The 72,089-nt window shown below is 39.5% G+C and overlaps 1 long non-coding RNA gene across 1 annotated transcript; it reads left to right on the forward strand.

The window, feature by feature from the left end:
* Positions 1 to 21,240: 21,240 nt before the first annotated feature.
* On the forward strand, positions 21,241 to 59,032 carry LOC133557098 (uncharacterized). The gene is made up of 3 exons (XR_009807690.1): positions 21,241 to 21,278; positions 22,906 to 22,983; positions 58,976 to 59,032. It is a non-coding gene; the product is annotated as an uncharacterized LOC133557098 (long non-coding RNA).
* The last annotated feature ends 13,057 nt before the right edge of the window (positions 59,033 to 72,089 follow it).

Genomic DNA, 72,089 nt, shown 5'->3' on the forward strand with positions numbered 1-72,089 from the left:
CTTTGTTTCGCCACTGACACAGGGGACAAGGGGCTTCTTCTAGGGGCCGACCTTGTCTCCCTGAGCAGATGATGACGAAGTAAGCCGCCGCGGATTCGCTGGCGTCAATGACGGCTGTCAACGCTTGTTTGATGGTGGATGTCTTTTGGAAAGACCTGAGGATTGATCGATGATCAAAATCAGAGACAAGAGGCCCCTTGTGTACCATACAACAATTTTACATGATTCCTCGGTGTCCCCTTTCCTTTTTTTGTTCCCTCCTTCTCAAGACGTCTTCCATATGTGGAAGTTCTGACCCTTCGCACATGTATTTACGTTTCTCTCAGTCGGCCTCAGTCAGTCCTTCTGGAGTGGAGACATGCCGAGCTCTCTTTAATGGCCCTTTGTTCAACCTGCAGGCTTACAGGTCAGGGGTCAACTGCACCTGAGGCTGATTCCCACAAACAAAAGCTCAGTGTTTACTGGCATCAGGCCATCGCTTCCCTGGCTCCTACAGAGGGGAGTCCACTCCAGACAGTTAGCATGATAAAGAGGATGGCTTTTTGAAAAATGTGGATTTCTATATTTTGTTTCCATCTCGTATTTTTTTTGTTTTCTTAAATCGAGTGTGGGTTTCAAAAATGAATAAAATCTGGAAAATTAATCTTGACATTCAAATGTATTGGCGTCTCTTTAATACGATTTTCCAAGTTATTAAACGTTTTCTATTTACGATTGCGATTTATAATTATTTATTAAATCCAGGTTATAGTGTGTTTGATCGTTTTTAATTAATTAAGTAGTTGTTCCTATTTAAGAGCGATTGCAATGCAATTTGTGTAGTTAAAAAATTCCAAATTTAAAACAGCTTCAGCCCAATATTGAGGTATTAACTATGGGGTTGTCAAAAATCAGGAGTTAACACATGTGATTAATCACCCCAAAAATATCACTGGCAAATTTCACTTCCAAGAACACCACGATGAGACTTTAGATAAAACTCTTACCAGGTTTCAAGCAAATACGTGATTCAGGTAAAACATGAATACAAATTCCCGTGGGACATTCTGACAACAAAATGGCATTAGTATACAAATGCTGGGCTCTTTTCTAAGTTCATTGGAATTACGTAAGCACGTAATAACCTGTGATTAATCATGATTATCCAAATTCAAATGTGTGATTAATCACAATTAACCCAAAATATTCATTTTCTAACTAAAAATATTTTTCATTTGACAGTAGTACTTTTACCCGAATGATTAATAAATTAATAATAGTTAACTACTAATTATACGTTGATTGGCAACACTAAATTGGCCCTAGTGTGTGAATGTGAGTGTGAATGTTGTCTGTCTATCTGTGTTGGCCCTGTGATGAGGTGGCGACTTGTCCAGGGTGTACCCCGCCTTCTGCCCGATTGTAGCTGAGATAGGCACCAGCGCCCCCGGCGACCCCAAAGGGAATAAGCGGTAGAAAATAGATGGATGGATAACTACTGATTAATCAAATCTGCTGTTATAAAAAGAAAAGATCCAAATATCCTTATGATATCAAGCCGAAATAGTAAAATTACAACTGAATGTTGAGTGATCAATAACCAAAGGCCCAAAAAAAGCCCATCCGTCTTCTTCCGCTTATCCGAGGTCGGGTCGCGGGGGCAACAGCCTAAGCAGGGAAACCCAGACTTCCCTCTCCCCAGCCACTTCGTCTAGCTCTTCCCGGGGGATCCCGAGGCGTTCCCAGGCCAGACGGGGGACTTAGTCTTCCCAACGTGTCTTGGGTCTTCCCCGTGGCCTCATACCGGTTAGACGTGCCCTAAACACCTCCCTCGGGAGGCGTTCGGGTGGCATCCTGACCAGATGCCCGAACCACCTCATCTTGCTCCTCTCGATTTGAAGGAGCAGCGGCTTTACTTTGAGTTCCTCCCGGATGGCAGAGCTTCTCACCCGATCTCTAAGGGAGAGCCCCGCCACACGGCGGAGGAAACTCATTTCGGCCGCTTGTACCCGTGATCTTATCCTTTCGGTCATGACCCAAAGCTCATGACCATAGGTGAGGATGGGAACGTAGATCGACCGGTAAATTGAGAGCTTTGCCTTCCGGCTCAGCTCCTTCTTCACCACAACGGATCGGTACAACGTCCGCATTACTGAAGACGCCGCACCGATCCGCCTGTCGATCTCATGATCCATCATGGACTTATACTGTACATAACTGGTTACCACAACATTAAAGTTAAAAGTAAAGTACCAATGATAGTCACACACACACTAGCTGTGGCGAAATTAGTCTCTGCATTTGACCCATCACCCTTGATCACCCCCTGGGAGGTGAGGGGAGCAGTGGGCAGCAGCGGTGGCCGCGCCCGGGAATCATTTTTGGGGATTTAACCCCCAATTCCAACCCTTGTCCCATATCATAACATCATTGCTGTTCTACTCCATGATTCTGCCTTCAGTTTACAGAAAAGGCTCAAAATTGCAAATTTCCCCCCAAAAATGGACCCATTGACAAAACCTCCATTTTGAAATCCTCGAACTAGAGTCGAATGCTTGTCTGACGTGTTTCTGCCGTCAGTATTTTCATGGCAGACGTGCAACTATGAACATGATTTCTTAAGCCACCAGGCCAGTCTGTATTATTCCAACGGTATCAATACTTCATAAACCTTCTTCCAACACAAATATCATACAAGGCGTCCTAAGGCCTCATCAACTCAACAATTCCACTTCCTGCCATTCCCAGCTCCTCTTCGGCGCCCATTCAAGGACAACAGATGGGAATCTTTAGGCTGCCACACATCCGCCCACAAGCTGAAGCATACTCGGGGGCTGAACGAACCAGATTGAACTCCGGAACGGAATAAAAGAATTGTCGGGTGCAGGCGGTGGTTGGGATTTGGATGGGGGTGGGCTCGTACCTGTCAGGGCATGACTGCAACAGGTGAAGCTCGTCCCTGAGGCCCAGGAACACACAAATGGGACCACCCCCTCCACCTGTCGCATTGTCACAGCAGGGTGCATCCCTCCACCGCTCCCAACCCTCCTCCATCACCGATACTCTACCTTCTTAAAGGGAAACTGCACTTATTTATTTTTTTAATGTTGCCTATGAAAGACATAACAATAGATGTTTTTGTTTTTTTAATGCATTCGAAATATTAAGTAAATGCGATCAAAAGCCTGCTTACAATCGAGCCTATTCTGCCTACAAAGCCCTTATAAAACATCCAAACACTTTAAGGTTTTATATACATAATGTAAGTTTATATGTAACGCAATAACGGGCACATTAATGATATACAACAATAATATAATAACATTTAATGGTTATGTATTTTGATTATTTTAAGCATACGCGGCACATTCATTTAAAAAAACACATCATGACGCTCGCTTTTTTTTAACATCACTGACTTCTGCTCACTGCAGACTTTATGACAGCCAAAAAACATAATAAAACATCACTTACTGTGCAATGTCTGCTGTCATTAGGATGCCGACAGCTTGGATGTTCATACATTCCCATTTAGGTGACGAATGACTCATAATCAGGCCTGGGCAATTATTTTGACTCGGGGGCCAAATTCAGAGTAAAAAATGTATCTGGGGGCCGGTGTATCTATTTTTAGGAACACTAATACAAAACCTCACAATAATGTCTGATTGAATGCTAAAAAAGTTATGACAGACTGCCTTAAAAAATTTAATGGTATTTTAGACTTTTCTATGAACAATAAAACACTGAATTTTGACAACATATGAACGTCACACCCCCTCTCACTTGACATATTTTACAATCAAGCAAAACGCAACAAAAATGCAACAAACAGCGAAATATGAACACAAAGGGTAAAAAGAACCCCACCTACAATCTGATATATCTGATATATCACTAAGCTTTAGAACTTTGTTGTAAAAATCTCCTTCCGCATCTGTCCATGACACCCGCATATCAGGCTGGCTGCTCTGGAAACACTCAGTGGAAACGTTCTCCACCCACACTGCTGAGCTGCTGTGATGTAGCTTACCATAGTAACTAATTAAATAACTATAGTTACTAGTATATAGAGCAAAAGTGCTGATTCCAACCATTGAAATACTTTGTATAGTTCAAAACCTACGGTCATTTGAAAACATCACTGCACATCAGAATGGCAGCTACACTTTCCATCTTAAAGATCTAAAAAAATGATTTAGGTATGACCCGCGGGCCAGATTGAAAAGCTTAACGGGCCGCATTTGGCCCCCGGGCCTTAATTTGCCCATGTCTGCTTATAATCCTCAAGAAGAAAATGGGGGTGGACCAAGCGTTTTTTTTTTTCGTGTCGTTCTCACCATTTCCAGGTCCTAATCGGCTGTCCAAGTCTATCAACTTCTCGGAATACGCCCTCAGCCTTCTTCTGTCCAGGTGAGATGCATTGTTTATGATCTACAATAAACTTTCAGGGAGTAAGGAAGCGAGGAACCACCTCACCAGACGATCATGTTGAAATTGTACACAAGCTTAAAAATAGTCTGTCTGCGTTAGCACCTATAAAAAAATAGTCTGTCTGCGTTAGCACTTATCATAACAATATCACTAATGTTAGGTTAATATTCAAATGACAAAATGTGAAATGGAGTATTGTTGGCGCTTTTTGGATGGTTATTTATTGGATTTTATGGGCGGAATAGAGGACCTTTGATCACAATTTTTTAAATATTTAGAAGGCTTAAAAAAAAATCCATCTGTCATGTTTTTCATAATGATTGTGAATGATAGGCAAAATTCCCCCCAAAAAGTTCAGTTCCCCTTTAATGCATTACGTCTCAAATGCTCACACCTGAATGTCTGCACCATTTTCCGATAGATTCTCGCACCCAGTTGGCATGGTTACATGTTTGTTTATGCCAGCAGCAGCAAAAATGCAGCAGATACTGTTTAGTGACGGCACTTAGCATGAGAAGTGACATCTGCAGCTTTTGGAAAGACAAATAAAAGAGACAACATGTGGAGGAAATTCAAAGTAGACGCCACTGTTACGCCCACACGCTTTGATTCACAAGTGAACGTCATCGCTATAAACAACACAAATGTGCCACTCCGAGACTTCAGACTCGCAATAATGATATAGATTCTTCCTCATGATAGATGATGTTAAATCCTTTGTGACATCATTTGACAGAACCCACCAGCGACTCATGTTGTCACTTGAATTCTGACTACAGTCCAGGATTAGCAAAGTTGTTGACACTTATTTAAATGCATTGATTCATTCATCCCATGCAAGGTTGCTTTGCAAATGAGCTTTAATTGATTTATTATTATTATTTATTATTATTTATCATATCATATCATCAGTATCCACATTTTTGAGTGAGTTAAAGACGACACAAAAATACAAGAAACTACAATTTTGAAAGTCAAGTAATAGCGGAAAAAAATTAAAAATTACAAGAAAAAAAGTCAAAATTTTCAAAATGACTGAAAAAAACAAAATACGAAACTTCATTTTACTGAAACAAATTTTGGGGGAATTTCCTATTGGAATAAATTTGCATTAGCATTTTTTTTTAATGTGAATTAAATCATATTATGATCACCTTTTTTTTAAAATGAAAAATAACAATTTTTAATGGAATTAAATCGAATTATAAAAATGTATTATTCAACTAAAAAAAGATAGTTTTATGTAAATAAATGCATTATGGTATAAGAAGAAATTGTCATTAGAAAAAGTGTCATTCTATGAGAAAGAAGTCAATATAATGCAAGAAACATTTTGCAGGAATAAAGTTGCGATAAGAGAAAATTGTTTTACGACAACGGAAACTATCTTAAAATAATACAGTTGACATATTACAATCAATATTTTTAGTATTATGCATAGAGAGAATTAAAAACCCAATTTAATTATAAACAACACATTTTTTATACTATGAGAAAAAAATATCGAGTTTTACAAGACTAAAATGGTAATATTGCAAGAAAAAAACAGTCACTTTTATCTTACAAGCAGTAAATAAATATTTGACGTTCACTCATTGACATCACATTTATTCTTGTAACACTTTTTTTCAAAAATATCTACTAGCCGTAATAATTTACAACTTCCACAACTCACCTTTTTGTGTGTTTCAGGGCTTTACTACCTGCATGGCTTTCGATATATTGTCTTTATCGTTCTTGTGTATAAATCAGTGCCTTTGAATGATTATTTTTATTTCTAATTGAAATTAATATTTTTAGATTATTTGCAGGATTGCTGTGGAATAATTTCAATTAATCACAATTAAATATCCATCCATTTTCTACCGCTTGTTCTTCCCGGGGTCGCGGGGGGTGCTGGAGCCAATCCCAGCTGCACTTGGGCGGGAGGCGGGTTACACCCTGGACAAGTCGCCCCCTCATCGCAGGGCCAACACAGATAGACAGACGACATTCACACTCACATTTACTTCAATCTATTTGTACTGTGATTCCAATATTTATCCACATTACTTTGGACTTATTTCGTGTTATTTGAAGATGATAAGAAAACTCTTTCCTGCAAAGTGTGCAACTGTTCCTCATGTTTTTTATACTCAAATGTCCCCACCAGAAGCAGCTGATTCGTTGCACCTGCGCTGTTGGGACTAGTGGCCGCCAATCCAGAGGGCCCTTACAGGCATCTGAAACATGATCTTAAATAGTCTCCCGTCCAAAGGCAAAACCCAGTAACTAAATTTTGGTCAAAACTGAGCTGATGATAATTTTGAAGTTCCTAGGTGATATGCTTTACATTAGTCTATGCGATATTGTAATTTGTTCCGTAAGTAAGCTGTTAAGCGCATGGCAGGACCTAGCAACTACCACATAACCGCATAGCTACAACAGAAAAACCTAGTATCTCAAAGGACCAAATGGAGCTTCTTTGTCAGTCGCCGTATTGTCTTTAATGAGACATTTGCACGAATGGGGGCCGACGGTCAACCTGATTATGTGATATTATGGCACGAGGGGATATTTGGAAGATTGGCCCAGGACGTTGCAAGCACCTTCATTAAATGTATTGTTCTTGATTCTTCCCCTTGCATACTCTTTTGGGCAGATGACTGTGGAGGTCGGAAAAAAAACCTGGACGCTGTACACGGCTCTTTTCCAATGTGCAAACGCAGAATGGGGCCCACCCGAGATTGTGATAAAATATCTGGAGAAAGGGCACACGTTCATGAGAGCAGATTCAATCCATGGCTCAATCGGCAAGAAAATGAAAGCTCAAGAAAACATCTTTGATGACTTTGTAGATCTTTGTAAGAGAGAATCAAAATAGATTGGTTTTCCTTTGTTTTCTCAAAATCAGCCAGAAGTGAGTTACTAGGTTTTGCCTTTGGACGGGAGCAGTGTGATGTGTGACACGACTTACACTTGAATTGCTGTTGCGACATCCAGTGGACACATTTATAATAATAATAATAATGGATTAGATTTATATCGCGCTTTTTCTATTATTAGATACTCAAAGCGCTCACAGAGAAGTGGGAACCCAGCATTCATTCACACCTGGTGGTGGTAAGCTACATCAGTAGCCACAGCTGCCCTGGGGTAGACTGACGGAAGCGTGGCTGCCAGTTTGCGCCTACGGCCCCTCCGACCACCACCTATCATTCATTCATCATTCATTCTCCAGTGTGAGCGGCACCGGGGGCAAGGGTGAAGTGTCTTGCCCAAGGACACAACGGCAGCGATTTGGATGTCAATAGGCAGGGAGCGAACCTGCAACCCTCAGGTTTCTGGCACGGCCGCTCAACCCACTACGCCATGCCGCCCCAAACCCATTTAGAACAGCAGTTTCTTACATTAAAAAAATTGCAGCTCATATATATGCTTGGCAAAGTCCTTTTGCAAGTCGAGGACTGGATTAAACCTGGGCCGTACTTTGACATCCCTGATCTGGAGAAATGAACGCTGTATAAATACACTTCACTTCACTTCATGTAAAACATTACAAAAACGTCATCATAAGGTTTATGCATGTGGACTTGACCTTGCACGCAGTTTTTGATGGGTGTAACACTGTGTTTTAAGACACAGAAACACAAATGTGGTCATTTGTAGTACATGCTCTCTACTCAGGAGTATTATTGTAGCAAAACCATTTGCAAATGTGTATCTCAATATGTGTGTATAATCAGAGCCGTGTGTACGTGTTTTAATTTGTGTGTCTGTGTTTGGATTAATAGATTTGTCTCTGTGTAAAAAAAAAAAAATATTTGCAACCATGTTGCCATTTGTGTGTGTCTGTGAAAACAAAACATCTGTGTGTTTGTGTCTGTTTAAATTTCTGTGTCATACAATCTGTGCTTCTGTGTTTGACTCTGTGTGTAGCAGGAATCTTTGATCCTTCTTCTTTGGCATATCTGTGTGTGTGCAGCAATTGGATGTGTAGAAATGATTTGTCTGAAATGCAGCTGGGATAGGAATAAAATGATTGGTGTTTACTGCGGTCACTCACCTGGTCTCGTCAACACGTACGCGCAGGGAGCTTGTGCACACATACAAACGCAGTCCTAGAGAAGCATTTTGCAGTCATGTTGTTATGATAGAAAAGGGGTTTCAAAGTCATTTTAGATGGGGGGGCCACGTGGAGTAAAATCTACTCCCAAGTGGGCTGGACAGGTAGAATCACGGCATAACAAAAATAAGGACAACTTCAGATTGTTTTCTTTGTTTGAAAATAGAACAAGCACAAATGTACAACTCATAATGTTGTTAGGTTTTATTTACACTAACATGTTGCGGTTAATCATTTATTTTCCCTTATTTCTATTTTCTGAATAATTTATGTGATAATGTTCATCAGTCACATCATTGGTGTTAATTTTTAATCTATTAACATCAAAAAATTAGGGAGCACTTTAGTATGGGGAACATATTCTAAGTAACAAAGACTTCATTTAGAGTTATTTGGACACTAGGGGAACATATAAGGATTAGGGTTACTAAAAAGCAATAATTCTGATATTATTGAGGGAAGAATCTTAGTCAATGCCTTACTGGTTGTATAATACGGCCATGCAGAATAAGGTATTAAAAATTACTTAATGACTAATTAAGAGCCAAAATGTTACTAATTTGCATGTTAATAAGCAAATAATTAATGGTGAATATGTTGCTCATACTAAAGTGTTACCAAAAAACTATATACTAATCAAATTACAGGATGTTATTCGTGTAGTTTGATCATTTTCCTCGACTGATGTACCAACATCCTGTGGTTTATTTTGTACACATGTAGCATCATCTACAAAGATACGAATAATTGCTATGGCGACATCCAGTGGACACATTTAAAACAGCTGTTTCTTTCATTCAAAAATGTCAGGTTAATTCTTATACTTAGCCAACTCATCCCACGGGCCGGATAAAACCCATTCGCGGGCCTGATCCGGCCCTCGGGCTGTACGTTTGACACCCCTGTGATAGAATATGCTTTCAATGACAGTAGAACGAAAGGACATATATGTACAGCAAACACAACAATAACAACAACAACAATAGAACAACATCAGCAAATAGGATAGATACAAATATGATGGTAAAAGTGATAGCAAAGAAGCAGTTAGTGAAATAAACGATAATACAGAAATAACAATGAACATTATTACACTACGCATGGAGCAATACAAATACCAAGAGAAATAGCACTATTGATAATGAATAATAACAAGTAATTAACTCTATCAACAATACAATTGTTCAAATGTAACAATACATATACTGTATGTAATGATAACTTCAAATACAAAAGAAAGCAGATGAATGGAGGGGAAGAAAGAGAAGCCAACTATAATAACCTGGCGCAGTGGGAGAGTGGCCGTGCGCAACCCAAGGGTCACTGGTTCAAATCCCACCTAGAACCAACCTCGTCACGTCCGTTGTGTCCTGAGCAAGACACTTCACCCTTGCTCCTGATGGTTGCTGGTTGGTGCCTTGCATGGCAGCTCCCTCCATCAGTGTGTGAATGTGTGTGTGAATGGGTAAATGTGGAAGTAGTGTCAAAGCGCTTTGAGTACCTTGAAGGTAGAAAAACGCTATACAAGTACAGCCCATTTATTATCATTTGTAGATTGTTATAGTAATTATAGGTTAAGCTTTGTCAGTGTGCCATGTGTTACCCAGTTTCTTCCTAGAGCAGGGGTCCCCAACCTTTTTGAAACCAAGAGCTTCTTCTTGGGTACTGATTAATGCAAAGGGCTCCTAGTTGGATACACACTTAAATAAGTTGCCAGAAATAGCCAATTTGCTCAATTTACCTTTAATAATATCTCTCTCTCTCTCTCTCTCTCTCTCTCTCTCTCTCTCTCTCTCTCTCTCTCTCTCTCTCTCTCTCTCTCTCTCTCTAATATATATATATATATATATATATATATATATATATATATATATATATATATATATATATATATATATATATAAAAATGGGTATTTTTGTCTGTCATTCCGTTGTACATTTTTTTTACTTTTACGGAAGGTTTTTTGTTTTTTAGAATTTTAATGACATGTTTTAAATAGATTAAATCCAATCTGCACTTTGATAGAATATAAAACAAATTGAACCAAGCTATATTTCTAACAAAGACAAATCATTATTTCTTCTAGATTTTCCAGAACAAAATTTTTAAAAGAAATTCAAAAGACTTTGAAACAACATTTAAATTTGATTCTAAAGATTTTCTAGATTTGCCGGAATATTTTTTTTTTATTTTAATCACAATAAGTTTGAAGAAATATTTCACAAAATACTCTTTGTCGAAAAAAACAGAAGCTAAAATGAAGAATTAAATTAAAATGTATTTATTATTCTTTACAATGAAAACAATTAATTTACTTGAGCATTGATTTAAAATGTCAGGAAAAAAGAGGAAGGAATTTAAAAGGTGAAAAGGTATATGTGTTTAAAAATCCTAAAATCATTTTTAAGGTTGTATTTTTTCTCTAAAATTGTTTTTCTGAAAGTTATAAGAAGCAAAGTAAAAAAATTTATTAATTTATTCAAACAAGTGAAGACTAAGTCTTTAAAATATTTTCTTGGTTTTTAAAATTCTATTTAAGTTTTGTCTCTCTTAGAATTAAAAATATCGAGCAGAGCGAGACCAGCTTGCTAATAAAAAAAAAAAAAAAAAATAGAGGCATCTTACTGGTAACTGCTGTTATTTGAGCTATTTTTAGAACAGGCCAGCGGGCGACTCATCTGGTCTTTACGGGCGACCTGGTGCCCGCGGGCACCGCGTTGGTGACCCCTGTCCTAGAGCAACAACGTTAATATATGTTTGATGAAACACGATTATATGCCTGAATGTATGTATGTATATGTACAGTATGTGTTCTGTATATGTTTGTTTGTACAGTGAATGTACATGTACAGGATAAGTATGTTTGTACATTGAAGGTATATGTACACGTATGTGTATATGTATGTTTGTACAGTGTATATGCGTCTGGATGTACGAACATTGAGTATGTAGGTACGTACTGTATTTGTGTATGTATGTGGGAGCGTAGGTACCTATGTGTTTATGTGAATATATATGTGTATTTGTATGTACAATATATTTGACTCCCAGTCAAATATACGTATAACATAGGTATAATGTCCCACTGGGTAGCAACTTAAAAAACTTTTCTTTGGAACGTCTTCATGGCCTCAAGCCCGGTCGATGTCCTGCCCCCGAGAGCTGTATACCTCACTGTGATTTGTAAGTTTGTTCAGCTCTGCTCACAATGCTGTAAAGTGCCATTCTTGTAAAAACTATACTACATTTAGGTAGGGGGTGCAAAATATTGTCTCGGGGGGTGGCGCAATTGGCCCGTGGGCCACAATTTTGAGACCCCTGCTCTACAGGTGCATAAATAAACACACAGGTTAGCTATAAGAATACAAAATTGCAGAAGTCATTACTGTTAAAAGTTGTGGAAAAGTGTATTACGACTCGTACACATTTTTTTGTGGCCCAACAATTGGTTCAGAATCACTGATCTCGACCACAAGGAAGTGTCTTAAATTCATCATAGGTCCACTTCAAACATTTTTCCTGGCACCTAGGATATGTACAAATATGATGCTAATAGTGATGGCAAAGAAGCTGTTAGTGAAATAAATACTACAGAAATGACAACGAACATTATTACACTACAAATACCAATAGAAATAGCACTATTGATAATTAGTAATAACACATACTGAACAACATCTGAATACCCATATTCACTGCAGCTTTTCAACTTTTTTTTTCATCTTAAAATCGGGCAGGGCAACAGACCGTCAGTTCCACTGAAAAGAGAAAAAGCATACATACCAGTTAGAACAACAAATAGTGTTTGGCGGCGAGATGACAAGTAGGGAGTGTGACTCACTTCAACTGCTCCACAGCTGCTTAAACCTGTTGAGTGGGGAGACGGTGAGCGTTTAAGTGTTTGAAGTCCAACCTGCTTTCTGATTCTCGAGGGATGATGTCCCAGTTTTGTGTACCCCTTAACACTTTCTACACAATTTTATAACAATTATTGAACTTTTCTACCTATTTCCAATAAAATAAAGCTGGACGAAGGTTTATTTATGAATGTGGATCAGTCAGGAAGTGTCCTGTCCATGCAAGTGAATATGGTTATAATAAAGTACTTATGCATGCTATATAAAGTTTCCTGGGGGGCTTACTTGTTTTTTTTTATGTGGCCTTTTAAAACAGACTGTGGGATTAAAAGAGGTTGAAATGCTCACAACACACTGCTATTTCCCTTAAGGCAGGAGAGGAGGAACCTTTCCACTCTCGGCTCTCACACTCCGCACTAGTCACGCAAGCCTCTTCAGAAACACGCACGCACGCACACACACACACACACACACATATACATACATAGAGTCACAGGGAAACACAGACGAAACCTCACACTTGAACGAAATGAGTCAGAGCAAGCATGGTTAAACTCATATTGTGTAAGGCTTGTGTTTTTGTGGCTATTAGAAATCCTAACCACATGTTACTATTACATCTGTGTGGTCGAACTGACATATTTTTATTAGGGCTGGGCAACGATTAAAATTTTTAATCGAAGTTAATCGCACTATTTCTCTGATTAACTGCATTGTATACGCAAAGCCCAATAATGAATTCAAAAGTAGTGTCTAATGTACCTTTATTGGAATATTCTCCCACATGAACAAAAGCGCCAAAACATTTGTTGTGCAAACACAATTTAAATCAGTCCTTGTTAAACAGTAGCAGTTAAATAGCATATTTTATGAAAATCAACTCAAAAAATGTAAATACAAACATTTAAGCTTATTGCCACTGCCAGGCTATTTAAGTTATCCTGTTTGTTATGGAAAATAAATATAATCTACATACAAATCTCTGAGCCACAATCATAACATCTGAACAGGCAATTTCTGAGGTAACAGCAGAAACATTTTTTTTATCAGGGATCTTATGTTTGAAAAACCTATATTATAGGTAGTGGGCTGTTTTAGGGAATTTTTGATCAAATTATCCGTAGTAGCAATATTAATAATGTTGTGTTTATTCTGCGTAGTGCACTTAAAATAATTATGACCATATGTAGGAATTGATATGATGGGAATTTTCCGATTGTTTGCTTGGTGCTTTGATAAACTGAACGCATCATATACATGGTACTATATTGTGATGTTATGAGCCAGGGAAAAAAAGAACTACCCTACCCAGCATGCAACAGGAGTGACGAGCATGCGCGGTAGCCCGGTATAGGTTGTGTCGCCATGACGGCATCTTGTATGTTGTGATATGCACGCTCTGAAAGCAAACGTTAAGAACTCAGCCAATACGCCTCGTCTGCATTATTTATAAATAGACAGACAACACATATACTCCGCTGCTTCACAGGCCGCTGGATGTAGGCGGCAAAGTATTCCCATGCTAGCTAGCCGGTCTAGCAAGCACGCGTCATTCAGTCCAAAACGGCCCGATCTATCCACATCCAGAATTGTCTGGTGGTCGTAATTGATCCCGGAGTGACCACGCTGTAAGCCAGCCATGAAATTTGCAGAATTGTCCGGTATTTTTGCCGAATGTTCCATCTTTACCAAGAGCCCCTCGATGCATCCGGGCGACGCCATCTTGTTAAGAAAAGGCGTTAACAAAATAAAAGCATATTAACAACATACGCAAATGTGTGATAAAATAATTGTCGGCGTTAATAGATTGATGGGTTAACTCATAATTAACGCATTAATTTGCCCACCCCTAATTTTTATACATCGCTATGCCCGCCGATAGATGACTTGGCATTTAAGGTACTGTTTTGCGACGACGGCGACAGAGATGTTTGCCCACATAAGGTACATCTGCAAATAAACACGAGCGTGTTTCAGGATCAATTTTAAGGTTCGTCTTATGGTTTATAATTTAATTTATTTTTTTTATAGCATTGGGCCTTCTTATCATTCAGATTAGTTTTTACCCGATGAACCTACCCGGCACTCATCTCCTAATTATTCCAAAAGTCATGACACAAAGTCACGGGACGGCATCTTTACATCATTATGAAAATGACAAAGCTTGCCAGAGGACCTCAGGGTTGCGGAGAACATTCATGTTTTTAAGAGCCACCTTTTAGATTTAGCTTTTACCTGATAATAACTATTTTATTGAAGTCATTTGTATTTTACCTTTTATCCTATTAGCTATGCAAGATTTTATTTAGTCCTATTTATTTACTGTATATAAATGTAGTTTTTTTATATTTTAATTTTTTTATTCTATTAATCCTCAAATGTCTTACTTGTATTTTATTCTTTACCTCTACTCATGGTTCTTACTGTTTCTACAAGTTGTATTATTTTTATTTTCCAACGTTCCTGAGATGAGACCTGTGGAGGCGCTTTGTGTCATTGTCCTTGTGGCCATGGTCTGATGACCTCCTGGTGCAGATGGCTCCTGTGATAGTGTTTAGTCACATGGCTCCTCTGTACTCAGCCAAGCAATCATTTGTCCTTATAGTTGCATACTGTATGTGTGTACCGTATTTTTCGGACTATAAGTCGCAGTTTTTTTCATAGTTTGGCCTGGGGTGCGACTTATACTCAGGAGCGACTTATGTGTGAAATTATTAACACTTTACCGTAAAATATCAAATAATAATCTTTAGCTTATTCACGTAAGAGACTAGATGTATAACATTTCATGGGATTTATCGATTAGGAGTGATAGACTGTTTGGTAAACGTATAGCATGTTCTATATTTTATAGTTATTTGAATGACTTTTACCATAATATGTTACGTTAACATACCAGGCACCCTCTCCGTTGGTTATTTATGCATCATATAACATACACTTATTCAGCCTGTTGTTCACCATTCTTTAGTTATTTTAAATTGCCTATCAAATGTCTATTCTTGGTGTTGAGTTTTATCAAATAAATTTCCCCAAAAAATGTAACTTATACTCCAGTGCGACTTATACATGTTTTTTTCTTTCTTTATTATGCATTTTCAGCAGGTGCGACTTATACTCCGGAGCGACTTATACTCCGAAAAATACGGTATGTTGTGTGTGTTTGTGTTTGTGTTTGGTATCTGTGTCCGTGCGTGCTTATGTGATAATGGGGGATATGGATCATCGAGGCATTGTTTTTAGCTTTGTAAAGCACTTTGGATTGCATTTTTTTTTTGTATTAAAAAGCACTTTATAGATAAAGTTTGATTAATTGATTGATATAAACAATTCTTATGATTGACACTGTCAAATGCATATTATTTAGCAACATGTTTATTAATGTGGTTGTAGGATGTTCTGCATCATGTGGAGAGATCTAAAAAAACGCAACCAAAATATTAGATAGGCTTCTCAGTTTACTAGGAGATTTTATGATAACATGTCGTTCAAATGTGGATGTGTACCTTATGAATAGTACTTGAGCGTGGGCTTTGCAATGATTGAATTAGATGGCACTTCATTATTTATGACGTTTATGGCTTTGCGAAATTGTCGAAAAACGGAGCCGTAAAGTCAAGTTGGCAGCGTGCTTCAAAACGACCTGCACTGCATTAATTGCTCAATGCCTGAATAGAAAAGATGCAGCACCACCCACAAGTTACACACAGATTTGACAAATAACAGAAGACAATTTCATTATGGCATCGACTCAAAAAAACATTGAAGCAGCTCAAGCAGAGACGAACATGATCTTTCAACCCAGCGTGGCTTAGAGCTCCACATCTGCTGGGTCGACAACGGGGGATTTCAAGCCTGCCTTTATGTGCATGACTAGCCATCAAGCCAGGGTCTAAGCAAAGGTCAGACACTGTCTTATTTGAGGTAGAAAGGCCTTGGTTGAACATCTAAATTTCACTCAGCAGACCCTCTGATTCTTGAAGCTATATAAATGCTCTCAGATGCTTGAAACGTGAAATGAGAGATTTGCTTTTGAATCCCCCTCATGTGATCAGTTGCATCGTAGAAAGGAGGCCTTAGGGACGGATGACAAAGTCACACTAATATGTACTTAAAAGGTTAGGCCAGTCAAGCGTGTAAACACCCAGACCAATGTAGCTCTGCATGCTCTACATTTCGCAAACACACTGCAGAAGTTGCCAGACTACAAGAAGCTGGTAGCCCGGGATAAACAATGCCAGTGCAACGATATCATCCATCTTCTCACCACACTATTACCAAAATGGATTGCACGCATTTAGGATGTAATGATAAACCACGGCATAACTGATGGTTGGTGTTGCCTTTCCAAATTTCAAGGATCGGAAAACCGTGCTTGATAACCGCACTTTGATCAACTCAATGTTGGCTATCTATCTATCGATCGTTATCTATCGTTGATCGATAGATAGTACTCTGCGATGAGGTGGCGACTTGTCCAGGGTGTGCACCGCCTTGCGCCCGATTGTAGCTGAGATAGGCACCAGCGCCCAAAGGGAATAAGCGGTAGAAAATGGTTGGATGGATAGATAGTACTTTATTGATTCCTTCAGGAAAATTAAAATTCCAGCAGCAGTGTACAGAGTTGAGATCAGTTTAAAAAGTAAAAAGTAAATAATGGTGGTATAAATAAAAAGAAAAATATTACAATATGAATAGAAATAACAAGCAACAAAGGGAATACAAATATAACAATAAAATAAGAATATAACAAGAGAAACTAGGCATTAGTGACCATGTTATGACAGAGGTACAGTGGGGCAAAAAAGTATTTAGTCAGCCACCAGTTGTGCAAGTTCTCCCACTTAGAATGATGACAGAGGTCTGTAATTTTCATCATAGGTACACTTCAACTTTGAGAGACAGAATTAAAAAAAAAAAATCCAGGAATTCACAATGTAGGAATTTTAAAGAATTTATTTGTAAATGATGGTAGAAAATAAGTATTTGGTCAACCATTCAAAGCTCTCACTGATGGAAGGAGGTTTTGGCTCACGAGACATGGCCCCATTCATTCTTTCCTTAACACGGATCAATCGTCCTGTCCCCTTAGCAGAAAAACAGCCCCAAAGCATGATGTTTCCACCCCCATGCTTCACAGTAGGTATGGTGTTCTTGGGATGCCACTCAGTATTCTTCTTCCTCCAAACACTACGAGTTGAGTTTATACCAAAATGGATACATGGATGATACAGCAGAGGATTGGGAGAATGTCATGTGTTCAGATGAAACCAAAATAGAACTTTTTAGTATAAACTTAACTTCTTTGTCACGTGTTGCTGGCATCACATTCTAAAGTTAATGATTATTTTCAAACAAAAAAATGTTTATCAGTTTGAACATCAAATATGTTGTCTTTGTAGCATATTCAACTGAATATGGGTTGAAAAAGATTTGCAAATAATTGGATTCCGTTTATATTTACATCTAACACAATTTCCCAACTCAAATGGAAACGGGGTTTGTATATTTTGTCTACGGCAGTGTTTTTCAACCTTTTTTAAACCAAGGCACATTATTTTGCTTTGGAAAAATCCGAAGGCACACCACCAGCAGAAATCATTAAAAAGCAAAACTCAGTTGACAGTAAAAAGTCGTTGTCGCCATTGTGTGATATGACTTTAAACCATAACCAAGCACGCATCAAAATAACTCTTGTCTCAAAATAGGTGTACTGTCACCACCTGTCACATCACTCCCTGACTTATTTTGACTTATTGTTTTCCTGTGTGTAGAGTTTTAGTTCTTGTCTTGTGCTCCTATTTTGGTGGCTTTTTTCTCTTTTTTTTTTTTGTTATTTTCCCGTACCAATTTCATGTCTTCCTTTGAACGGTATTTCCCGCATCTACTTTGTTCAAGCAATCAAAAATAATTCAGTTGTTTTTTATACTTCTTTGTGTGGACATTGTTGATTGTCATGTCATGTTCAGATGTACATTGTGGACGCCGTCTTTGTAAGTAAGTCTTTGCTGTCGTCCAGCATTCTGTTTTTACTGTGTCGGCAGTTCAGTTCTGGTTTTGTTCTGCATAGCTTTCCCTAAGCTTCAATGCCTTTTCTTAGGGGCACTCACCTTTTGTTTATTTTTGCTTTAAGCATTAGAGACCTTTTTTAGCTGCACACTGCCTCCCGCTGTTTCCGACATCTACAAAGCAATTAGCTACCGGTTGCCACCTACTGATATGGAAGAGTATTACCCAGTTACTCTGCCGATCTCTAGACAACACCGACACTCAACATCTACACATGCCTTTGTTGATTGTCATGTCATGTTCAGATGTACATTGTGGACGCCGTCTTTGCTCCACAGTAAGTATTTGCTGTCGTCCAGCATTCTGTTTTTGTTTACTTTGCAGCCAGTTCATTTTTAGTTTTGTTCTGCATAGCTTCAATGCCTTTTCTTAGGGGCACTCATCTTTTGTCTATTTTTGGTTTAAGCATTAGACACCTTTTGTACTGCACGCTGCCTCCGCTGTTTCAGACATCTACAAAGCACCTGCTCTACCTGCTACCTGCTGCCCACTATGATATGGAAGGGTATTACACAGTTATGGTATGTGCAGGATAATATGATGGTGAGGGTATAGAAGTAATGGATGGGGTAGAACGAGATTAAAGAATCATTTGCAGACTATAATTACTGGTTTGCAAAAATATATTTAACCAAAAAGGTGAAATTAGATACGAAATTAAACTGTATTTCACGGCACTAAGTGTGCCGCGGCACAGTGGTTGAAAAACACTGGTATACGGCATGTGTGATAATTAGAGGCCTCTAGTTTGACGGTACTCATTTCTGCCTTCTGCATTGGCATTCCAAGATGGCGGCCAGGACTTTTTGCAAAGTTCTCATACAGTGTGCTGCAGGAAGTGATTAACAGTAAAAGATCAAAGGCAGCGAGTCAGGATAAACACTCCTCGTCCTCTGGGGTAAACAGCACCGCTTCCTCCTTTTACAGACTGACGGCTGCCCCCTCTGCCACAGCACAGCGCACACATTGTCTCCACATGAGGCAGCGGCCCAGCAGCCAGGAAGAGCGTGTGACAGCCACACACTGATAGGGAGATGGAGACGTTGAGCCAAACACTGAGGTGGGGGGTTGTGATGTATGGGACATTCAAGCCAAAGTTTGCAAATGTTAATGTGTTGGCACCTGTGACCTCGCCTTATGCTAATTTTGACTGGTGTCCAACAGCTGCGCTAAAAGGACGACCATTGGGAGACGATTGTGTGTGTGACCCCAGCAGCTTTGCAGGTGTAACACCAGGCAGCAGGAAACGGCAGCAGCGCTAAGTGCTTAGTATGCAAAACATTTTGGCTGTGCATGTGAGAGGCCCACAGAAACACCACCACAGTGTAGACCACGGGTGTCAAACTCAAGGCCAGCGGGCCAAATCATTTTATCAATCAATCAATCAATCAATGATTATTTATATAGCCCTAAATCACTAGTGTCTCAAAGGACTGCACAAACCACAACACAAACCACAACGTCATCCTCGGTGGAGCCCACATAAGGGCAAGAAAAACTCACCCAGTGGGACATGGGTGACAATGATGACTATGAGAAACCTTGGAGAGGACCGCATATGTGGTCCCCCCCCCCCCCCAGAGTACAGCCGCTGCTCCTCCGCATTGAGAGGAGCCAGATGAGGTGGTTCGGGCATCTGGTCAGGATGCCACCCGAACACCTCCCTAGAGAGGTGTTCAGAGTACATCCAACCGGTAGGAGGCCACGGGTAAGACCCAGGACACGTTGGGAAGACTATGTCTCCCGGCTGGCCTGGGAACGTCTCGGGATCCCCCAGGAAGAGCTGGAAGAAGTGGCTGGGGAGAGGGAAGTCTGGGCTTCCCTGCTTAGGCTGCTGCCTCCGCGACCCAACCTCAGATAAGCGGAAGAAGATGGATGGATGGATATTATTAAATAGGAATCATTATTGTTAATCCAACATTTTCATAGAGTATAAAATACCCATTTACTACCTTATAAATATGTTTTTCAACATTATGAGATCCATCTAGACATGGAATAGCACCCTTTGCTCACCTTTACACGCTTTTAATTCAATATATTAATGCTGGCTGAGGCCGAGCCAATCCGTGGCATCGATACTCAACAGCGCAATCTGATTGGTTTGCTCTCATGTAGTGGCCAGTACTACTGCAGTATTGATATTGTTGGTTGATTCGGCCATTGTATATTTCAAAATACTTAATTTAGGCCAAATATGTTATGGAATGTACTTTAAAAAAAACAAAAAACAAAAAACTGTGATGTGGTGAAGCTGTGTCACACACCGCCTCGGGTGAAAATAATGTAACCTTTGCAAACCGGACTTCAATTCAAGGATGGCAAGGCACGCAGTTGGCAACAGTTTACAAACATTTATTGAAAATCCCAAAAAGTGTCAAGAGGTGAACAACAACAGGAAGACAGTGCACCCACAATCTCAGTAGTTCAGTACAGAAAACCTCCTCTGGCAGTAACAGACAGCAGACTGCAGAAAAATGGCATTTCCCCTAGTTAAATAGCCCTTAGCCCCGCCCACTAGCTGGGACCAATTTGACAGGGGAAATTATGAAAACAGTTCTTCTGTAAATGTAACCATAAATAACCATCACATGTCTAAAAAGTATTCACTTAGTACTTTTGCATTTTAAAGCAGTCATTTTTGTACAGTGTATTGAGTTTTAGACAATACAACTTTCAAATGTCCAGTGTCCCTCAGCAGTGTCCCTCAGCAACACCCAGCTCCAGTCATGGTTTGGCCCAAATTAGGCCAAATTAGTCAAAGCAGGTGTGCTCAGCTACATAAAGCCTTCAGCCCCACCTTGACTCCTTTAGCCACACATGCAGAGTCATGGTGAGTGACAACTTACAATTTGTTTGTTGAGCATGCTTTCCACTGACTAAAAAAAATGTGCATGGTTTGAGAGGAAAACTGATTGATTGATTGATTGAATTGAAACTTTTATTAGTAGATTGCACAGTACAGTACATATTCCGTACATTTGACCACTAAATGGTAACACCCGAATAGCTTTTTCAACTTGTTTAAGTCGGGTTCCACGTAAATCAATTAATGGCGGCTGTCGTGAGTAACGCCTGTTCATTTCAAACTGACAGTAACTCCTATTAGCGTGCGTGACTTTGAGGGACTTTTGAGGAGGAAATATTGGGATTATCCAAACTCGTTTATCAGATTCTGCCAGTGTCTATTTTTATGCGTAGCAGCGGCACTTGAAGCCAATGTGACAGCGTGTCATAATTACGGCAATCAGATGGATTAAGAAAATAAAACAATATCCGTATCATTTGTCCAGATTTTAAACGGTCATCCTGAATTTTTAATTAAATATTCATTAGGAACTGATTCCAAAAAAATCCCTACTTATATTGTCATTGTAAAATTGACTGGAAAAAAACTGGCAGCTCAGTTGCCAGAATCTTACAGTAAAAAAAAAAGTTGCTGCTGTTTGCCTTCTCAGTATGCTGTATAAACCACTGGAAATTCAGGCAACTGAGCTGGCAGTGTTTTTTTCAAATCCCAACAAATGCAGATTTATTTTTACAATGTATGTAAAAAAAAAAAAAAGATTAAATATATAAGGTATTGTGTAAAAATATCATGAGGGACTCAAAAATTCAATCAGAATATAATACGGGCAGCGGATCATAACAATCTTCGAAACTGTCTTGAATGACAATTTACTTTGTGAGAGATTAATGTAAGATGCCAACACCTTCCAGAATGATAATCTATACCTGACTGTATGTTTGAGGTTCTGGGAGCAGGAAGTGCCAAATAGCCTTTGCTGGCATTCCTAGTGTCATGAATATGTCTGTTAGTTGATTTCAAAAACTGTTTGTAAAAGTAATCTGTTGATTGATCTAACATGATAGTTCCAAAGAATATAGGGGGACTACAATGCATATTTTGTTCAACATACAACCAGGACAGGCGTGAATGCATAAATGAAATATTAGTGCGTAAAGAACATTTAAGTCCATCCGCTCTGCTCTGAACAAGTTGCAGTTTGTTCAGGTCAGACTTAGTTGTAGCGGACCATATTATAGGACAGTAATGAAGATGACAGAAAACCAAGAACTGTATGACTTGACCCATTGTTGAGGATGTGAAGAAGGTGGAGCACTTTCTGACCATGGCTAAACCTCTTCCCAATTTCATTAAAATAGCATCAATATGATCGGACCATGACAGTTGACAGTCTAATAGCACACCAAGGAGTTTTGCTTTTTTAACCTGCTCAATAGGTATATCTGACATTGAAATATGAAGCTGAGGGTCATCAACAAGCATATGCTTGGATCCAAAAAGAATGTTTTTTGTTTTGTCAATATTCAAGTTCACTATCATTTACCCAGCGTGACACTCCCTCCAGGTCCTGATTTAATTAATTTTCTAGGTCATTCAAGGTAGAGTTGTGTCATCTGCATACATAACCATATTGGTGTTTGTTGTAACACAGGGAAGATCTTACTGGAAGAGCGAACACTGAGGAACCCTTTTTCCAGCGAAGTAACGCATCGCCTGGCGCACGCTAGAGGTAAGCTAGCTTCTTAATCGCTTTCGAGTTTGTAATGCACAACACAATGTGATAGAACATCAATCTGTACTGATGAAAAACATGAAAAATCATATTACAGAATATGTAAAATATTAGCCCACATGTACTGTATGTACTGTAGTTGTACTAACAAGCATGGTTTGTTCTTCGTCTTATTATCCCATCCATCCATTTTCCTACCGCTTGTCCCTGGATAAGTCACCATTATTATTATTATTATTGTAATAATAATAATAATAATAATTATTATTATTATTGTTGTTGTTATTATTAGCTGCATGTATCTTGGTCATTATTATAGTGATTCACTCGATGGATAGTTGCCCGTTTGTTCCAGCTGGATGGAGACGTTTTTTTCTGGTTTATTTTGGATATACACAGCATCTATGTCGGCATAGCTTGACTCCAAGTTTCACATCTGTAGCGTCAAGTTACGTCGACCTCACTTTCTCGACTTCCGTCCGCTCCAATATTTTACTCTTGCTTTGTGCTCTCTTCTATAAGCAGCAGTTCATCCCCCGTATATTCAGCTTCAGGAAGATAAAGTTGTGAATCCTCATTTGTCCAAAAATTTCCATCTTTGTCGTCTAATACCAAGTCTGCCATGATTACAACACACACATTTGTTGCTGGAAGTCGGAAGTGCATTGCTATGGAAACAGAATTAAATGTGCTGAGGAAATAGTTTCGGTAATGTTTAAAATGACCAAATATGTTAGATATTGTACATATTACATATTGTAAACTTGTCTGTTACTACATTGAATATACATTTGCAGTGTGTATATAAAACACTAATAGAGGGCTTTGAAGGTTACAACGGTGACTCCCATTAGCCACATTTTGCAAGTGTTTTTGACCTTCTTTAGAATCCTAAAAAAATGTGTTCTTGTGATTGTAAACAAAAGGAAGATTTCCACAAAAAGTGCAGTTACCCTTTAACCAGCACAAGTCACTACACAAACTTTCAGCCTCATCTGAAGTAAAAATTGTCTTACTTTTAACGTTGATGATTCATGGCAATGTGCTTTCAACTGTGATGAAGTCACAGTGCCAACAGGAGTCCTGCTTCACCCACAAACCTTCACAAAAAATGTATTTTCCGAAAAACTGCTTTTAATGATGGGCTCAGTGCCTACAATTTGTGGCAATGGAGGAGACAATAAAACAGTAAGTAATAACAGCAGGTTATAAATTTGTGAATTATGCATAAGCAATGTTAGCTCGATTTGTTGTGTAGATAGCTTAGCCTTCTAATGTAAGATAACAGCATCACTGTCCTTTGGCGAAATAAAAAATTATTTTCCCAAAAACTTATTTTAATTGGATCCGTGCCTACATTTTTCGGCAATGGGCCAGTTAGTATCATACTCTTTTATTACGTTAGCAATGTGGATCGCAAGGTTTTGAAGCAGCAGCAGTACAAGTATTGATAAGATATACAATAGAAAAGCATTTCATTGTCAATATACACATGTATACGTCTATGAACAACCATTTGAGAGATAATGACTGGTTAAAAGTTTAACCTTAGCCACTCACCTTCTCTTTTGCACATCATCTCCTCATTGAGCTGACAACAAAACATGGTGATTGCTACTCTGTTTATATCATCTAGGATGTTGTGTTGTAGTGAAAGTCAAGTAAAATTAGATGAATGGTGGTGATCACCCATACCCAGCTGCAGAAAATTATTTAAGGTGGTGCATCAAATGTTTCCGGTAATTAGAAGATAAAGAAGATCTTTATAGTCACGTGTACAACATATGTACCTGTACAAAATTGACGAGTCTTTTCTTCAGGTCCGTATCTGGCTCGTCATGGTTCAGCTTCTCAGTCGGTGAAGCTTCCATGTGCAGCCAACCCAGAGGACAATTTGGGCGTAGTGTGCTGCCCAAGGACACAACAGCAGTGACTGGGATGGAGGTGGCGGGTTTTGGACCAGGAACTTTCTCGTTACTGTACAGTAACACGACAGTCGAAAATCAATCTGCGTATAATGTACATGATTAATGCAAATGTACACCCTGCGCGAAACCATTGATAGTATAGCACCGCTAAAGTTAAAAAAGGCTCCAAAAAAGCGCACCCCGTGGTTTACAGAAGAAACTAAAGCTCAGAAATTATTATGTAGAAAGCTGGAACGCAAATGGCGCACAACTAAACTTGAGGTGCACCATCAAGCATGGAGTGATGGTTTAATAACTTGTAAACGCATGCTTACCTCAGCTAAAGCTAAATATTACTCAAATCTCATCCACCGTAATAAAAACGATCCTAAATTTTTGTTTAGTACGGTAGCATCGCTAACCCAACAAGGGACCCCTTCCAGTAGCTCAACCCACTCAGCTGATGACTTTATGCAATTCTTTAGTAAGAAAATTGAAGTCATTAGAAAGGAGATTAAAGACAATGCGTCCCAGCTACAACGGGGTTCTATTAACACTGATACGATGGTATATACGGCGGATACTGCCCTCCAAAATAGTTTCTCTCGTTTTGAGGAAATAACATTAGAGGAATTGTTACAACGTGTAAATGGAATAAAACAGACAACATGCTTACTTGACCCTCTTCCTGGGAAACTGATCAAGGAGCTCTTTGTATTATTAGGTCCATCAGTGCTAAATATTATAAACTTATCACTCTCCTCGGGCACTGTTCCCCTAGCATTCAAAAAAGCGGTTATTCATCCTCTTCTTAAAAGACCTAACCTCGATCCTGACCTCATGGTAAACTACCGACCGGTGTCTCACCTTCCCTTTATTTCAAAAATTCTTGAAAAAATTGTTGCGGAGCAGTTAAATGAACACTTAGCGTCTAACAATCTATGTGAAACCTTTCAATCCGGTTTCAGAGCAAATCACTCCACGGAGACAGCCCTCGCAAAAATGACTAATGATCTATTGCTAACGATGGATTCTGATGAGTCATCTATGTTGCTGCTCCTCGATCTTAGCGCTGCTTTCGATACCGTCGATCATAATATTTTATTAGAACGTATCAAAACACGAATTGGTATGTCAGACTTAGCCCTGTCTTGGTTTAACTCTTATCTTACTGATAGGATGCAGTGTGTCTCCCATAACAATGTGACCTCGGACTACGTTAAGGTAACGTGTGGAGTTCCCCAGGGTTCGGTCCTTGGCCCTGCACTCTTCAGCATCTACATGCTGCCGCTAGGTGACATCATACGCAAATACGGTGTTAGCTTTCACTGTTATGCTGATGACACCCAACTCTACATGCCCCTAAAGCTGACCAACACGCCGGATTGTAGTCAGCTGGAGGCGTGTCTTGATGAAATTAAACAATGGATGTCCGCTAACTTTTTGCAACTCAACGCCAAAAAACGAAAATGCTGATTATCGGTCCTGCTAGACACCGAACTCTATTTAATAATACAACTCTAACATTTGACAACCAAACAATTAAACAAGGCGACACGGTAAAGAATCTGGGTGTTATCTTCGACCCAACTCTCTCCTTTGAGGCACACATTAAAAGCGTTACTAAAACGGCCTTCTTTCATCTCCGTAATATCGCTAAAATTCGCTCCATTCTGTCCACTAAAGACGCTGAGATCATTATCCATGCGTTTGTTACGTCTCGCCTCGACTACTGTAACGTATTATTTTCGGGTCTCCCCATGTCTAGCATTAAAAGATTACAGTTGGTACAAAATGCGGCTGCTAGACTTTTGACAAGAACAAGAAAGTTTGATCACATTACGCCTGTACTGGCTCACCTGCACTGGCTTCCTGTGCACTTAAGATGTGACTTTAAGGTTTTACTACTTACGTATAAAATACTACACGGTCTAGCTCCATCCTATCTTGCCGATTGTATTGTACCATATGTCCCGGCAAGAAATCTGAGTTCAAAGGACTCCGGCTTGTTAGTGATTCCCAAAGCCCGAAAAAAGTCTGCGGGCTATAGAGCGTTTTCCGTTCGGGCTCCATTACTCTGGAATGCCCTCCCGGTAACAGTTCGAGATGCCACCTCAGTAGAAGCATTTAAGTCTCACCTTAAAACTCATTTGTATACTCTAGCCTTTAAATAGACTCCCTTTTTAGACCAGTTGATCTGCTGTTTCTTTTCTTTTTCTTCTATGTCCCACTCTCCCCTGTGGAGGGGGTCCGGTCCGATCCGGTGGCCATGTACTGCTTGCCTGTGTATCGGCTGGGGACATCTCTGCGCTGCTGATCCGCCTCCGCTTGGGATGGTTTCCTGCTGGCTCCGCTGTGAACGGGACTCTCGCTGCTGTGTTGGATCCGCTTTGGACTGGACTCTCGCGACTGTGTTGGATCCATTATGGATTGAACTTTCACAGTATCATGTTAGACCCGCTCGACATCCATTGCTTTCCTCCTCTCTAAGGTTCTCATAGTCATTATTTTCACCGACGTCCCACTGGGTCATTATTGTCACCGATGTCCCACTGGGTGTGAGTTTTCCTTGCCCTTATGTGGGCCTACCGAGGATGTCGTGGTGGTTTGTGCAGCCCTTTGAGACACTAGTGATTTAGGGCTATATAAGTAAACATTGATTGATTGATGTAAATTTTTTGATTAATCACAGGCGTTACCTTATTTTTCACAGCCCTAAAAATGTATACAATTTCTAGAGGATTTAAATTTGATTTTTAGATCAAGTTTATTTTTGGGAAGCAAGGACAGGCAACAAATGCCAAATTTATATTCATCTTTGATATATATATATATATAAATATATATATATATATATATATATATATATATATATATATATATATATATATATATATATATATATATATAAATGAATATATAATCAAATCAATGTGCATAACACTGCGTAATGAACAAATATTTTACAGGTAATTTTATGGTTCATTTATAATAAAAAAAATTGAAATCCTGGTAATGTAAATGATACCGTTTCGTTCGAATGGCCCAGAATTGTGCAAAATCCGAGGCATCATGTGTCATTGAGGAAAAAGGGATCTTGTCTAACTGAGGATTAAATATTTAGAAAGTTAGAAGTGGAGTGTCTTTGTGAGAGACAATACTTGAATATTTTTTGGAGTAGTCAGTGTATAGCTTGCATGGCAGTATAGAGTTACTGACATCTCGCGCTCCTCCTTCTGCTTGAGAATGGGCCACCGCTGCTCAGCTAGGTTCAGGTTTGGAGACGTACTTGGCCACTCCATCAAGGCATTTGTCATCCTGAAGGTGTGTTTGGTTTCAATATTATGTTAGAAAACTGCCATGCAACCCAGTTCCTGAAGGGAGAGGGGTCACACTGTAGTGTTCCAGAGTTAGTACACATCCATACATACATGTTGGCAGTGGTGGGCCAGCAAGGCCTTCTCTGCTGGCCTCAACATAACCAGAAATCATGATCATAATTAAAGATGAGAGTCATTTTTACTATATAGAAATATTATTATCTTCATGTCATATTATAAATGATAAATGGGTTGTATTTGTATAGCGCTTTTCTACCTTCAAGGTACTCAAAGCGCTTTGACATTACTTCCACATTTACCCATTCACACACACATTCACACACTGATGGAGGGAGCTGCCATGCAAGGCGCCAACCAGCACCCATCAGGAGCAAGGGTGAAGTGTCTTGCTTAGGACACAACGGACGTGACTAGGTCGGTACTAGGTGGGATTTGAACCAGGGACCCTCGGGTTGTGCTGTTGTTTGTATCCAATCAGAATTCAGCTAGCTTATGTTGCCATGCTGTATGAAATCGACCCGGGGTCTTCAGAATCAACAATGCAAGTGTCTATGCACTCTAAGTGAACGGGCACATACAGTTGATAGGTAATTGCGATAGCCGATCAGATCACCAGTTGTCAGTAAGATCTTCGAGATGGCCTCACATTGAATGTGACATTTACGTGTCCTGTAATTGGATACTCACTGGTTTGAGCCGCGGCGGTGCTACGCAGATCAGCAGATCCGTTAGAGGATGAGTTTGAGAACACATACAGTTGATAGACAGTTGCGATAACAAATCAGATCACAAGTTGTTGACAGTAGCCAGTCTAGGTAGCCTGATGTTAGCGAAACGGTGATTCGATACTCACTTGTCATTCCCAAGTGAGTATCCAAGTAGTATAGACTAGATACGCTCTTGTACTTGGTATCATTACAGTGGATGTCAAGTGGAGATCCACTCATGGCATTTTTTTACATTCAGTAAAGGCATCCGGTGAGCTATTGTATCCTCCTACGGTGTGTAGTGAAGCATGTTTAGCTATTCTTCGTCCTACAGTGATAATGTTACTTGTAAGAAACATACTTTATTTGTCGCCATGGAGGCGAGGATTAGTGATTTAGAAGTAGCTAAAACGCTGCCGATGGCGGATGGTTAGCATCTCGCTAGCTAGCAGCTAACATGCCAGAGGCGGTTTACCTTGGAGACCTGCTGCGGATATGAGTACGGCCGGGCGCGAGATTTACGCCTTCTCCCCCGGATTTTCAAGGTAATCTGAGCAAAGGGTGGCTATTTTGAAGAAACTAAAATATAAAACTTGTCATTCCAAAGTACGTATCCAATCACAAGTTGCTATTTAGCAGGAAGCGGGAAGTGTGGACCCACGTTGATTAGGTGGCAGATATACACGCCCCGTTTCCATATGAGTTGGGAAATTGTGTTAGATGTAAATATAAACGGAATACAATGATTTGACAAATCATTTTCAACCCATATTCAGTTGAATACACTACAAAGACAAGATATTTAATGTTCAAACTCATAAACTTTATTTTTTTTTTTGCAAATAATTAACGTACAATTTCATGGCTGCAACATGTGCCAAAGTAGTTGGGAAAGGGCATGTTCACCATTGTGTTACATCACCTTTTCTTTTAACAACACTCAATAAACGTTTGGGAACTGAGGAAACTTATTGTTGAAGCTTTGAAAGTAGAAATCTTTCCCATTTTTGTTTTATGTAGCGCTTCAGTCATTCAACAGTCCGGGGTCTCCGCTGTCGTATTTTACGCTTCATACTGCGCCACACATTTTCGATGGGAGACAGGTCTGAACTGCAGGCGGGCCATGATATTACCCACACTCTTTTTCTACGAAGCCACACTGCTGTAACACGTGGCTTGGCATTGTCTTGCTGAAATAACCACGATAACGTTGCTTGGATGACAACATATGTTGCTCCAAAACCTGTATGTACCTTTCAGCATTAAAGGTGCCTTCACAGATGTGTAAGTTACCCATGCCTTGGCCACTAATACACACCCATATCATCACAGATGCTGGCTTTTGAACTTTGCGCCTATTACAATCCGGATGGTTATTTTCCTCTTTGTTCCGGAGGACACCACGGCCACAGATTACAAAAATAATTGGAAATGTGGACTCGTCAGACCACAGGACACTTTTCCACTTTGCATCAATCCATCTTAGATGAGCTCAGGCCCAGCGAAGTGGGCGGCGTTTCTGGGTGCTGTTGATAAATGGGTTTGGCTTTGCATAGTAAATAAATGATAAATGGGTTGTACTTGTATAGCGCTTTTCTTCCTTCAAGGTACTCAAAGCGCTTTGACACTACTTCCACATTTACCCATTCACACACACATTCACACACTGATGGAGGGAGCTGCCATGCAAGGCGCCAACCGGCACCCATCAGGAGCAAGGGTGAAGTGTCTTGCTCAGGACACAACGGACGTGACGAGGTTGGTTCTAGGTGGGATTTGAACCAGTGACCCTCATAGTAGAGTTTTAACTTGCACTTACAGATGTAGCGACCGACTGTAGTTACTGACAGTGGTTTTATGGAGTGTTCCTGGGCCCATGTGGTGATATCCTTTACACATTGATGTCGGTTTTTGATGCAGTACCGCCTGAGGGATCAAAGATTTGTAATATCATCGCTAACGTGCAGTGATTTCTCTTTTTGATGATTTTACGGGCCGTAGATGGTAACATCCCTAAATTCCTTGCAATAGCTCGTTGAGAAATGTTGTTCTAAAACTGTTCAACAATTTGCTTACAGAGTGGTGACCCTCGCCCCATCCTTATTTGTGAATTACTGAGCATTTCATGGAAGCTGCTTTTATACCCAATTATGGCACCCACCTGTTCCCAATTAGCTTGCACACTTGTGGGATTTTCCAAATAAGTGTTTATTGGGCATTTCTCAACTTTATCAGTATTTATTTCCACCTTTCCCAACTTCTTTGTCACGTGTTGCTGGCATCAAATTCTAAAGTTAATGATTATTTGCAAAAAAAAAAAAGTTTTTCAGTTTGAACATCAAATATGTTGTCTTTGTAGCATATTCAACTAATTATGGGTTGAAAACGATTTGCAAATCATTGTATTCCGTTTATATTTACATCTAACACAATTTCCCAACTCATATGGAAACGGGGTTTGTATATTTGCAAGGCAATTTTCAAGGATATTTAAAGAGAAACTACATCTTGTGAGCTCAGCTGTTCCGGCGATGAAATGGTGAGATGCCCGCCATTTCCACTCAAATCATCCGACCACTAGGGGTACCATTGGCTTATACGGCATCGAATGGGTCTTACAAATTGTGAGTTGAAATATTTTATTCCTTTATATTTTCACGTTTAATATGTTTTTTGCAATTTTAATTTTGACAGTACCACATAAGATACATTTTAATTGCTGATGCGGGTTTATTGATTTTTAAATGCGACAGAAAATGATGAATGAATGTTGATTTATCAATGCCCAGTAGTGCATAAATGTGTTTATGTATGGTAATTCTCCAGCAATGGTCATGTGGTTGCTTAAATTATGGTATTTTGAGAGGTTGGACTGTAGGCCTAGGTGGGACAGGCACGGAAAGCATACATTAATATATCAGAGGCATTATGTGTCTTTGGGGAAACAGGGGTCCAACCCAATTCCTAATGGATTAAATAATTGCAAATGTTACAAGCTGATGTTCTACCTAAAAAGTCACAATGTTTGAATAGTTGTCGTGCATTGCACATTCCTCACATCTTTTCTCAGGTATCTCCTTTTAACCTTTTGATGTTGATGCTATGTTTACCTCAATGTCAAGGCGGTCCTTGTTGAAGCTCCCCGCCTTCCACCCCGTTCCTTAGGTGAAACATAACCTCCTTTTGGGCTCAATGGATGGCAGATCACAGACCCTCTGAGATCTAAAAGAGACAATTATCCTCAATTGAAGGCTGACAGTAAGAACAAACACTTTGTAAGCAGGGGTCAGTCTTCTCCTGAGGGTCAGGGGGTTAGTCCACCGACCAGGTCAAGCTTCATGAAGGACCTGGCTGAAATCAGGACAAAGCACACCGAAGTCAAGCTTGCAAGACACTGTAGGCAAAAACCGAAAAGTAAAAATACATTATTTGGCCCTGTTGGCGCTTTGAGGCTCCAGCCTTTGACATTGTCTTTGTGCTTGGCTTCCATGATGGATCGAGCAGCCTTTGCTGTGGTTCGCACTGCAGCGCCAAGGCCAAATGCGGCTTTAAAAATAGCAAGGCCTGTGGATGTGCGGCTTGCTCTCACTATTTTTCTTGGCCCACTGGGTCTCGAACATATTGCCATTAATCTGCTTCATATGCAAAGCAATACAATATGATTCCTTGTCATTTCAGCGTGCCAACTCCGCTCACAGTCAATCATATTTTAAGTCCATGATAGCAACGTACTGACATACTTTGTGTGTGGAGCCACTAAGGCACCAACAACTCATACTCAAATGACTTCCAGTCATGCCACTCATTTTGTTTGCAGTTCAAAAAAAAAAAAAAACTCTGATAGAATCATTTGTCTTGGAGCTGGACAAGTCGAAAGGGAAGCTTCCATCGTTTAATTGGACGAGAGGTTCATTGACATCACAGGAGGTGAAAGGTCAATGACACACAAACCTTTGCCGCTTCTTTTGGTGCCAAGTTGTGCTTGAGAGTTGCCAGGTGTGAAAGTTTTTTTTTTTTTTTATGGTGCGGGGGGTTGATGCTAACATCTGTGCCCAACATCGAGCCATGACTAGGTTCTATTTAGATAGAAACACACTTATGGGTGCAGCATATAATATATATATATATATATATATATATATATATATATATATATATATATACTGTGTATATGTATGTATGTATATATATATATATATACTGTGTGTATATATATATATATATATATATATATATATACTGTGTATATGTATGTATGTATATATATATATATATATATATATATATATATATATATATATATATATACTGTGTATATGTATGTATGTATATATATATATATATATATATATACTGTGTATATGTATGTATGTATATATATATATACTGTGTATATATATATATATATATATATATATATATATATATATATACACATATAACCACTGACCATAACATTTGCTGAAGAATATACCCCAAAATTTGGGTACAAATGCAATTTAGGAGTCAGAATGTCATACAGTAACATTTTTCTAAATGTTTTACTGAGCTGCAAGTCATTGATTTGCTCAAAACTTGTTGAAAATGTTTTGGAATTTTTTTGCCAAACAGATTGGAAAAATTCATGAATAAAAATTCAACACCAATACGGATAGAGAACCAACACCAATGGCATTGATCGAAACAAGGGAAGAGATCACCAGTGCAATGGATAGCAAAAAAATGTGCTGCTGCAGTGTTTAGGGGTTTAACAAAAGAATTTGACACAATTATTCACATTATCTTAATAAAAAAATTAGAAAAGGTATGGCATCAGGGGGTTTGTTTTGAACTGGGTTAGAAGCTACTTAACCAACAGGAAGCATTACGTGAAGATAGGCGAACCCACTTCTACAGAGCTGAATGCATTTTGTAGAATACCTCAGGGATCAATACTTGGAACAAAATTGTACAATCTTTGTATAAACGATATTTGTTAAGTTACAAAGGACTTAAAGTTGGTATTATTTGCAGATGATACAACTGCGTTTGGTTCAGGAGAGAACACAAATAAGCTAATACAAATAGTAACAAAAGAAATGACTAATAATAATACATATTTGATTTAGAGAACATACAAATCCTTTATTTATTCAATCCAAAATATTTAAATTTAACAACTTTGCGCATTTGCAAACAGCTAAAATGATGTACAAAGCAAACTATAACCTGATACCCAAGAATGTACAACAATTCTTCTCAACAAAAGAGGAGAAATATAACCTTAGAGGAAAATCTAATTTAAAACATTTGTATGCTCGTACAACACTTAAGACCTTTAGCATTTCAGTATGTGTAATTAAATTAAGGAATGGCTTAAAAAAGGAAGTCAAACAAAGAACCAATATGATTCAATTTAAAGGGGAACATTATCACAATTTCAAAAGGGTTAAAAACAATAAAAATCAGTTCCCAGTGGCTTGTTGTATTTTTTTAACTTTTTTTTCAAAATTTTACCGGTCCCGGAATATCTCTAAATAAAGCTTTGAAGTGCCTTATTTTCGCTATCTTCGAAACCACTATCCATTTCCCTGTGACGTCATACAGGACTGCCAATACAAACAACATGGCGGTTACCACAGCAAGATAAAGCGACATTAGCTCGGATTCAGACTGGGATTTCAGCGGCTTAAGCAATTCAACAGATTACGCATGTATTGAAACAGATGGTCGGAGTATGGAGGCAGATAGCAAAAACTAAATTGAAGAAGAAACTGAAGCTATTGAGCGAATAGCTATTGACGCTATTCGGCCATAGCATGAGTGTACCTAATGAAGTGGCCTATAGCATGGCTGCCTTATTAGCATCGCCGGTAAAATGTGCGGACCAAACGATCAGGACTTTCGCATCTTGTGACACTGGGGCAACTTAAATCCGTCGATTGGTAAGTGTTGGTTTCGCATTAAATGTGGGTATCTAGTTTCAAATGTACATACACCTAGCGTAAATAGCATGTTAGCATCGATTAGCGTAGCATGTTAGCATCGATTAGCTGGCAGTCATGCCGTGACCAAATATGTCTGATTAGCACATAAGTCAACAACATCAACAAAACTCACCTTTGTGATTTCGTTGACTTAATCGTTGCAAATGCATCTGCAGGTTATCCATACATCTCTGTGCCATGTCTGTCTTAGCATCGCCGGTAAAATGTGAAGACACTCTGGTACATTCAATGGGGGTCTGGCGGCAAATTTCTTGCCAGTGGTGCAACTTGAATCCCTCCCTGTTAGGGTTGTTACACCCTCCTACAACACACCGACGAGGCATGATATCTCCAAGGTTCCAAAAAATAGTCGAAAAAAGGGAAAATAACAGAGCTGAGACCCGGTGTTTGTAATGTGAAAATGAATATGGTGGGTGTGTTACCTCGGTGACGTCACGTTCTGACGTCATCACTAAAAGACCAATAAACAGAAAGGCGTTTAATTTGCCAAAATTCACCTATTTAGAGTTCGGAAATCGGTTAAAAAAATACATGGTCTTTTTTCTGCAACATCAAGGTATATATTGACGCTTGCATGGGTTTGGTGATAATGTTCCCCTTTAAGAGACAGTTCAAACTAGAAGTGTTCACAAATGATCTTGAACCTTTAAACAATGAGCCAATTATTATTTATGTATTTAATATTTGTTTACTTACTTTTGTTATATCTATTTATTATTTTTTTATTCACTGATCTGTTACAAACAGAGAACAAGGAAATGAGATAAAATTGCTATGGTATGAAAAGGGGTAGGATTGAATAAACTCTGCTTCTTCCTACTCCTTTTCTAATGTGCTGTAATGAAACAAGTACAAATACGTGATGTATTACATTGTATCATATGAATGTTCGAAATAAACTGTAACTGAAAACTGAAAAAGAATTATTGTAAAAATGAAGTGCACATTTTAAAAGTATTTGCATTTTGCAACACTTGCAAACAAGTTACAGGTACTAATTGATAATGTAGTAAACACACTGATATACAACGTAACATAGTGCACCATTTACTCTTCAACAGTTGTTGAAACAAAAATGTTTGTTTACCTTTTTCAGATCTCTTTTTTGATACAACGCAATCCCAGCTGGTTGTGATTACTTACAAATGTCCAACTTTCTCCGGGAAGCAAAATAAATTCACATTTAGTCTGTTGTTGCAAGTTGATGCTCTTTTTTGTGTAGTACAGTTGGTGTATCTTTGCTGTAACGATGCCTCTTTGTTGACAACATTGAATCAGTAAAATTTGCCAGCGTAGCATTCTCCTCTGCTTCTAGTGTAGTGGCACCAGCTGACCGGCAGCACCCGTCACTGCTTGCTGAGCATGGTGACTGATGCTTGTTTTCACCTCAGAGTCTCCAAAACACAAATATGTCGCCAATATCCCCAGGAAAAGTCATTAGACTTCTTGCTAGTAGCTGTTTACAAAAGAAGTCACCAAGAGGATTGACAACACGGTCGGCGCCATCCATGTATACATGTTTCCCTTTAGAATGGTATTTTAAACTTAAAGGGGAACATTATCACAATTTCAAAAGGGTTAAACACAATAAAAATCAGTTCCCAGTGGCTTGTATTTTTTGAAGTTTTTTTCAAAATTTTACCGGTCCCGGAATATCCCTAAATAAAGCTTTAAAGTGCCTTATTTTCGCTATCTTCGAAACCACTATCCATTTCCTTTTGACGTCATACAGTGCTGCCAATACAAACAACATGGCGGTTACCACAGCAAGATATTGCGACATTAGCTCGGATTCAGACTCGGATTTCAGCGGCTTAAGCGATTCAACAGATTACGCATGTATTGAAACAGATGGTCGGAGTATGGAGGCAGATAGCGAAAACGAAATTAAAGAAGAAATTGAAGCTATTGAGCGAATAGCTATTGACGCTATTCGGCCATAGCGTGGGTGTACCTAATGAAGTGGCCCATAGCATGGCTGCCTTATTAGCATCGCCGGTAAAATGTGCGGACCAAACGATCAGGACTTTCGCATCTTATGACACTGGAGCAACTTAAATCCGTCGATTGGTAAGTGTTTGTTTCGCATTAAATGTGGGTATCTAGTTTCAAATGTACATACGGCTAGCATAAATAGCATGTTAGCATCGATTAGCGTAGCATGTTAGCATCGATTAGCTGGCAGTCATGCCGTGACCAAATATGTCTGATTAGCACATAAGTCAACAACATCAACAAAACTCACCTTTGTGATTTCGTTGACTTAATCATTGCAAATGCATCTGCAGGTTATCCATACATCTCTGTGCCATGTCTGCCTTAGCATCGCCGGTAAAATGTGAAGACACTCTGGTACATTCAATCGGGGTCTGGTGGCAGATTTCTTGCCAGTGGTGCAACTTGAATCCCTCCCTGTCCCTCATTGTCCACACATACTCACGTTGTTTTTAATGGGAGCCACCAGCACTAAGAGCAATTCGGACCGAGAAAGCGACAATTTCCCCATTATTTTGAGCGAGGATGAAAGATTTGTGATTTAGGATATTGATAGTGAAGGACTAGACAAAAAAGAAGAAAAGAAAAAGCGACGGCTCCGGGCGGCGCTAGTGTGAGCGTTTCAGATGTAATTAGACACATTTACTAGGATAATTCCGGAAGATCCCTTATCTGCTTATTGTTTTAATAGTGTTTTAGTGAGATTGTAAAGACATACCTCAAGGTCGGATGGCTGCGGTGAACACGAAGTGTCTCAGATAGAAGCCGAGGAGCCAAGCTCACAGCTGCCTTTTAAACAGCTACTGCAGGACGACGAATAATCCAATGATGTGTCCGGTAAGATATATATATCACAATTTCCCCATCCAAAAACATGCTGGTTGACGTAGAGAAAACATGTTTGCTTTACCTCTCTGTGTTAAAGCTTCATAACAAACAAAGAAACACCAGCTGTGTCTCGGTGCTAAAGACAGCTGCAATCCACCGCTTTCCACCAACAGCAGTGTTCTTTATAGTCTCCATTATTATATGAACAAATTGCAAAAGATTCAGCAACACAGATGTCCAAAATACTGTGTAATTACGCCATGAACAGACGACTTTCAGCCGTAAGTGGTGCTGAGCTAATATTTCCTGACAGTCCGTGACGTCACGCGCACGCGTCATCATTCCGCGACGTTTTCAACAAGAAACTCCGCGGGAAATTTAAAATTGCAATTTAGTCAACTAAAAAGGTCGTATTGGCATGTGTTGCAATGTTAATATTTCATCATTGATGTATAAACTATCAGACTGCGTTGTTGGTACTAGTGGGTTTCAGTAGGGCTTTAAGAGTACATTTTCAACAAAAACATAAGTCTAAAATGTTGCGTATGTAGCATAACATACCTTTTAAAGCTTGTGCCACAGTTGCATCTTAGGTCCAAAACACAGGCAGCGTTCACCCTGCAGATATAAATAGACAGTGTTTACTCACACATCCAGTTTAGCCTACAACAGTCTAGCTTTGCGCCTGACCCCTAACATAAACACGACATGGCTCCTTTCCCCCAGCGACCCACAGGGGTGCAGGTGGTCCACATGGGCACATCTATATAGGTTTTGACCCGGGTTCATAGGTCGCAGCCCTCAAATGACGACCTTCCTTGCCGCCCCTAATTGCCCTGTTTATTTTTAGTCCACACCGGGCTTGTGTTGAGCTATTATAAGAAACATGAACATGAGGCCGTGTGCTAATTACCGTAGGGCCAGCAGACCCTCACTTTCCCTGATTGCTACCATATGCTAACCGCTCACAGAGCATAGTCTCGTCTGTCACCTTCACTGTCTTCACAGAGATTCTGCAGGATGGCACTGGGCACAAAGTGTGCATTATTGCCAGTGGATGCTGGAACCAGTTAACTGTCGTATTTCAGAAAAAAATGTTAGTTATAGTTTAGTACTTTGGAGTTACAACTGCATTGGCAACTTCTTTGGATGCTTTTTCCATGTATGTTTCATATTCCTTCATCATTTAATGAAGACTTTAATGCCCTCCAAACCCTGTTGAACTTTGTGCATTACAACATTACGCTGGGAAGAAGTATGAGACGTATGAAGCCAAGAAAGGGTGCTCAGGGTGTAAGGCAAAAACAAAAACATAGTAATAATTGTAATATATATGTATAATATATAATATATGTATTTTATTATATATATTGTATATATTTGTATTTTGTTTATTTGATTTAAATTATTGTAATGTCAAATTTATGTGTGTATGTGTATACTACATTATATAGAGAACGATTCATTAAATTTATATTCATTTTTGTACATTTATTAAAAATGTATATTCATTATTTTAATATTGTATTTTTTTTTACTTAACATTGACCTATATATTTTTTTGTGTGTTTTATCATGATTCACATTATTTTTAAAATCAATGGAAATTGTATTTTTTTTGTTTGAATTAAATGTATATTTGATGTACTGTATGTGTATATATATATATATATATATATATATATATATATATATATATATATATGCAACAAATCAATCAATCAATCAATCAATGTTTATTTAAATAGAAATCTACATTTAATTCAAATTAAAAACAATAAATTTTTACATTAATTTCAATAATCATTTGATTCTTGATAAAAAAAACAACAATATACATAGGTCAATGTTAATTTTAATATTAAATTAATAAATATGCATTTAAAAATAATTGTACAACAAAATAATATACATTTAATTAAACATTCTCTATGTAATATAGTATTTGATAAACACATAGTTAAAACATTTTATACATGATTAATGTGCAGATTTGATTTCAAAACCCAATATGGATTTATTAATACACAGGCATGAGCAAAATACAGATATTAATGTGCAGTTGTGCAACTTTATTAGTGGTTGTGTGTGATTATGTGTGAGTCTTTCAGCTGGGGCTCAAATGAAGTCAGGGCATGTCTAATTTATTTATTGTATGATATGAAGAAGAAGATCATGATCATGTAGTCCATTGCTGGAAAGGATCACTAAATGTGGCACAAGCATTTAAAGAGGCACTAAGTAATTGGGTCGAGTTAGGGCTGTTTGTGGTTCGCGGGAGGTTTGAAATAAAGCAGCTGAAGTGTCCGTGGTGCTGCAACTTGTGAAGTTTACAAAAGGTTTGATTGCATTAGGAAGCTGCTTGTGCGGCTTAGCACAAAGAGAACGCATGCTTCTGTTTGCCACTGCCGCCATTTGATCTCATGATTAGCAAGCTGTTAAAGACTTAGTACCAGGGATTACCTAAACTATATAAATTAACTAATTAAGGTTAACATTATTTAATAATGTACATTAGATCTAATTCTTAGATTATTTAGAATGCACATGTTTAATGAAGCTCCTACCAACTCTCCGATACCAATATTTGAGTTCACTAGATATTTTAAAGTACTTTTGTCATTTCACGCTGTTTGCCAACACATATCGGCGCTAAAGCAAGAGCTGTCACAGAGGCGTCTGGCCAGTGTCAGACAGCCTAGGCCCACCCGCCTCGATCTTCCCTGATGGATTAGGTTTCCATTGCGCCTCGATGCGCACAAACCTGCAACTTCCTGCAGGAATGAATCACTGCAGAGTGAGAGAAAACAATACATTATACTTCTGAGACCTGCCAGTTAGCTATGATGTGATGTTTCCTGCCTGTATAAATGACTTTAGTGAACGCCAAAGGAACACCTGCTCATGGTCGCTATGCAAAAGAGGCACCTTAAACAATGGCAAGTTGAGATAATAGGAGTTAGATTGTTAATAATTGTGATATTTTGTTATAATTTTTAAATATGAGTCCATCTGTGTAATACAGGGGTGTCAAACTAATTTTAGATCGGGGGCCACATGGAGAAAGATCTACTCCCAAATGGGCCGGACTGGTAAAATCACAGCACAATAACTTAAAAATAGAGACAGCTTCAGATTCTTTTCTTTGTTTAAAAATAGAACAAGCAAATTCTGAAAATGTACAAATCATAATGTTGTTGTTGTTTTTGTTTTTTTACACTTACATGTTGCGGTTAAAACCTTTATTTTGTCAGCGCAGTCAGACCGGGTAATGTGAAGGGAAGGTGGAAGGGTACCATTGATCTGAGCTTGAAGAGTTTGGAGACATCTTGAGGCTGTTATAAAAACAAAAAAAAGAGAGCCTCTTAAGTTGCGACTGCTGTCCTGTTTATACATTGATCTTACATTGTTGACGTTGTTCACAACAACATGAGCAGATGAGATGGGTTATGGGTGTCTTTAGCTTTGTAGTTTAATTGCCGTTTCAAGAGGCCGTCTCCACATTGTTTAGTTCAGTGTTGAGCGGTTGAATGATTAGGCAATGAATGAGCGGTCCTGGACATATTGTTTTCCCCAAAAAATATTGCTTCTCCTTACAATGACAGCATGTTACTCATATTTATGTAATTTTCCCTGATACTCTGCGTTAAAAGATGTTTTCCGTTTTATTGGCCAATTCTGTGATTCGGCCCGTGGTTGTGTTAACGCAAAAATTATATGACCTTACGTTTTTTGTTGCGTCTAATAATTATTGATTAGGCATACAAGCGTGGTGTCAAATAAAAAGTTACAACCCTGGTCAGATCCCAAACTTCTAAAGCGCTCACTCATCTGTTTCCCTGTCACAAGCTCAGGCATTTGCATGCACATTGCACGACCCATTAATTATTTCTTTTCGGAATATTATATTTTTATGATCTCGAGAAGCTCTACTCTGAGTCAAAATTTGATTAATTGTTCAGTCCTAGTTAATAATCAGGTCAAGAGATGTAAATGAAGTATTGTTGGCGGGTTTTGAATGTTTTTAGAGGGCTTTACGGGCGTAATAGAGTATACCCATTAGCTGCATTATTAACTCCCTAGTACTTGCTGTATTTGATGACTTAGAATGCATAAAATAAGAAAAACATATATGTTCTTGTCTTACATAGGGATTGTGAATGATAGGCAAAATTCCCCCCTTGAGGATCATCTCAGTTATATAAATCACAAGTTTAGAACCCAGTGTTTGTTTGTTTGCAAGGTTATAATGTCATTGCAAAGATCAGCCAATTTGTTTACAAGTTCCATGTTCCTCTCAAAAACAGGAGCAGCTTAGTGTTTTTAGGAATTTCAGCAAAAATGTTTGTCAGACAAGTTTTTAACTGAACTTGGGAGGCCGGTATGGTGTCATTCCCGGGCAGGATTGGCCTATGTTAGAAAAATATCAATAAATGTAACAGGACATTCAGATTGGTCAAACTGGTTAACACCAACTGTTGCTAACCAAAACAGCAGCACCTATCTAGGCCGATAAATGAAGTTTAGAGTCAGACCAGGTATGGCGCTACACCGTGGCTAGGGGCTGGGGGGTGGGGGGCTATAGCCCCATCGGTAATCTGTTTAGCCCCAGTTCGGCCACCGTAACTGCATTGACGATATATAGACAAGTTTGGCGGCACTTTTACTTTATTCAAATTTCTCATCCATCGAATGTGTTCATAGCTCATATGAGTCAATTCCACCATGTTTTGTTATTTTTTTCCAGGTAGTGAGCCTTCATAATAGGGTACCGGTTGTTCCGGTACAGTCCCTTGTTTTTATGGGTTTTTTTTATTTTGCCCGATCCATCTTATTCTAGTTTGTTGCTCGCTTTCACATTGTAAACAAAGTCTACCCAGCCCCCACAATGCATTGCAAAGGTTGTAAAGTTGTCCAAGCACCCCAAAAGCCACAAGGCAATGACGACAGTGTGTGGCTATATCTGCTGAGCTCTTTTGCCCACATTGGCGTCTGGCCTGCAGATGCAGGTAACAGTTCTGCACCAAAGCAACAAAAGTGTTACAATGTGTATCAAAGGGTATGTCGAAAGCCTATTACCGTATTTTCCGGAGTATAAGTCGCACCAGCCGAAAAAGCACAATAAAGAAGGAAAAAAACATATATAGTAAGTCGCTCTGGTGTATAAGTCGCATTTTGGGGGTAAATTTATTTGATAAAACCCAACACCAAGAATAGACATTTGAAAGGCAATTTAAAATAAATAAAGAATAGTGAACAACAGGCTGAATAAGTGTACATTATATGACTCATAAATAACCAACTGAGAAGGTGCCTGGTATGTTAACGTAACATATTATGGTAAGAGTCATTGAAATAACTATAACGTATAGAACATGCTATACGTTTACCAAACAATCTGTCACTCCTAATCACTAAATCCCATGAAATCTTATACGTCTAGTCTCTTACGTGAATGAGCTAAATAATATTATTTGATATTTTACGATAATGTGTTAATAATTTCACATATAAGTTGCTCCTGAGTATGTCGCATCCCTGGCCAAACTATGAAAAAAAACCTGCTACTTATAGTTCGAAAAATACAGTACATGATTTCAATCTATTTTCAAATGTGCTGTGTACCATAACTTGAAAAAAAAGAAAAAGAAATGTCACAAAATTCGATTATTTTTTTAAGACACCCCTCGAATAAGTCGAGCTCCCCCTTTTGACCCGGAAGACAAAAAAAAAAACCGAAGCTCTCCCTGAATCCGAGTTTACGGTTGCCTCTATGCATGCTCCAGTTTTCCTGTAGCTTCACTACATTTTGAATGGGTAACGATTTCTATAGCTTACCTATGGAGGGGGTGTGGGGGGGACTGTGGCTTAATCATGAGAAGTTCAAAAACAAAGTAATAAAATAAAATAAGTTTGAATATTTCTCTTTTGGTCTTTGCTTCTATGTGATTTTGGTTTGGTTCCTGTAAATTGTGATAAACTTCCATGTTTCCTGATGAAAACAACACAGCAGAAGAGAAGGGAGGCAGATACAGGTGGTGCTTCCACAGCTACACACAAAGTGTATTAAGCGTGTACGTGCGAGGGGGGGTGTGCTTGTTGCCACTGGGAAAAGGCAGGCCATGAGGCAGCAATTACTCCCGCCTCAACGTAGGGGGCGATATTTTTTCTTCTTGCACTTCATGAACTGCCATCACCGGTAGAAGAAGTAGAAGAAAACAACAGATAACAACTGCTACGCTTCCCGCAAACTGTGATGCTTTTTTGCCCTAAAAATGGAGGATTTGATTTCTAAAATAATGATTTTTTTTAAGACAGGACTTTCAATCAAAGCAAGCTATAATACTGGGAGAACAACGACAAAGCTGCCAGGTTTGATTCAAACGTGTGGTCTGAGGACAAAAAATAATGTGTTCATTTCAAAAGGATTGATATACTGGAAAAGAATGACTTTGTGGTTGTGCTACAAAAAAACGTCATTGCTTTCCCTGCCTTTAATTCTCAACGAGTGACCGTGTTTGGACCCAAATGGGATATACTGAGGTGGCGAGTTGTCCAGGGTGTACACTGCCTTCTGCCCGAATACAGCTGAGATACGCTCCAGCACCCCCTGCAACCCCGAGAGGGAAGAGCGGTAGAAAATGGATGGATGGGATGGATCTGAAAAACCTGCCAAGAAGCCTCGAAAAACCTGAAAGCTCATCAGCCCACATTCAAGGTCAGATTTCTTTCAAAATATTTGGAATATTGATCTGCCTCTAAATGAACGGCGGAAACAAAATATCAGCATCCACAGTGCCGATGTAAAGGAACATTGTGACATATTAAGACCTGATAAACGCCATTTGCTTTTTGGGGAAACAGGAGCTTGCGTTTTATGGCAATTATCTCAATTGAGAAAGAGAGACTCTTAAAACTCAAAAAGAGAAAAAGGAGGACTTTTACATTAAAGTCATAAAGATCTCCGTTCAGAAGGAAAGGCGAAAGGACTTCATTTACAAGTAAAGGTAAGATATTTATTATATTATATTCCTTGATTTTTCCTCAGGGATTAATAAAGTACTTCTGATTCTGATGTACTGTCTAGTGCAGGGGTTGCCAAGCTACAGCCCACGGGTGGTAAGCGGCCCGCCAGCGTCCAAATTCCGGCCTGCGAAAAGTCCCAAGTTTAAAAATGTTTATTATTTTTTAAAATCTGTCCTTTCTAATCCATTTCCCCCATCTTGTTACTCTGTGTCTCCTAGCTACTCAGGTATATCATATTGTCTAAAAATGCATTTTCCCATCAATAACATGACATCATTGTCGCAGTGTCGGGCGAGCACGCAGCTATATATATATATATATATATATATATATATATATATATATATATATATATATATATATCCATCCATCCATTTTCTACCGCTTATTCCCTTTTGGGGTCGCGGGGGGCGTTCAAACTCAGAAACTTTATTTATTTTTGCAAATAATAATTAACTTAGAATTTCATGGCTGCAACTCGTGCCAAAGTAGTTAGGAAAGGGCATGTTCACCACTGTGTTACATCTCCTTTTCTTTTAACAACACTCAATAAACGTTTGGGAACTGAGGAAACTAATTGTTGAATCTTTGAAAGTGGAATTCTTTCCCATTCTTGTTTTATGTAGAACTTAAGTCGTTCAACAGTCCGGGGTCTCCGCTGTCCTATTTTACGCTTCATAATGCGCCACAAATTTTCAATGGGAGACAGGTCCGGACTGCAGGCGGGCCTGGAAAGTACCCGCACTTTTTTATTACGAAACTGTGATTCTCTCCAGCAGATTAGATTCTTCCTTTGGTGATGAAGACAACGTCCAGGAAGCCCACAATAATGCTTGTCCTTGGCCATAGTTGGACAATTGTATATTTTTTGAGAAAACACTGCCCAAAATCTTAGTTTTTAGTTGTTTACTCTATAAACCAAAATCATAACTGATCTCTTCATCTAAGAAGTGCAACACACGGTCGGTATAGCTCTGTTGGTAGAGTGGTCGTGCCAGCAACTTGAGGCTTACAGGTTCGATTCCCGCTTCCACCATCCTAGTCACTGCCGTTGTGTCCTTGGGCAAGACACTTTACCCACCTGCTCCCAGTGCCACCCACACTGGTTTAAATGGAACTTAGATATTGGGTTTCACAATGTAAAGCGCTTTCTAAAATATAATTCACTTCACCTCACATTTAGGAGCATACTTTAATGTGAGTTGAGATTATGAAAAGTTTTACAGCACAGGCAGAGAAAATGACTGACATTAGTGGGGTAGGCCAAAGAAAAGGCAAACTACATACAGTGGGGTGCAGGGACCCCTAAATGGGGTTGTTTTAGGGTTCATTTGTACACTCTCAAATACATTAATATCGAGACTGTACATGTGCGCCCATGACTATAAATGCCGTTAAAATGGTAGCTTAATGCATGTCATACTGGGGATATATATGCAGTATGTAGCTTTTTTTCCTGAAGGAACTCTCCTGAAGGAATCACTAAAGTACTATCTATCTTGATGTCGTAAGCCACTTCTGCCTTGTAGCTTGAATTGTAGCTTGCTACAATTCTCCGGGTATAGCTTCCCCTGTAGCTTAGCTACATTTAATGGAGTGTAACTTGTAGCCTAGCTTACTACATTTTCCAAGTAGCTTACTCATGACTGGTTATGGAGAGTTCCACACAGACTTCTTATGTTTACTCTGAGTCAGTTTAGGTAATTTTTTTTGCATTCTGTCTGTAAATGTTTTTTTTTTTTTTTATTAATTGCACAGTGTTGTAATTATTATTCTACCCTTTTTTCATCTGCCCTGTCCTCCCAATTTGTTGATCTGATTCAAGCCATTTCACTTTCAAAATGTACAGCATCATACCATTTTTACTGTCGCAAAAATTCGCATTTTCAGAAATAATACATTTTTTCCTCATGTAATATAAACGGACAATTTTTGAAGCGTCCACATTTACTACAGTTCTCAACCAAGTCAAACTATTCCACCCACAACACACTCTCCTCATCCAACACATGCCCAACTTCCAAAATGTTCTGTCATTCCCATAGTTTCACACTTTTCCTTAACAGTCATTTGCGAGCGTGCTCTCTTTTTAGCTAATCTTTTTGGCACGCATGCTAGCTATTTTAGCTCATTTTGAGAGTCAAATATCTTACTAAATGCATGTTAACTGTTAGCATGCTAATATTTGTATGCCTTAATGTCAAATATTTTGTAATTTTACACGTTAACGTTACCATGTTACGTTTTTCCAGAGTTGTGTTTTGTTACTCGTTGCTATCTGGCTAATGTGCTAACAGTTAGTCTTTTAGTTTGTTTACAGATTTTCAGCATTTGCATGCAATTTCTACAGAAATTGTTTTTCTTAGTTATTATTTTAAACAGTGGTTGCACTTTATTGTAATTTTTTTTAATTCAATCAAATACCATTATTTAGTTCTGAAATATATCTGAAGAAAAAAGGTTTAATAAATTATGTTGATAAATGATCTAAGACGCTGTCCGATGGCGAAACAAATTATACTGTATAAAAAAAAATATGGTAGAAAAACTGCACGCTCGAATATCAACCATGTTTGCTTAAATTGTGTCATTAAGGTTCAGTAATTTATAAATGAGAAATTATGACTTCAAGTCTTTCTTTGGCCAGACAAATCTTATGGATTTTTTTTGTCTTTTGTTTTCAATTTGAATTTTTAGAAAAAAAAAATACCTGTACATACAGTAGGCTTGATATTAATTTAATTACATCTTAGTTGAAATAGTGCAAAACCTAAAAGACAAATTATTATTATTTTTTTAAATCATGGGATGGAAATAATTTTTGCATAATCATTACCATGAAGGAACATAACCACATAACAATAATAAACAGTTAATATAATGATTATTTTTTATCCCAGCATGCAGTGCTCACATGAGATTTGATTTATGTTGATGGCACGACATCATTGGACCTTTTTTGTATTTCCATGCACACCCAGCTACAGAAACAATGTCACAATCAATTCTTAATTTAGATACTAATCTAAATGAGCACTATTGCATACGCAGCCCCAGTCGGCGTATGTAACGACTTTAAAGGCAGTGATAGGATCGAACTCGCTGTGGCAGCATCTGGCAACGTTTTGCAGTAATGGCCGCTAACTCTGGTTATCAGGACTGAGCTCTCTGGATTACGCTTTTATCTCAACACTGGAATTTCAAACTTTCTGCTCTGTGGAAGACTTAATTGAGGAAAGAGGGTTTTTTTCTTTTTTGTGGAGTCGGTCTACTAAGGTAACACCCAGCTGTTGGCGAGATATTAATTTCTGGAGTGTGTCAGGAGCTTTTCTAACCACTTTTTGCTGTTGTTTGTCTTTTCACCACTGCTGTGATTTTATGTGGTTGAGGTAATCCTTAAATGTGGCGTGCAGATGTACAGTCGATTTTTTTTACGCCCTTTTGTGTCTACTGAGCGGCTTTCTTTACCATCAACACCTCTTGAGAGAGCGTGTGTGTGTGTGTGTGTGTGTGTGTGTGTGTGTGTGTGTGTGTGTTCAGGCCAAGGTGGGCCCCCGCTTGTGGCGAACACACCTGATGGCGCCCCTTGTGCCTCCGTTCTCTGGGGAGCCTTCCAGACAGCTCCAATGTTTTTGGGCATGGATCCAACAACAACAGCAACACAGAAGTCAATGGAACTTTGAAAATAAATACGAGCGCCGCACCACTTGCATGTTTATGTTTGCAACGTTGACTGCCATTGACAGGAAAAGCGTCTTAAAAAGAGGCTGACTTTGGTTATCCATAATGCAAGAGCCTGTAATAGGAAACTGCTGTGGAATCACTTTCACATTTTTTGAATAATAGCCAAAGCAGTGAAAGATAAAATAGCCGGCAATGTTGTTTCAATACAGCATGAAATTCAAGACACGAGTTCTCCTAATTCGGTGTCTGGTCCTCCTCCAGAGTACTGGAAAACTCTCCAACTGGGATTGACAGCTACACCCAGTTCCTGTACTACTTCCTAATCTTCCTGAGAACCTAAGATGGGACTCATGGGTGAAAAGGTCACTGTCCTCTAGCAATCCTTGCCTGGCAGGGGGGCGAGGGTTGGGTTAAATTGGAGGGGCAGGTTGAGTATTGAGGTAAGCATTGTGTGTCCAGGGGAGGTACCCAAGTCGGGTTTGGCCCTTTTAGCTTTTGTTGACGGGTTTTGTTGTCATTGTTGGCCAGGTTTAATGCAGCATTCCTCCCGGCTCTGTACTGAGTTTGTACGGTAGAAAGGTGTGGCAGCGAGGGAGGGGGAGAGACCATTAAAAAAAAAAAAGAAATCTTACGTGAAACAATAGACGCTGACCCCTTGAGCAGAAAAGGGCATCGCAATGGGATTAAATAGGACAAGAAATGTCACAATTGTCCTCCTTGACATTAAACTCTTTCATTATTGTCTATTTTAGGGTATAATGAAACACATTTGCAAAGTTTGATTGATTATATCCGTGTATTATCATAAAATTAATGGGATAAGTTACAAAAGTTCAACATTGTACTGCATTTCCAACACATTCCCAGCAATATAATTACAGGAGCCTTGAAGACACCTGCCAAAAATATGGCTGTAATGTTGCGCAAATGTAATGTCCAAAATGAAATAGAATCAGGAAAAGGTTTTATATTAGGGCTGGCAAAAACGAGTTAGCTCAAGTGATTCATCAGAAAAAAATATGATGTTTGGGTTATAAATGCTCTTTTATCTTAACAGCAGCTGGTTACCCGACGTGTGTGTTGTTGCAGTGATCAGGTCAGTGCAAAGATGAGTGAGGAGACTCCAGCTGTTGTGCTCGCTTTTCACTTCAAAATGCACCCAAATCGGACTTTAGCTAAAACTGTTACCAATTCTGGAGCGTATAAATGATACACATTTTAGAAATGTTCCTGGATGAAATTGTAACAATAAAATTGCATTTGTCAGCTTTTTATAAAATGATTGAAAATATGCAAGCATGTAATATAATAACCTGTGATTAATCATAATTTATCCAGATAATATAGTGTCATTAATAATGATTAATTAGAAATTAATAGTTTTAGTGCACATCATATCTATTTGTGTCTATATTTAATTATGTATATCATTTTTTGTTTCCTAAACCAGATTCCAGATTAAGTATTGTAATTGTACTTCTTCTGAAATTCTTTGTAAATATCAATACTAAGTAGGGATGTATACCGAGTATGGGTATTTTTAGGTACAGGTCCGTCCAAGCGGACCATTAAAATTCTTGGACAAATGATACTGCTATCGGTACTTTTTATCCAGCTGTCGTCGTAGTTATGACACACGTGCACTTTCCAATATATTCAGGTGCCACTGCAGAGCATAAAAATAGACTCGAAGGTAAACAGAATCATAGATTTACTTGTCATTAGAATCGCGGACAGAATCAATGTTCGCTAAAAACAGAATCTGAATGCTGAAAGTTGTGGAAATTGTTGTAATGTGACTGAGATGCTGTTATTGAGAGAAAAAAGGAAATCGTGTTTACCGTGCATGTGAAAAATACTCATCTCCATGGAGCTTTGCCGACCAGGGGCCGGCTTTCTATACATGGCCCTGCACGGTGCACCCTTCTGGAGCCACCTCTAACTACCAAACTAACTAAAATACAGAGCCCATCAGTTCTCAAATGACTTCTACGTGTCAGGTGATATGTTTTTTTTTTTGCAAATATGATAACCACTTCCAGTTGTAGACGCAACCACCAATTAAACATCTTCATTTGTAAGTTCTTGACAACTTGTAATACTATAGTTTGAGCACCAGTGTTGAAATAATAACTGATGCATCATTTACTAGGCATGTAAAGTCAGTTTTTTTGTTACATTGTTATTGTACTTTTCCTTATTTGTTTATTCATTTTTGTATTCATTTAGAAATTTAATAAAACAAAATCCGAGTCCATTGTTATTGCCCGAAAAAAGGTGGAATGCCATCTGGTGGTTGGGGAGGAAATCTTGCCCCAAGTGGAGGAGTTCAAGTACAGAGTCTTGTTCACGAGTGAGGGAAGAGTGGATCGTAGAATCTAAAGGCGGATTGGTGCGGCGTCTGCTGTGATGCGGACCTTGCATTGATCTTTCTTGGTAAAGAAGGAGCTGAGCCGGAAGGCAAAGCTCTCTATTTACCGGTCGATCTGCGTTCCCATCCTCACCTATGGTCATATACTTTGGGTTATGACCAAAAGGACAAAATCATGGGTACAAGCGCCCGAAATGAGTTTCCTCTGTCAGGTGGCGGTGCTCTCCCTTAGAGATAGGGTGAGAAGGTCTGTCATTCGGGAGGAGCTGAAAGCAACTCCGCTGCTCCTCCACATCAAGAGGAGCCAGTTGAGGTGGTCCGGGCATCTGGTCAGGTTGCCTCTCCGGGCGCATCCCTGGGGAGGTGTTTAGGGCACGTCCGACTAATAGGAGGCCACGGGGAAGACCCAGGACATTAAGGGGATACTGTGAGTCCCGGCTGGCCTGGGAACACATCCGTAAACCCATGGGAGGAACTGGACGAAGTGGCTGGGGAGAGGGAAGTCTGGGCTTCGCAGCATATCAGAAGAAGATTGATGGATGTTTATGAAACGCTCAACCAAATCCTAGTTTATTTGTTTTTTTGTACAGATGGTATTCAACTGTCTGGTTAAAACATTGTATGAGATTATGTGATAATCACCTAAGGATGTGACAATCAGCTTGGAATATACACAACAATATACACAACACCACTCAAAAGTTTGTAACAATATTTCCTTCTCAAAAGTCCAGTGTCTAGCTATCCAGTAATCCACAGGCCAATATTTATCTACTCAAAAAAGTGAAAAATGGATGTTATATAACAATCCATAAAGTTGTTCAAAAGCAAGATAGCATCCGCTTACAAGTCTGTAATTGTTGTCTGATGTCACTCCATGGCAGTGTGTTTACGTGGCATTGAAACAAATGTTGCTTAACTGCATACAATATATTTGATATGATATAAACTATGATAAGATGTATGTACCATATAAACGGTTTCTGCTCTGCCTACATAAATATTATTTCCATCTGAGTGTAATTGTAATGAATAGAAACACAGTGGTGGGTCTGTGTGGTCTTCACAAGAGGATGACATAACTATATTGCATTGCAAACATAGTTGACTTTTGAAGAATTAAATAGCAGCTGTTAATAAGACTTCCCTGCTGTGAGATCTTACATGGCGTTAACCTCTTGTGACAATAAAAATTGTGATAAAAATGCATTTTTAAAATCTTTATTTACACCAATTACATGTAGTACCGATAAGAGTACCGGTATAGATAAGAAAAAACGATAAGGATATTGTATCAATAAAATCTTAATGATATACACTTCTAATGCTAAATACTGTAAAGCTAGGATTGGGTTGGAGTTGCTCGATTGATTAACATTGTTATTTTTGTAAATGAAATGTTAAAAATACCTTTTTAAAAATAAGTATTTTTAGACCAACACTTTGCGAAAAAGTCATACGTCAGCGACTATGATGAGCTTCTGTAAAAAAGTTGTATAATAATTTATATACAAAATAATAAATTAAGAGAACCGTTTTGAATAGAGAATCGATTCTGCAACAAATCGGAATCGTGAAATGCCCAAAGATTCCCACCCCTAATACATAGCCATCCATCCATTTTCTACCGCTTATTCCCTTTGGGGTCGTGGGGGGCGCTGGTGACTATCTCAGCTACAATCTAACTGTCATATTGAGTGGATACACTGTAACACAGTGGTCCCCAACCAGGTTCCGGGCCGCAGAAGAATTTTTTATTAATTTTGTTTTATTTTAAATTTTTTTTTTGTAATTTTTTTTATTAAGTCTACATAAAAAACACAAGATACACTTACAATTAGTGCACCAACCCAAAAAACCCCCCTTTTTCTTGATGAAAACCTCCCTTTTTCATGACAAAGAAAAAAAACAAAAAACACTTCATTCTGCTTCGACCCAAACCTACAATTTTTGTGATCTGCACAAAAGGAAGGGCCAAGATGGCGTTACCATGAATTGATTTACGTGGACCCTGACTTAAACAAGTTGAAAAACTTATTTGGGTGTTACCATTTAGTGGTCAATTGTACGGAATATGTACTGAACTGTGCAATCTACTAATAAAAGTTTCAATCAATCAAACGTACGCAAGTTACGTGACACGAGAGTATACACCAGGCTTAAAGAATGTCAGTTTTCTATGAAGTGCGTTTTCCATAATCTTGTGGAACATTGACATGACAATGTTCTCGGGAAACCGGTTTAAGTTCATAGTTCACTGCCTTAAAAGTTTATTCTTTACCCGAAAAACATGACATGATTAATGAATGTTGGAATTTAGTGCACTGGTTAAGCCATATTAACCATCCAGTAAGCTATCATGTTATTTCACGTTGTACAATACCGTACATTGTCATCTAGTGAGATAAACAAAACAATGACACCAAAGTATACATGTTTTTCCATTGTTGTGATCGACTTAGGCCATGTCTACACTAAGCCGGATAACCCCTTAAACTAATAATTATTTAGCCTAAATCCCGTTTCGGCCACACTAAACCATAAATTAAGGCAGGGGTGTCAAACTCATTTTCGATGGGGTCCCACATGGAGAAAAATCTACTCCCAAGTGGGCCGGACTGGTAAAATCCCTGCACGATAACTTAAAAATAAAGACACCTTCAGATTGTTTTCTGTGTTTAAAAATAGAAGCACATTCTGAAAATGTACAAATCATAATTTTGTTGTTTTTTTTACACTTACATGTTGCGGTTAATAGTATTCTATCTTTATTTGTCGTTATTTAGATTTTCTGAATGAATGATGTGATGACGTTCATCAGTCAACTCATTGGTGTTAATTTTCAATCAATCAAGATAAAAAAATATCAATCAAATTACAGTATGCCATGTAGTATGTAGTGTGATCATTTTTCTGGATTGATGTACTAACATGTGGTTTTTGTACATACTGTATGTACCATCATCTACAGCAGGGGTCGCCAACCTTTATCACTCAAAGAGCCATTTTGACCCGTTTCACAAAATAAAGAAAACTATGGGAGCCACAAGACTCTTCTGAAATTTAAAATGAAATAACACAGCGTAAAGAAATGTTTTTCTTTGTGCTACGTATTAGCCAGGGGTATCAGACACGCGACACGGCCCGCACCTTAATATGAAAATTTAATATTAGTGCGGCCCGCGAGTTTTATTTGAATGCCGCTTGACATCACATTTGCCAACCATCTCAATTTTTCCGGGAGACTACCAAGTTTCAGGGCAACCATTCTCTCGACTGTCTGCTGGTTTTCACCCAAACAACAAAAATAAAGGCGTGCTATGACCCCTGATCTACAGAGATACAAATAATTGCTATTGCAACATCCAGTGGACACATGTAAAAGAGCTGTTTCTTTCATTCGAAAATTTCAGGTTAATTTGTATACTTAGCAAACTCATCCCGCGGGCCAGATAAAACCTGTTCGCGGGCCTAATCCGGCCCGTGGGCCGAACGTTTGACATCCCTAGTTCAAGGTAACCCTCCTTGGATAATTTTTTACACGGGTAAGCGCGCCATGTATTTCTTGAATTTCCGACTCTTAGCTTTGTATGGACTCATTGATAGTTTACAAACTGAGTTCGGAGGGGAAGTGACGCCAGAAAGGCCGCGCCCCACACGGGAAGTGACGTCAGATAGGCCGCGCCACAGCCAGCTTCATAATAACCTGTTTCCACTCGGAGGTAAATATGGAGGCGAGTCATTCAGACATGCCCGTGTTTCTCCTTCCTCTACATGTACAGACAATGGTGGAAATCACACATGAATACCTTCTCACTTCTAAGATGGCAAGAAAATTGTGATTCTACTTAACGTAAAACTTTGTCCAATTGTTGAAGGAGAGACAACGAGAATGCGAGTCCCTGAAGATGTGATAAAAAAAAGGTAGCGTGTGCTTTGTAATACCTGTCCGTCGAGGGAAGATTATGGAAAATGTGGACTGGCAAAGCAGATTGTATCAGTTGGTGTCCGCCATGTGTGTCGTGGACTCAACGTCTAGGTCCAGAGTATATAAAGTCACCAAAAACGAATGTGAAACGAAAATGAAGGTGAAGGCAAAAGAGTAAAGAGTGTCCTGACCAGATATCTAGATCCCTATATTGACTGATGTAAAATGTTTATCACATTGTTTACTTTCACGTGTCCATTAAAGATTTGATTAATTTATGATGTCTCAGGTGTGATTCACTACAATAGGGCCCCACAGCACACTGGATTCCAGTTAGTTGAAATACCACAACACTGGATATTGTTCAGATAAGTTACATTTATTTTAAGAACTTGCACACAAAGCAACACTGGAGGGTACTGTGACCTGCGCATTTTCCGCGCATGCGTACTAGGTCTCATTGAGCCGGCGGACGGAGAGGTGTGGGGGTCTTAAACGACCATTGTGTGTGTGTGTGTGGACAAAGATACGGTTAGGTGGGATTTACCCTGGATAACCTTAGCCGGCTTAGTGTAGAAGGGGCCTGTGGAGGTTGCCCTCCAGGGGGTTCTTCAGACTACTAATTGAGAGCCCGGTCCAGGTTCACAATATAGATTAATGGTTCTTCAATATAGTCTCTTTGGTCGCTTTTCAGCAACTGTCTCTGTGTCCGTCACGCTCTCGCTCCAGCTTCTCTCCAGCTCTAACCCCGTCTCTCCTCCTGGCTGCTGCTTATAACAGAGCGACAGGTGATTAGATAACAACGCCCAAGTGGGCCATCTACGCACCTGTTGCTAATTTCAAGGCCGGTCCTGGCACACCCCGCTTTGCTGCAGGCCCACAGGCCACGCCCCCGTCCCCCTCCACAGGGCCTTAGTGCAGGACATTTCACTGAAATGTTTTGAGTGCTTATTTCTCCCTTCACTATTAGTCTTCTTCCAGAAAACAGTGGACATTTGATATTTCATTTAGTTACAGAAGCACAGCGCTGTTTGTAAAGACTCAACGCAAAAATCTAGTCAAAAATCTATACGGCAGCACTCGTGTTTTTAAAAATCTACAGCAAAAATGGGAGCCTTTCAAAAGTTTTTTGAACTGAATACCCAGTCCACCAGTTGAATTGCCCAAATGAAGGAAGGGAGTAGACTTAAAATGGAACCTTAAGGAACACTACTAGTATAACTAATATAAAGAAGTTGAACAAACTACTACTGCAGGGGTAAGGAACCTATGGCTCTGGAGCCAGATGTGGCTCTTTTGATGACTGCATCTGGCTCTTATATAATCCTTAGCTGACATTTCTACATTATATCCGCTGGTAATCTTTCAGGTTCAAACATTGATGATATTTAATAAACAGACGAGGAGCAAGGAATTATGCAGAGACACAGTTCAATTTGGCTCAATGAGGAGACGTGTTTTCGGCTGTATTCTAGCAAAAGATCCAAACTGCGTTCTAAAAGTCCAGCCTGTGTGCTTCCACCATTTATTTGGGAGGTCCCTGTTTACGTCACTGAAGCTGTCGCTGAGGGAAGGAGGTAATCTCGACAACTCCAGTTAGACACAATATATAATTATGCAAAAATGCAAATGTGTTTGTTGTGGTGATATCGCCTTGTCTCTCTGCTCTGTCCGTGTCACGGCGGTGTTCGGCCTTGGCAGTCAGCGGGCCGTTCCTGGACTCAGACACTGATACCAGACTGGCTGGCAATCTTTTGGATTGTCAGCTTTGCACAGACAAATAAAAATACCACTTGAGCACAATTGATAATAATTATAGCAACGGCCCTCAAACATAAAAGTTGTGTGATAATATATACATAATTATTCTAACATAATCACAACGTTAAAAATAAAATTGAAAATATAAAAATTCTCATGCATTTTAATCCATCCAACCGTTTTTCTACCACACCTGTTCAAGAAGTCGCATTAATGGTAAGAAGTGTTTTATTTATTATTGGTTAGCTTCGGAATAAAAATCTTATTAAAAAGAATAAGAGACTTATTATACTTTAAAAATGTTGGTCTTACTTAAAAGGGCACACATTTTGTTGTATTCAGTGTTAAAAAATAATATATGGCTCTCACAGAAATACATTTTGAAATATTTGGCTTTCATGGCTCTCTCAGCCAAAAAGGTTCCCGACCCCTGTACTACTGCATCTGAAGTAAACAAGCTGAAACAACACTTTGTTGCACAAATTACATTACGAAAAACAACTGACAAAAAGGTAAGGACTAAAAGGGCGGCCTTGAGGTACGCCACCGGGATGTAAACCACAATTTGCACCCTAGTGTTCTGGGGAATGCAAATGGGGTCAAGCTTTGGTCAATTGAAGCTTTACGTAACCTCGTCTTTCTATTTTTCACCACTTGACAAAAGTCTCCTCAGGCATTTTTGTTTTCGCCATCAAGGGCCTGCCTCGTTCTTCCTAGGCATTTTTTAAAACAGATTACAGATAAATGGGTTGTTTTACCCTGAAGCCCACTGTCACTGAAATATGGATGTTTGAAGTGCTCGCCTATACACTGGCAGTCAGCTCAGAAATTACATGCTTCTAGTATGAGCGGGATCAGTCATTCTGATGGCCTCATCACTACCAGTTTGTCATGTCACCAAGGACGAGCGGCCAAATTCCTCAGACCCAGATTGCTATCCTCCGGTTACTGCTTGCTCATCGCTTTCTCCCTGTGGTTTGGTGGAAATGAGAGGAGAGGAAGCCACAATGCTAACAGTAGATTAGTGCACGGGCTTTTGTTTATTGATTAAGTTCTTATTGCAGAAATAGAACTACAAAACAGCCTATTCATAGCAAGTTTACAAATATGTGCGCCTAAATTTTACGTTCAGACATTCAACGTTGAGCCAACGAGATCTTTAATCTGCTTTCATACAGGAAAATAACTAAAACCTTTATGCAGCAGATAAGACATATTTGCTTTCTTGTCTCTGGGTCAGGCACATTTTGCTTGAAGCATTTCGTTGCCTTTGCCAAACCGAAGTTGTTTTTTTCCGAGGCCGGCCTACTGGGAGCCGATTATGACTAATGAGGTCCAAATTTAACGTGACCAGAGGAGGCAGTTTGTGAGGAACACAGGCCTAAATCTTTATCGTGAAATCTTCCTTATGGGCCAGACTTTGGGACAAACCCTCAGGAAGTGAAGCAATACCAACGCCGGTCAAGTTCGACACGATACAGTGGAAGCTTTGGCGACTTCTAAGGAAATGTTTAATGGCTTTTTTAAATAAAACTTAACACAATTTGATGTCTTGCATAAAATTCTATTTCGAACCTGGAAATAAGTTGAATCACAATTTACAAACCTGTAATTGGTTCTTGAACAGGGTTAATAAATACAACAATTTGTATATTAAAGCAAATTTCACTGTAAGAAACAATGTAAACCTGAATAATGGGTTCCAGCCTCGACAAAAGTCCATATTTTAGTAAAAATGTGTACATGTAGAACACAGAATAAAGCTAAACAGTACTTTATGTCACACAAACATGACAAGGGGATGATGCATCAACTATCTATTTAAGAACAAGGCCAAAAACAACAACTAGTTGAACTCTCCCACTTCCCATGCACGCACTCACACACACACATGCACATGTACGCACACACACACACACACACACAGACTCACACACCCTGTCACGAGCTCGGTGGTGCTCTCACAGTTTAAAATCGCAAAACTGCTCAACTACCATGTCGCAACAATAAGATGAAAAAATAAAATCCACTTTATCTTGTCAGTTAAACTTCTTAGTGTTCACCCAAAGAAAGTGGGCAAGTGGAGGTTAAGGATACTTCCTGAATGTTTCAAACGACACATCACTTGTCCATCATGATTAATCACAGGTTATTACTTGCTTGCAAATTTGAAATTTGCTCAAGAAAAAAACCCAATATTTGGGGTATTTTTTTTAGATGACAGAATTTGCGAGTTCAATAGAGAGGACGCTAAGGAGGATAGCTGATACGTCCCTCTGTGCCTATTGGGGAAATATCAAAAGCCGCCAGAGTTGACCCTGTAATCGTTCCCGCCATAACCACCATTCGTCAGCCGAACGATGCGGTGTCAATGCACGACAAAGATTACGCCTGTGTCGCTACTGTGGAAGCCCAAACCATCATATCTCTAACTACACCATCCGTCTCTCCCAGGCAGACGGCGCTCATGTCCCACGCTGCTCAAACTTCTTCTCCTGCGGGGAGAAAGATACTTGAACTTTTACTGACTATTCTAAGGGCTTTCTCCCAGGTTTGTGGGGCCCTTCAAGACCACCAGGATCATTGGCCCTGTGGCGGTCGAATTCCAGCTGCTTCCATCCATCAAGCAACATCCGTTTGTCCACGTCTCCAATCTCAAGCCGGTCTCCACCAGACCGCTGTACCATTGGTCAAAACCTGCATATACTGTGAAGGCCATCCTAGACTGCAAGAGGCGGGGCAGTGGTGTTCATTATCTGGTCAACTGGGATGGCTCTAGTCCTGAAGAACGCTCTTGGGTATCCTAGATCCAGCCTTTCTGTGTGACTTCTACTCTCTTCATCCTGAAAAACCAGGTACGCCGCCAGGGGTTGCCTTATACTGTCATGATCTGGCAGATCTGCTGCCGCCTGTCTTCTTTTTGTTGCAGCGCCTGGTTTCTGAGTCACGGGGCAAAGCCACCTGCATGCACACCTGATACTCATTTCCTCCTAATTACTTAAAATTTCTCCATTCCCTTCACTTGGTGCCAGTAGATTCCTGATGATTAACTTTTCAGTAGTGTTCATCTCCTCTGCTTCGGCTTCACTCGCGCTTCTCGTTTCCTGTGGCTCAGTCCCGTTGCCATGTTATGTTAACTGTCACCTCGCCACATATTTTTTGTGCAATTTCTGTTTCTCTACCCCTTATTTGTGCATTTTCCCTCACACCTTATTCAGTGCGCTTTTTGTTATTATTTTCATTTATTTTTGCTCTGCGTTGGGTTCCTACTCCGGCTTAGTCAATCGTACAGCGACTTGTTAGGTTACCCTGCTTTCCGACTGACTGCAGCTGGATAGATTCCAGCCCCCCGCGACATCGAGAGAGGAAGCAGTTGAAGATGGATGGATGGATGGATGGATTTATGATTTATCAAGTAGCTTTTCAGTTTACTCGTATTTCCTGCAGTGAACAGGTTTTTTGGTGATTTCCCTCTATGTGGTGCAACGTGACCAGGTGGCTCTGTGTCGCCTTAGAAATGCTTGAGACAAAAGTGCCATGCTTTGCTTTGCAGAATGCAGACTTTCTTACCTCCACCCAGGAGGTTGTATTTTTGTCCACGGTTTGTTTGCTAGCAACCTAACTCAAGGATGGACAGATTTTAATGTCATTTTCAAGAAATATCCAAAAATCTATTTACTCTTACCTATTTTGGACACACTTCACTTCCTGCGTACAGCGTTCCACACCCCCACCATGGTGGTCCCGCACTAGGCAGAGGCTTCTGGGAGATATAGTTTATTTTCAGACCCGGCAAACACTGAAGTTTCAGAAAATAACTACACTAACCAAGTTTTTGTTCGATACCGTCACATGTCGCAGCATTATTGTGAATAATTTGAAACCAAAATACTGCTGTATCTGCAATACTGTTACATCCCTACTACATTAGCAATGTTAGCTGGAGTGATCGTGTAGCTATCTTAGCTTTTTAAAGTGAGACAATAGCGTCACCGTTCTGCTGCAGAATAAAGAAGGATTTTCCTAAAGAGTACTTTTAATTTGATTGGTGTGTACCGTGTTTGGCAATGGATCAGTTAGTAATATAATTTATTACATTTGTGAAGTCGCTCGTAGCCTAGCTTACTTTATAGCCTGCTTGAACCTCTGTTGTTTACAACTCGAAACAGCTGTGCAGCGGTTTTATTTACATGATTTAGAATAGAAAAACCTTTTGTTATTATTACACATGCATACATCCAGGATCCAGCATGAAAAAGTTACAGACTTGGTAAAAGTTTTACCTTAGCCAGCATATAGTTCCTGACATATACGTAGCAGGGCTTCGTTCCTCTCTCTCATCTGCCCAAATCTTTGCCTCCTTCCTTGGTGCCGATAACAAACAGTGAACAGCTGATCTCGCTATATAATCTGGGATGTTGTTGTGGTAAAAGTCTCTCAAAACAGCGGTCACAAAAGTCCATAGCACACAATAAAAAAGAGATAGCTAATAAACTACGTAACATTTCTGCCGAGTGGATGCGATTGCTCTCTTAGCATGAGGGCGTGTGGTGAGGAGAGGACGTCGCCTTTCATAACGAACTGTTTTAAAAAGAAGCAAAAATGTTTCTTGAAAATAGTTCTGTAAATCAAAATCTGTGCAAATTGTTCACCAGAGAATTGCCATTACATGTCATGTAGACCACAACGAAGTGTTTTAATATCACATTAATAACAAAATATGTAACAGATCCACATTATTGTGGATACATGTGTTATGACTTGTCACACCAGGTGATAGTCTCAGTTTGGATTAAGTATACATTTTCTTAGTTTAATGTTCTGTTAAGTTCTCAATGCTCCTTTCCAGCCCTAAAGTAAAGAAGTAAAGATTAATCTTACCTGCAAGCTGCCTGAGGTTCTCTGCATCTTTTGGAATCACAAACACTTCACAACTTGCCAGCATACAACACGATGGACAAGCCAAATTCAAGCGTTTTCGAGTAGGACCTGCCTTCCGAAAGACTCTTATAGTGGAACCGGCGAAAGTTGTGGGAAATAGAAGCCGAGGGCCAGGGCTATTGGCCAGATGGTGACACAGCCCTGGTCTACTTTGTGTTGCTTAGCGACAGTGCCACGCTACCAGACCATGCTTGTTGCCGTAGGGGAGAGCTATATCTTCAGCAGCTTCGACACGCCACCCTGATGAGCTGAATCCTGGGATTCTTCCACTGAGTCGAAGTGAGCGGCAGAGATTCTACTCACTTGCCGCCACAGCAAGAGTTTGGTAATCAGATTGATCATATCGGCAAACATTTCAGTACATGGGCCACAGAACAATGCACGAAGCAGACAGAGCTGGCTGAGGTCCTGCCGGCGGTTTCCAAGAAACGCGCAGAGACACGTGCGCAGAAGCAACAGCAATGCAGATGGGCATGCTGTGGTGACGTGATGCCTCCAGTGTCTGTGGCTCGGATGACGTCACGCCACACAGATTTATTTTCCCTCACCAGAGCAGCAAAGGCTTTTTTTGTCAGCCTTTCTCCAAAGACAATAAGTTAATAGCTGACTATCAGAAAAAAATATATTGGGGGAAATTAAACAGTTAGCCTCCGCAAAGTAGCCACGTTCAGTCTCGGCCCACTCGGACTTCCCAGCTCCCCAAGGGTCGAGCTGGGCTTCCAGTACCAGTGCCCGCCCCATGCAAGTTTAAAGTTTTGGAGCCACCCATCCCTGTTCCACACCTGCTCAAGCCTCAGAATATCCTGGTTCATGTCTCAGGTGAACATTGTGGGGAAGCTGCAAAAAAGTAAGCGAGTAAGCAAGTCTGCAGATGCCACCAGCCATTCCATTGGGTCTGCAGCTGCCACCAGCGGCTCCAGCGTGCATCCCGTCCTGCAGACAACTCCAGCCTCACATTCAGTCCTGCAAGTAGCTACAGCAATGCATCCAGTCCTGTAGTCAGATCCAGTCCTGCAGTCAGTTCCAGCGTTGCATCCAGTCCTGCAGCCTGCTTGATCTCCAATTCGCCTTCCACAGAAGCGACCATCTGGTGCAAGACGACCTCATCTGCTGCGGCGGCGCCTTCTTAGCACTAGCACTTCTCTTCCTCATCGGCTGTGGAAATGGCAGCTCATTGGACATCCTTAGCACCGTCGTCCATGATTTCGGCATGGACCTCAGCGGCTGTTGTGGCTCATATCTGTCCCCACGTCAGCCACACATTTGGCCAAATCCTGGACTTTCGCTTTAGCTGCTCACATCCGCCTTCTCGTCAGCCAGAGATGTGGCCAGTGCATTGACGGCCGCGACGCCAGTTGCAGCGGCGTTCGACTCGCTGCCCCCACCTGACTTGTAACAGATGGATTTGAGGACACTTGGCCTGGCAACCCGCCGTCAATTCTCCTGACACCCCGCCGTGATTTTGTACTTGTTTTGTTCTGATTTGGGACGTCTGGAATTCATCCCTTGAAGGGGGGGGTACTGTTATGACTTGTCACACCAGGACATGTTATGTGTTTGTGTTTAGTATTATTCCCCCTAGTTTAGTATTCTGTTATGTTCTCAATGCTCTTTTCCTCCCTTGTTTGTGTTTTCTTGTTGCTGGGCGCATCAAGTTTTTTTCACACCGGTATCTGTTTGGCTAATCAGTACTCACACCGGTTGCCAATCCTAATCACTCCCCTTTTTATACTAGTCACGCCATCTTGGGGACGCTGGTCCATTGTTCACTCCACGCGGCTGTATTTGTATGTTTATGCTTAGCTCCATGTCATGCTTAGCTAGCACCTAACTTGTGGGTTTTTGTCTCGTGTCCTGCCTGATGTCATCTGCATCTTTTGGAATCGCAAACACTTCACAACTTGCCCGCGTACAACAAAATATTAAAGAAAATCAGAGAGGTTGTTTAATCAGGATAATCAAAATTAAACCACACGAACACTGTGATTAATCTGATTAAAAACACTAGTATTTATTGACACTGGTCTCTTAGTGTTTTATTACTAATATTTTGGTCCTGGCAGGTGTATAGATAATGTAACAAAACTATTATACACCAATAGTTCTAAATCACAACACACCTAAATAATAATTAAGATTGTGCAGATGCACCTTTTATAAAGAATAACGTCCAATGTTGATATGTGTCTAGGAATTTATTTTTTTTGCACACAAACCTCTTTTAAACTTAATGTTTTGTTCTGACGACCGATACCAATATCTACCGATACCGATATATACAGTCGTGGAATTAACACATTACTATGCCTAATTTTGTTGTGATGCCCTGCTGGACGCATTAAATAATGCAACATGGTTTTCCAAAATAAATCAACTCAAATTCCATTATGGAAAAAGTGCCAACAGGGCACTGCCATATTTATCTTTGAAGTCACAAAGTACATTATTTTTTTTAACATGCCTCAAAACAGCAGCTTGGAATTTGGGACATGCTCTCCCTCAGAGAGCATGAGAAGGTTGAGTTGGGCAGGATTGAGGGGGTGAGGGGTGGGGGGGGGGGGGGGGGGGTATATTGTAGCGTCCCGGAAGAGTTAACGCTGCAAGGGGTTCTGGGTATTTGTTCTGTTATGTTGTGTTACGGTGCGGATGTCCTCCCGAAATGTGTTTGTCATTCTAGTTCACAGTGTGGCGAATATTTGTAACAGTGCTAAAGTTGTTTATACGGCCACACCTAGTGTGACCTGTATGGATGTGGATCAAGTATACATTGCATTCACGTGTGTTTGTGTGAGAAAAGCCGTAGATATTATGTGACTGGGCCGGCACGCAAAAGCTGTGTCTTTAAGGTTTGTTGGCCCTCTGTACTCATCCCTACGTCCGTGTACACAGCAGCGTTTTAAAAAGTAATAAATTTCACTTTTTGAACCCAATACCGACAATTGTGAAACCGATACCGATAATTTCCAATATTACATTTTAAAGTATTTATCGGCCGATAATGTCGGGAATCCGGTATTATCGGACATCTCTACTTTAAATAGTTTGTGACCAATTATGTGCTAGCGTTTTTACCCTGTCATGCCGTAATTCAAGTAATGTAAAATCTAATTGCTCACATTTTTTTAACCTATCAACTCCCAGCATGTCTATAATAGAGTTTAATAGTTATTTACAATATAACTAAAACTTAAAGCTGTATGTACATACAGGTGAAACTCAAAATTTTTTTATATCTTGCAAAAGTTAAATTCCTGTCAGCAATTCAACTTCAATTGTGAAACTAATGTGATATAAACTCTTTACTGGCAAAGTGAGATTAAGATACAGTATGTCGAACTTTTATTTTTTTAAATTTCAAAAACCCCTAATTTTGTGTAATTTAATATCAAAATGTTATCAAAAGAAGGCTTTAAAATATCTTGAGCTGCATGTTATAAGCTCATGTTATATATTAGTTTCACCTTGTAAAACTAATCGCTGGAATAAATAAACCTTTGCACGATATTCAAATGTTTTGAGTTTTTCTTTTAACCATATTGAGTTCTGCACTTGGACTACGTTGACTGACAACCAACACTTGTCTATACCTATTTGTCTGAAGACAAGCTGTTTTCTTTTCCCAGAGGTAAATGTAACCCTCCGAGGTGCACTTTTGTTTTCCCTTCTAGTTGCTTTATTGAAAACCTGTGAGGTCATACCTGCCAAACAGAAATAATTGATCAGTAATTGCTTTGTGGTTCGGAGCCTCCAGAATCAATTATTTTCCTCTCTCTGGCAAAAAAAAAATGACTGTGGTTTGTTTGAACACAAGCTCCCCTTGAGGTGAGTCATCAGGGCTAATTGAGACCTAGGGATGTTGTCGGTGAAGAGCATGAGGAACATGAATATGATAATATGAATAGATGAAGGCAAATGTCTGATTGTCTTTGCAGGAATGACACATTGCCCCCCTAAAAAAAAAAACATACTGCCATTGGTGAGAGCAATAGGTGTGGGAATAATCCCGGACCCCTTTTCACCTCGCACCTAAATCTGCTGTCCGTGCATTGTAGTCGAAAAACAGCAAAGGAACACGACAATTATAACATTAGGGCTGGCTGACTGAGCAGTGGTCCCAGCTGGTGAGAAACAGAAGGAAGCAAAGGGGCCAGCAGAGAGCGACTGTTCCCACAGGACAGCAATCCAGCACATACAGTATGGCGACTGTGTTGATGTGCGTCAGGGGGGTGTCTGTGAGAACCTCTTGGGGTGTAACTTAACCCATCACTTCTTTGATGCCAGCTCCTTCAGATTCAATGTGTTGTACGTACAGAGTGATTTATGTCACATCTGTCTCTTCTGTAGATACGTCTATTTTTATGCATTTACTGCCTGTTTTGGGGTGGGTGTTAGCAACCTTCTCGTGGTCCACCCTGTTAGGATCCTTTCTCAAAAAAGGAGAACTAATCGCCAACAGTAGAACAACTACTAGAACTTTTGAATTACTTAAGAGACTTAGATTTAAGTGGATCTCTCCCGTCCAAAGGCAAAACCTAGTAACTCACTTCTAGCTGACTTTGAGAAAACAAAGGAAAACCAATCTATCTTGATGCTGTCCTACAAAGATCTACAAAGTCATCAAACATATAGATGTTTTCTTGAGCTTTCATTTTCTTGCCGATTGAGCCATGGATTGAATCTGCTCTCATGAACGTGTGCCCTTTCTCCAGATATTTTATCACAATCTCGGGTGGGCCCCATTCTGCATTTGCACATTGGAAAAGAGCCGTGTACAGCGTCCAGTTTTTATTTTGACCTCCACAGTTATCTGCCCAAAAGAGTATGCAAGGGGAAGAATCAAGAACAATACATTTAATGAAGGTGCTTGCAACGTCCTGAGCCAATCTTCCAAATATCCCCTCGTGCCATAATATCACATAATCAGGTTGACCGTCGGCCCCCATTCGTGCAAATGTCTCATTAAAGACAATAAGGCGACTGACAAAGAAGCTCCGATTGGTCCCTTGAGATACTGGGTTTTTCTGTTGTATCTACGCGGTTATGTGGTAGTTGCTAGGTCCTGCCATGCGTGTAACAGCTTACTTACGGAACAAATTACAATATTGCATACACTAATGTAAAGCATATCACCTAGGAACTCCAAAATTATTATCAGCTCAGTTTTGACTAAAATTGAGTTACTGGGTTTTGCCTTTGGACGGGAGAACCGTGTTTTAGTCAGCGGTGTGCCTTCAGGCTCCAGCAAGGCCTTCTCTGCTGGCCTAAACATGACCAAAAATCATGATCTTAATTAAAGATAAAAGTCCTTTTAAATTTACGTTCCCTAAATATCTAAAAGTATTCATATTCTCTTCATGCCATGTTATGCTCCTTCCAGTGCTGTTGTTTTTAGTTTTAGTTTGTATCCAATCAAAATTCAGCTAGTTTATGTTGCAATGCTGTACCAAATCTTCCCGGGGCCTTCAGAATCAACAATGTCTGTACACTGTAAGTGATCGGGCACATACAGTTGATAGACAATTGCGATAGCCAATCAGATCACGAGTTGTTGTCAGTAAGGCATTCTAGCTGGCCTCACGTTAAACGTGACATTTACGCCTCCCAAGTGAGTATCCAATCAGAAGTTGCACTTTAGGAAAAGCAATAAGTGTTGCACTGGAGAAACCTACAAAGACGGATAACAAAACGCTGATAAGGTGGCATATATATATTTGCAAGGCCATGTTAAAGAAGAATATTTCAAGTGAAACTACATCTTATGAGACGATGTCGGCGATGAAATGGGAAAATGCCCGCCATTTCCACTCTAATCTACCGACTATGAGGGGTACCACTGGCTTATACGGTGTCGAATGTGTGCTACAAACTGTGAGTTCAAATACTTTATTTATATATTTGTTCACGTTCAATGTGGGTTTTTTTAAAAACAATTTTTTACATTTTTGACAGTACCACATTAGATATATTTTAAATGCCATCATCCATTTTCTACCGCTTATTCCCTTTCGGGGTGGCGGGGGGCGCTGGCGCGTATCTCAGCTACAATCGGGCGGAAGGCAGGGTACACCCTGGACAAGTTGCCACCTCATCGCAGGGCCAACACAGATAGACAGACATTCACACTCACATTCACACACTAGGGCCAATTTAGCGTTGCCAATAAACCTATCCCCAGGTGCATGTCTTTGGAGGTGGGAGGAAGCCGGAGTACCCGGAGGGAACCCACGCATTCACGGGGAGAACATGCAAATTCCACACAGAAAGATCCCGAGCCATGATTTGAACCCAGGACTGCAGGACCTTCGTATTGTGAGGCAGACGCACTAACCCCTCTTCCACCGTGAAGCCCGTGTTTTAAATGCCGATGCGGGTTTATTGATTTTTAAATGCACCACAAAATAATCTGTTTTGTTTCAATGCCCAGAAGGGCGCAAAAGTGTTTCTGTATAGTATTTCTCCAGCAATGGTCATGTGGTGACATAGATGGTGGTATTTTGAGATGTAATCATTGAAGTGGGACATCACTGACGGCCTAGGTGAGAAATGCATGGCCCGCCACTGGTTTTAGTTCACAGTGACAAGTGACAGCGGTGTAAAACTGCAGTTGAAACACATTTGATTGAGTCTAAAACAAGACACATTTCTTTATGAGCACTGGAAAAAGCTTGTAAAACAGCATGTGAGGACACAAGCATGCATGTGCATGAAAGCATAAACTAGAATCGTGGACCACAGCCCAGATGTTCTTTGACACTTCACCAGCAAAACCAAAAGTTTGACAAAAAAAATCATAATTTTCCAAAACACTTTCAACAACTTTCATGTCATAAGCCTGACATTAATGCAAATACAGTGATTATTTTCCAAATAAATACATCTATGCATACACTGTATCATGTTTAAAATCAAATATTGTCTACACAAATGGATATTTTATTTATTTCTCCCAATGTTTACAATGCATGTAAAGCTGTAACTGTGTTGTGTTGCTAAATATGATAATTTGAGATAATTGCTTTCTTACCGATATGCCGATACCGTCCATCATTTCATTTTTGATACAAATATCAACCAATACCGATTTATGCCACAGATCTTTACACAAACTAGTGTTAAAAACTATGAAGAGATGTTTGCTTACAATCAATTCATGGCTGGGTGAGGACTCTAAAAAGCAAGGAAATTATGAAAATGTCATCTTGTCATGCTCAAGTAATAACTAGTTATTGTTTATTAATAATATATTTGCCCAAAATCATGCTGATCAGGTGAAAATGTAGTCAATATGAAATACACACTGTGCCAGACACAAAATAAGCAAAAGTGAATGTTAGTCTAAGATCCCATCCGTATTCGGTCAGATTTGTAACCCATTTTTGCTTTATTTTGCTCCCTGTTTTGTCATAACTCTCTGCAGACAGTAGTACTGTAGATTATTTTATATTTTTGCTCTATTCTGACAGCTGAAAACACTGCTAAAGTTAACTATTCAGCTTTAGCTGATGTGCTAACAGTACCGTTCACAGACGATATACTGTTTTGCTTTCCCTCCACAACGGTCGATTTCCTGATTGTTGTTACGTGAAAGCACTCAATATGAAGCACCTTCTGCAAGAACCCTTAAGAACATTAGGCATGAAGGCATTGGAATTAAATGGTAAATCAGAAAAATGGTTGTTGCGATGTTTCCTAACAAATAATAGTTTAGCATGGACAGGCTTGTTTTTTTTAGCTGGGTAGAACAGTGTAAAAGACCAAAAAAGTAAAGTTATATACTTACAATTCATTCATTCATTCCTCTTATTTCCCTTCATGTTTTCGTATTTTTCAAACATTTAATTGTGATTTATCGCATTTTGTTCATAGTTAGCTCCAATTTAATCGAGAATTATTGCAAATAGATATTATTTTTCATCATTGATAAGTGTACCATAAACAGATCATTTTAAGGGTTTTAAAAATATGACTGGACAACTGGTTTGCTTTAATGAAATGTGTATTAAACATTATGTATTTTTTTTTTAGATCACCTCAACACAAAAGGGACAAGAAGATGCTTTTAATAACACTAACAAATGACCTGCAGTGCGTTGGTATATCCCTAGTACAATTTCAATTCCTGCTGTAGGAGCACTTGCATTGAGAGGAAGAGCAACACCATGTTTATTTACCAGTTTCTTGCATTTATAACACAAAATGTGGATTGTTACACTCATGGTTTGATTGTGATATTTCTATTTAAATAAATGTTTCTGCTATTCCGTATATTACGTGTTGTATAAATTAATGGTATTAATTGGGGCGGTATAGCTCGGTTGGTAGAGTGGCCGTGCCAGCAACTTGAGGGTTGCAAGTTCGATTCCCGCTTCCGCCATCCTAGTCACTGCCGTTGTGTCCTTGGGCAAGACACTTTACCCACCTGCTCCCAGTGCCAACCACACTGGTTTAAATGGAACTTAGATATTGGGTTTCACTATGTAAAGCGCTTTGAGTCACTAGAGAAAAGCGCTATATAAATATAATTCACTTCACTTCACAATGGTATTCATATCACTGCATGGCAATGTCTTAACCTTATCTATTTATTAATAAGGTGTAATATTCAGCCTGCTAAATATTATGTAATTGAGGACTATCAACATGTTGTAAAAGAATACACACAATATTACAACCGGCCAGAAAAGATAATCCCCAATATTCCTCAACTAAAGTAGTAGCATTTATTTCGGTAAGTATATCACAGATTACATTAAAAAACATCTTTGAGGATGATCGTAATTTAACACAGTTTTATTTTGTTATTTTGTTAGTGCAGACCGGATGTGATGCGTAACACTTTTATTATGAAGGCCGGAGTGCGCAATTGTTTTGAGAAGAGCTGTCTTGTCATGTTTTGGTGACAGACAGATAAAAAAGTGCCTCTCACTTCTCACTTCCTGCCAACAGTGTTTCTTTTCTGCTGAGCTTTTATCCCATTTTAGTAAAACAGTTACAGTAACAAGCTAAATTTAATTTTACCAATGCACGAAACTGTAATCCAAACAGCGTCCTTAACGGAAGATGTAGTTAATGTTATCGTGTTAACTTTAGCCGCCTTAGTCAGTATGGATGTAAAACTGAATTAAATTCCATTTATTATGGTCTTAAAAATAATTTGATAGTATGTTGAAACCTGCAGAGACCCTGTGTAAATTAATGTGTCAAAAATACTGTAATGTCGACGATAATGGTGTATGGTATCGTAACAACAATTAGGCAAGATGACATAAACCAGCCTTTATCCTCTGGTGTGAACTGGCTCTTAAAGGTCTACTGAAACCCACTACTACCCACCACGCAGTCTGATAGTTTATATATCAATGATGAAATATTAACATTGCAACACATGCCAATACGGCCTTTTTAGTTTACTAAATTGCAATTTTAAATTTCCTGGGACTTTTTTCTAGAAAACGTTGCGTAATGATGTGTACGCGTGACGTCACGGGCTGTTATGAATATGAGCACTGCGTACACACGCAGCTAAAAGTCGTCTGCTTTAACCGCATAATTACACAGTATTTTGGAGATCTGTGTTGCTGAATCTTTTGCAATTTGTTCAATTAATATTGGAGAAGTCAAAGTAGAAAGACGGAGTTGGGAAGCTTTAGCCTTTAGTCACACAAACACACGGTGATTCCTTGTTTAAAATTCACAGACTTGAAACTTTCCTATGGATCACAGCGGACATGGATCCCGACCACTTGTCAACCAGCAGGTTTCGGTGAGAAAATTGTGGTTAAAAAGTCGCCACTTACCGGATATCAGCTGAGCTTGCGCCTCCCGTACAGCTGCCGTCGACTTCTCCGAGACACTGCGCGTCAACACCCGGCTGTGGACGTACACTTCCAACTATCAGGTACTGTTAAACTCACTAAAACACTAGCAACACAATAGAAAGATAAGGGAATTCCCAGAATTATCCTAGTAAATGTCTCTAAAAACATATGAATCGGTCTCAATGCAACGTGATTGCAATCGCGTTTTTTTTTACTTTTTTTTTTTTTTGTAGTCCGTCGCTATCAATATCCTCAAACACGAATCTTTCATCCTCGCTCAAATTAATGGGGAAATTGTCGTTTTCTCGGCCTGAATAGCTGTTTTTGTTTGAGGCTCCCATTAAAATCAATGTGAATACATGAGGAGCCATCAACATGTGACGTCATCGTCTGCGACTTCCGGTAGAGGCAGGGCTTTTCTCCAGTTGCAAACTTTATCATGGATGTTCTCTACTAAATCCGTTCAGCAAAAATATGGCAATATCGCGAAATGATCAAGTATGACACATACAATGGACCTGCTATCCCCGTTTAAATAAGAAAATCTCATTTCAGTAGGCCTTTAAACAGAAGGCATATGCCACTGCCCCCTATAAGCCAACCCCTGTATCACAGCTCAAAGTCACACACAATGCTTCCAGAGCTGCAATACCGTATGAATACTGAAAATAAAAATATCAAAATATATATAAAATTGATCCCTTATTATTGTCAATTCTCCTTATGCGTCTGGCCAAAGTCAAAAGTAAATATGTAATTAGTGGTTAGTTTTGCTTTCTTTTCCTCCTATGTTCACAACCGCTTATGTC

The sequence above is a fragment of the Nerophis ophidion genome, linkage group LG08, assembly GCF_033978795.1.
Source record: "Nerophis ophidion isolate RoL-2023_Sa linkage group LG08, RoL_Noph_v1.0, whole genome shotgun sequence".
In the NCBI taxonomy this organism is placed as follows: domain Eukaryota; kingdom Metazoa; phylum Chordata; class Actinopteri; order Syngnathiformes; family Syngnathidae; genus Nerophis; species Nerophis ophidion.